Source organism: Podarcis melisellensis (assembly GCF_964234715.1).
Source record: "Podarcis melisellensis genome assembly, chromosome: 8".
NCBI lineage: Eukaryota > Metazoa > Chordata > Lepidosauria > Squamata > Lacertidae > Podarcis > Podarcis melisellensis.
Genome location: NC_138540.1, coordinates 50,759,086 through 50,817,474, shown reverse-complemented (window position 1 = coordinate 50,817,474; position 58,389 = coordinate 50,759,086). Strand labels below are relative to the sequence as shown.

Genomic DNA, 58,389 nt, shown 5'->3' with positions numbered 1-58,389 from the left:
TATGAGAAGCATTATTCAGAATAGCAATTTGCACCACCCACTAAGGAATATAATTACACAATGAAATTCAAAACAGTAACATGTGCACATATTCAAAATCCAATTAAAACTATGTAGTTTAATTGATTCAATTAAACTGATGAACTTGATCCAGGGATACCAGCTTTTCAAAGTTTGATAGTCATTGGCACCTCCAGCACCCCATGCCGTTACCTCTTAGCGCCTGCCTTGGTAATCCCACAGCACCACCAACTTTGGGAACTGCTGCCTTAGTGTATCAAAAGCCTTGGGGAGAAGTGTATGCATTTTCCTAGCACTGGAGCAATGCCAACGATGGTGGCAGCTGGAGGAGAGCATTCCACAGATAGAATAAAATCTAAGGGTCTGAGTATTATGTTCATATCAAGAGAGGCATATGAAATATCCATTTTAAAAATAGCAATAAAAACAGGTTTTTAAAAAAGCAGATTAAAATAATCAAAACATACTGTATATACGTGAGTATAAGCCGACTTTTTCAGCACATTTTTAATGCTTATATTCGAGTGAGGGTCATTTTGGGCTGCTCCTTCCTCCTCCTCCTCCTCCTCCTCCTTTGCTCCTCCTTTAGGGCTGCTTGTTCTTCCTCCGCCGCTGCTGCCACCAGCCTCTGGTGTGCTGAACTGGCTTATACTCGAGGCAATAAGTTTTCCCAGTTTTTTGTGGTAAAATTAGGTGCCTCAGCTTATACTCGGGTCGGCTTATACTCGAGTATATACGGTAGATAAAAATAACAGTTTTAAATAAAAACAAAAATGTACAGAATTAAAGTACAGTGGTACCTCTGGTTACGTACTTAATTTGTTCCGGAGGTCCGTTCTTAACCTGAAACTGTTCTTAACCTGAAGCACCACTTTAGCTAATGGGGCCTCCTGCTGCTGCCATGCTGCCGCTCAATTTCTGTTCTCATCCTGAAGCAAAGTTCTTAACCCGAGGTAATATTTCTGGGTTAGCGGAGTCTGTAACCTGAAGTGTATGTAACCCGAGGTACCACTGTACGCATCTGGGGAGGCAAGTTTTTAGCAGCCATTTAAAAAGTAGTGTACAATGAAGTTACCTGTCTAATATTATTATTAGGAACTGCCGCACTAAAATATCAGTTGCTTGCACAGCAAGCATTATTTTACACTTATAAAATGCCTGTTCTGCAGATCAAAGTGGTCAAGTGGGAAACCTGTGGATGCCCAGATGTTCCTGAACAACAACTCTAATAATTGGCCATGCTGGCCGGGGCTGATTGGACTTGGAGCCCCACAACATCTGGAGGACCCAGCCCTGCCTGGAGATGCCAGGGACTTGGTACCTTCAGCACGCAAAGCAGATGCTCTACCACAACCCTACAGGTTTGGTATCAAGGACCTGGACATGGCCTTCAGCTGGCAGTACTGCAGCCACACATTTGACTGGCTCGTCCTCCCTAGTCTCTTGTGCTTTGGCTATTGCTCAAGTCTGGGGTCATGAGACCAGATCTGTTCTACAAGGAAGGGACCAGCCTAAGTGGGTGAAAACAGACAGTTATGGCAGGGAACAGGGAGCAGAGGGAGACGTAAGGGAAACTGAGGCAAATATGTGTACATTAACAACTTTTCAAAAATTGCACGCTTCCCCCCACATATCCATCCAACAGCGATTTACCAGTAATTTGTATCAGAAAATAGAAGATAGTCACAACAAAGGCTTTCAGATGATTTATAATAATAATAATAATATAATTTAATTTTGAATGCTAGTAAAAATAGCTCTTGTTGACTCTTACTCTCCCTTCTGAAAATTGAACATCGCTAACTGTGAGGTTACATGCTCCACATGAAGACTCTGAACGACCCATTGCATGTCACAAAATCTCATGTGAATTAGACTTAGAAAATCAGAAGCTTATTAACCGCTGTCCCAAAATGTGTTTAAATCTCTCTTAATAACCAATTAAGCAATTAACATATGCATCTGCTAGAACTAAATGGCAGTTTTTACTGAATAAGGCTCTTTCTGCATAAGTTTGAAACTAGGTCCAGGGATATTTTAGATCTGCAAAAAAATTTCCTAGGTTGTTGAAGGGCAGCACCACATATTATGTGAAAACCAAGGAGCCCTAATGCTGATCTTTTCCTTTGGCTGTAAAACCAAGGCTAGAAAGATATGTTACTGTGGAAAATGAGTAAGTGGGAGCATCTCTGCCTTTTACAGAGAATCCAGGCAAATTTACTGTTAGTCTGTTGCATTTCTGCACTTTCTGTGTTGTCCTCCTGCTTTTAATCAACCCCCCCCCACATAATCTGTGGCAATTAATCAATATGTAAGATACACTCACAGCATCAGCCTCTCCAATATAAATAAAACACTATTTAGGCTTTCACAAGTTATAGAATTCTCTCCATGGGAAGCTGACAGACTTTCTCTTTCTTCCTAATTTTATATGGTGTTCGAATATATTTTTATTCCAGGGGCAGGGACAGGGGTTGCTGGAATTTAGCACAGCTGTACGTCTTTTTTTGTTATTTCTATGCAGTATTTTATTGTTATATTTTGGTTTTTGATGGAAGCTGCTTTTGGAAATTGATTTGAAAAGCAGAGTGCAGTAGACATAATCAAAGCAAACAAGCAATGAACCTGGGACATTTTGCATGCCATGTTTGTGCTCCAGCATTAAGCTATCCATTGCATATTTCAAAGTGGAGCTATCAGGACCAGTCAGTGTCTATAACAGCCTAATCCCAAAAGCATATCCAGAGCATGGCAAAGAAAAGGAAAGCTGGGAAAACCTTGGGTGCCAAAGGTGCACAGCCTTCTCCAGTGCAAAACACTGGTGGTCGGATGATGGAATGGAAAATGGAGTATCCTGTTTGGAAATCTGAGCAGGAGTACTCCACACTGCAACATTTTACTGCAGGTCTTACTTGTTCATTTCTTCTTCTGCTTATCATAGTCAACAGCAGTTGAATGACAACAGGTAACAGCCAGCTACCTTTGAACCTGCCATTTATCTCTGTTGCTGTATGGACCAGAGGAGACTTAACTGTTTTAAACGTGGCTCTCTTATCAAGTGCACTTAAAACTGCATAATTCCGTAGTAAAAGCAGGGTCTGTAAACAAAAGTATTAGCAAGCTTGATGCATATATGAATCTGCCTGGGCAGTGTGTTATGAGCCAACAGATGCAACAGCAAAATTGGTAAGTTCAGAACATAGCAATATATTTACTGAATTGATTGGGAGTTGTTATCTCCTTGTGCCAGGAGATGCAAGGTTTAACCATTATCATTGTTAGAGATTGTCTTGCGGACGTGATATCTGTTGGCAATAAAGTAAAAGTGTATTTACCGGCAATAGCTGAGGACTGATCCAAGGTTCCTGATTTTGCTGAGAGGTTTCTGTGTGTACGCTTAAGAACATCAGAAGACCCCTGCAGAACCAGGCCAAAGACTCATCTAGTCCAGCATCTTTTTCTCACAGGGGCTAAGCAGATGCCTATGGGGAGCCCGCCAGCAGGACCTGAATGCAACTCTCCCCATGTGTGATGCTGAACAAATGGCATTCAGGGCCATCCTGCCTTCCAGAGTGGAATGCTTGTACACACATAGGCTTTCTTCAAACCTTCAAACAAACCCATTTGAAACCCTAGCTGCAGCCGCTTTGCTCTCCAAGCATGTACTCATTCCACCCACAAGTGTCACCGGAACAGCTCTTTAGTAAACAAATCATATATTTATGAGGCTCTTGAATCTTTCAATAGACAGCAAAGCAACATTTATTTATTTATTTATTTATTTATTTATTTATTTATTTATTTGCATTTATTTGCCACACTTTGAGGGTGTGTGTCTAGGACAGTGGTGTCCAAACTTTTTTCAAAAGAGGGCCAGATTTGATGAAGGGTCGTGAGGGCTGACCAAAGGGCCAATCAAAGTTGTTGACCTTTTTTTTTTGGATTGAAGTTGAAGTTGTTGAGGTTTTTTTTAGGATTTTACCCCAGGAAATAATCTGCCACAGGGGACGGATTAAACTGACTGGTGGGCCAGATTAGGCCCCCGAAACAGACTTTGGACATGCCTGGTCTAGGAGCTGGGACACCACTCAGCTATGAAGTTCACTAGGTGGGCTCAGGTCAGCCACAGTCTCCCAGCCTAACCCACCATTGCTAACTTTGGGTGCATGTACTGAGAATGTGTTGGTTTTTGTACCCAGTCAAGATAGCTTATCAAGGGAAGGTTTATTACATCTTACCAATTAAGATAAACACCTCAATAACCTTGTGACAGCACTAGCTGGAGCAGCTGACTCAGCTTATACAATACAGAAGAATGTATATTGTGAAATGAGCTTTGAGGAATCAAGGAAATCTCTTTGCCAGAAAAAGGGGACATGTTTCAGCACGGTGCCTTGGAAAGTGGAGGGCAGGGGGGACATTTGGGTGAATGGGAACGTGTAAAAATGAAAACTGCTACTATCAGTCCCCTTGGCTGTCTGTACCTTTTCTGATCCTCTCCTTAGGCGGATGGATTAACCTAGTTTCCTTTTGGTTAGCTAACATGGAAAGCTGCCTTATAGTGAGTCAGTCCATTGGATCATTTAGCTCACTATTGTCTACAATGAATAACAGTGGTTCTTCAGGGTTTCAGACAGGATATTTCCAGCCCTGTCTGGAGATGCTGGAGTGTGAACCTGGGACCTTTTCTTTGTAAAGCAGGTGCTCTCTCACTGAGTCACAGTCCTTCCCCTCCAGTAGGAATAACCAAAGTGGTGCATTCCTTCTATTGTTCAACTTCAACTCCCATCAGCCCAAGTCAACATGCCCAATGGTAAAGGATGATGGGAGTTGTAACTAAACATCATCTGGAGGGACGGGGGACCACAAATATTGCCCACTCCTGCATAGAGGGCTATAGGAAGCTGCTTTATATCAAGCTAGTTTTTCTAGCTCTGAACTGTCAACACTAGCACTGTAGAGGATTTTTACCTGTAAGGCTCAGCCACTGAGCTCAGCCACTGAGCTATGACTGTTCTATAAGAAAGACAAGAGCAACAGCTCTCATCAGCCTCTGCCAACATGCCCAATGTTCAGGGATGGTGTGGCTAATGGGTAGTAGAATAACAGAATCATAAAATCGTAGAGTTGGAAGTGACCCTGAAGGTCATCTAGCCCAAACTCCTGAAATGCAGTAATCTCAACTAAAGTATTCATGACAGATGGCCATACCTCTGCTTAAAAACCTCCAAGGAAGGAGTGTCCACCACCTTCCAAGGGAGTTCATTCCACTGTCAAACAGCTCTTACCACCAGAAAGTACTTTCTGATGTTTCATTGGCATCTCCTTCCTTGTGACTTGTAACCATTGGTTCAGGTCCTATCCTCCAGAACTGGAGAAAACAAGCTTGCTCAATCCGCTGTGTGACAGCCCTTTAGATATCTGAAAGCTTTAGATATCATATTTCGTCTCAGTCTCTTCTTTACCAAGCTAAACATACCCAACTCCCCCATGAGGGTTTGTTTTCAGACTGTTGATCATCTTGGTCACCCTCTTCTGCACATGTTCCAGCTTGTTAATATCCTTCTTAAATTGTGCCCAGAACTAGACATAGTACTACATGTGGGTTCTGACCAAGGCAGAATAGAGCAGAACTATTACTTCCCTTTGTCCTAGATACTATACATTTGTTGATGCAGCCTAGAATAGAATTAGCTGTTGTTAAGCTTGTGGTTGAGAGCTGGACCATAAAGAAGGCTGATCGCCGAAGAATTGATGCTTTTGAATTATGGTGCTGAAGGAGACTCTTGAGAATCCCATGGACAGCAAGAAGATTAAACGTATCCATTCTTAAGGAAATCAGCCCTGAGTGCTCACTGGAAGGACAGATTGTGAAGCTGAGGCTCCAATACTTTGGCCACCTCACGAGAAGAGAAGACTCCCTGGAAAAGACCCTGATGTTGGGAAAGGTTGAGGGCACAAGAAGAAGGGGACGACAGAGGACGAGATGGTTGGACAGTGTTCTCGAAGCTACAAATATGAGTCTGACCAAACTGCGGGAGGCAGTGGAAGACAGGAGTGCCTGGCGTGCTCTGGTCCATGGGGTCACGAAGAGTCAGACACGACTAAACGACTAAACAACAACAAGCTTGTGGTCTACGAAGACCACAGATCCTTTTCACATGTCCTAGTGGCAAGCCAGGTGTCTGCCATCTTATATGTATGCAGCTGGTTATTCCTGCCTAAATGTAAAACCTTACATTTGTCCCTACTGAAATTCATTTTGTTAGTTTTGGCCCAGTTCTTCAATTTGTTAAGATCATCTTGAATCCTGATTCTGTCTTCTGCAGCATTAGTTACCTCTCCCAGCTTGGTGTCAGATTGATTAACATCCCCTCAATTCCTTCACTCAAGTCGTTTATAAAGATGTTGAATAACAACAAGCCCAGGACAGAACCCTGTGGCACCCCACTTGTCACTTTTTTCCAGGATTATGAGCATCCATTAATGAACATTCTTGGGGTTCGGCCAGTCAAACAGCTACAAATCCACCTAACAGTTACCTTGTCCAGCCCACATTTTACCAGCTTCTCAGCAATACTATCATGAGGGATTTTGTCAAAAGCCATACTGAAATCAAGATACACTATGCCTACAGCATTCCCCTGATCCATCAAGTTAGTAACTCTATCAAAGAAATGAGATTCGTCTGCCACGAATGAGAAACCCATTCTGGGTCTTAGTAATCACAGCATCCTTTTCTAAGTGCTCACTAACTAATCGTTTAATTATCTGTTCTAGGACCTTTTCTGGTATCAGCGTCAAGCTGGCCAGTTGGTAGTTACCTGGGTCTTCTTTCCCCCCTTTTTGAAGATGGAGACAACATTTGCCTGCCTCCAGGAACATATGGAACATATGGAGCTGCCTTAAACGGAGTCTGCCCAGGACTTCTTCCTTGACATCTCAGACCAGGAGTGTTTCTCCTTTGTGTTTTTTGCAACCTACATGATACACCAGGAGCTGACACAAAACATTTATGTATGCAAAGTGTGTGTTCTGCCACTGAGCTATGGCCCCTTCTGGCTAAGGGAACATAATGAAAAACATACCAGGAGTCCACCAGCTAAACAATGCATGCCTGTGTACTGTGATGTGACTTACAATATAATGCTTTACCTTAAAGTCCCTTTGTCCTCTTATGCCCTTTTGAGCTGGCTGGAACGGGGTGGCGTGAGACAGTCCTTCCATTGAGGGCAGTCTATACCATGAGCCAAGAGGCTGTAAAGTATAATAAGAACTTGTGGAGAATGAGGCACCGTCCTGGGACAATTTCTTTGGGACTATTTGGAGGAAATTATTTCAGAACAGCAGGTGTTATGTCCTGAAAAAAATGCTCATTCTGTGTAAGAGTCAACTCACGCAGTTGCATATCAAAGGGGGTGATTTCTTGAAAGGATAGGGACATATGCAATATGAAAAAAAGTTATGAATTCTTTGGGTATGGAAAGCTTCTTTTAGTTGTTGACTCCCAGAATCCATCATTTTATTTTTCCAGAATATCTTGGACATTTTGTCATTCCAGGATATTCTCAGAGGAAAATAGGATTTGCCACAAAAAAAATAATAATAGAAAAAATGGCAGCACTGATTAATGGCCACCATTCTGCCTCTTCCCTAATTTTTGGTGCTCCAGTGATCGTATATTCTAAATTTCGGAAAGCTAGAGAAGAGAAGGGAAGCATGACTAACAGTGGACGTACCCATGCAAGCTCAATTAGGTTAGATTTAGGCTTCTGCAGAATTAGACTCTGGGGTGCCTATGCAGCAGGCCTTGATTCCATCCCTCAGCAGACATTGCATTATGATAATAACAGAAGGCTGATCAAGCATTTAGCAGTCCCACCTAAGTTGCCAGCTGCGAAACTGATTAGGAGCAGCACAGCTATAAAGACATTATGAGAGCTTAGCATCACAGAAGCATGTTCTGTTAGGATGACAGGTCTGGTAAAAAGCATAACAACCACCAGGTTAGTTATCAAGGCAAGGTCAGAGTATTTATTGTAAATACCGCTACTTGCCAGTACCAGTATGTCAGAGGCTAAAAGCCATATAGCATGATACATTTCCTGTCTCAGTGTGAGTCCATCTTTTGAAAATAATCTTCTTTTTTACCAGTTATTGGTAATCAAAGCATCCTTTTCTAAGTGGTAAAGTACTTGCAACCAAGTAGAAACTGACAAATCTGCCAGTTTCAGTTCCTCTCAGTTTCTCATTTTCTAGTCTGAGGTGCAGTTGATCAAATTTCTGCATCGGTTAGTGTTGTTCCCCCTGCCCCGATTTCACAAAACTATTCAAAAGCAAATATATATATATATATATATATATATATATATATATACACACAAAAAAAAAAATCCCACACAAACAAAAGCTGAATGTTGGGTTGACAACTGAATTTTATCCCTCTCCTTATGTGTTTGATGGACTGTCTAGTTCCTCACTGGTGCTGGTAATTTCATGGGCACTGGCAATTACACATTTATAACTGGTATCAGGGGAGGAAATTGTCTGTCCCCCAGTCCATCAAGCAAAGCCTGCAGAATAAATTTATTGCAGCCGTCTCTCAAAATCCACACTTCTCTGAATTTTTCCTTGCAGGTCTTCACCCAGGTAATATGTACAAAAATGCATATACTGTGTAAAGAAAAGGAGGGTACTTTTTACCATATGTGGTGGGAATGTAAGAAAGTGAAGGACTTCTGGGAGGTCTTAGGCTGTGATAGCCAAAGATTTTGAAAATATGTGTAAAAACCAATAAAAAATTATAATAAAATAAAACAAAGGGTGCATTTACTGGGGTGAAGTGTGCATAAGCATTGATAGTGAAAATATCACGGAAAATATTAGGCAAAATTGCATATAAAAATGTGTATTTCATGAAAAATTCGCACTGAAATGCTGATGAATTTTCACGACGTCTTCAAAATAAATAAAATTGTAAATCAATGTGGAAATGTGGAAAACTGAAATTAATTGAGGGGAAAAAACAAGAAACCAACATGGATGGATGCACCCTTCTCTAGTGCATGCCCTGGTTCACACACTGAATGGAAAAACACAACTCCAATGTTTCATTGCAGATACAGAATTTCTGATTATTATGGTGCACCAGCTTTCTGAGTTTCTAAATGGTTATTTTGAGGTTGAATGCCCAGCTGCTAAGGTACAATAGCTTCTTTTACAGGGTCCTTTATCTCTGGTTGCCATATGTCCAGTGGGTGTATATATCAAAGTAATCTTCTCTACTCACATGAAAGGCTATAAATTAAAGCCCACTGTGTATACCGTCTTTATTTGAACAATTGTACAATGGCCTGTCTCATATCCATCGGCACATCTTGGCATAAAGAAAAAATGTTTTCCCCTGTGCAATAACCTTTGTTTATTGGGAGCAAGCTATTCCACAGAGCCATTGCTAGTATTGTCCAGGGAAGGGAAGGTTGAGGCGAGAAAAGCATATGCCAGAGTAGAATGACACCTCAGATATCTGCAGAAAAGGTCAAAAAGAGTGGTGGGCTGCATCAGTTCCAAAACAGGACTTGGTAAGCAGCTGAATCAAACATGAAGCTCCTCATCATAAGCCTCATCATCCCTCTTGTCGTCAGTTCTACTGCAGAGGATTTCTCCCTTGTGGAGGGTATACCATGTTCAAAATACCAAGTGGCTTTCAATAGCTCATGCTATGAGTTTGTGAGGCTCCAGCGCACTTTCACAAGTGCCCAGAGCTGGTGTGAGAGAGGAGGGGGCCACCTGGTCTTTATTGAAAATGAAGAAACCCAGATGTTTCTGCAGGAGCACATCTCTGAGGACAACGAATGGTGGATCGGCATAACCTACAGTTCTTCCTCCAATGAAACTACTGAAGGTAGGGAAAAATAGTATCCCTGTTTTGTGAAATGTTGAAGAGGCGGACATGTTGGCAAGGTGCGGTGCAGGGGTGGGGAACCTGCGGTCCTAAACATGTTGCTGGACTATAACTTCCATAATCCCTAACTATTGGCCATGCTGGCTGGGACTGATGGGATTTGGAGTCTGACAGCATATTCAGGGTCCTAGGTGTCCCACTCCCGCTTTAGAGGTTAGAGCAGGGGTAGCCAATCTGGGATCCTCCAGATGTTGCTGACTACACTCCCATGACCCTTGGCCATTGGCCAGGCTGGAGGGGGTTGGACTAGATGACCCTTGGGGTCCCTTCCAAGTCTATGATTTTATGATTTGGAGAGCACCATGGTTGGCTACACCTTGGTTGGTTAGTGTACCAGATCAAGACTGTGGAGACTCTGGTTCCTATCTCTGTTCAGCCATGAAGCTCGTTGGGTTGCCTTGGGGCAACCAGTCACACTCTTTCAGCCTAGTCTTCCTCACAGGTTTGTTTTAAGGATAAAACAAGGGCTGAGAAGAACTTTATGTTGCTATCTTGAGTTCCTTGGAAGAAAGGTAGAGTAAAAATGTAATAAACAAGCACACTGGATGTCAGTGGATTAAATTATGCTAAGATTTTTTTCACTGTGCTACTGATGAAATATTAGCCAGCTGAGTCCCAGCAACATAGTCCTATATGAGCTGAACCCATAAGATATGCAAAAATGTGACCACCTCCCACAACCAATATCTAACTAATGGAAAATGCAGAATACTGGATATTTCCACTTTCATCTTATTTTCTTAAGGCAAGTATCTTGTTTTAATGGTTGAATTTTAAAACTGAAAAGAAAAGAAAACCCCTCAGAAAATGCATATAACAGTGAAGATAACATACAAAAATGCATTATATTGAGGAAAATTGCTTGCTAGGAAAAGTACACTAAAATGCTGACCAATTTTTGTGATTTTTAAAAAATTGCAACCTCGTGCAGAAATGTGCTAAACTGAATTCAGGACTGGAACAAGGAGAAACTGAGAGAAACATAAATTGACAGAGTCACTCATCCGAGTTGTTCAAGTAGGAGCGGCAAATTCACTCATGATGCAGCTTCCTTCCATGCAGGGTCCATGGTTTGGCTCGATACCTCGAATATCACCTACAGTAAGTGGCACCAAGACCTGCCTTCCGTTCTCTCGTCATCATGTGGCTATATCCTGAAAAACGCCGGCTATGACTGGGGTGTAACAGAGAACTGCAGCCAGGAGTTTGACTTTATTTGCGAGTTTGGTAAGAGGTCCTGAACTCAACTTAAGGGTAACTACTTGCACCACACATCACCCCAAAAGAGTTAAAAAATAAGATTTGCACAGAACACAGATCTGCAGCAAAACGCATATACTTATTTATAATCATAGGTGCAACACAGAACACTTAAAATAGAAGGCTGTCCTGTGTAAAACAACCTAACCCATGCATTTGAGAATGTATATTTGTAGCTTGCTTGATTAGTGCTATTCCCTTAAATATGTTTATTAGCAGTTTCAGTGTGTGCACAATACCATGCTCTCATTTCCTCCAGTAATTAACTCAAGTGGGGAGTGTCAGCAGTAATGGGCCAAATCAGCCCCATTTCAGCATGTTCAGGTGACCCTGGGGTCTTGGAGAAGCACAAAAGAAGGATGGAGTCCCATTTAGTGAGCTTGGTGAGTGGCCACATAACCTTGAATGATTTCTGAAGAACCCCTCACCCAAATCAGGGGCTGCGGGGGATGTGGGATCCTGCAAAACGTTGTACCCTAACAGAAGCATTTTACATTGCAATATCTTGTTGCAGGTCTCACTCGTGGTTGCTAGAATTTTCTCTCCTGATTCTTTTCTGAATCTTATTCATGCCACCTAGAGGATCATTCTGAAAGTGCTCTCAACTCTATGAAAAAGTAAAGGCATGGGATTAGTCGTCTGGGGCAGGGAAGGGTTAAGAGGGAAAATAATGCTAGTGTGCTTTTCTCCAGGATTGTACACATTTTTTTAAATGGTCAGCTTGGAGCAACCTGTTTAAATTTCCACAATACCACAGAGCACTATTTTAAAACTCTCTGTTTTTAATGATGATGGTTCTATGTATGTTTGTTTTAATGGTATGTATACTTGCTTTTAAGTGGACTGTGTCTTTAGCCAACAATGCCACACACTCATGGCGTTTTCTTGTGTGCGCGCACAGAATCAGGCCACAGCATTGCCTGCGACAACTTCAATGCCACAGTGCAGTGTGGCTCAGGAGAAGTAATTCAGATTGGAGAAAGCTTTTATGGACGGAAAACACCTCACTTCTGTGTGCTAGAGACTCCCCTGCAGTTTGATGTTGAAGAGGAATGTAGCTGGATAAGTGTAAAGGATGAAGTTGCAGGTAAGGCTTAGGGGACTTCAGTGTTTTGAACACAGATGGGGGAGAAAATTGATTCAGTGTGCATTTAAAGCCAAATCTATGTGGCAAAGCAAGGTGCTAAGTGAAACACAGCCAACTTTCAAAAGCCACACTTCTCCAAGTTTTGCAATCCTGTTCTGTAGCCAAGTAATGCATATAAAAGACATACATTGTAGTAAAGTGTATATTGAAAATCATTATATTAGCGAAAATGACATGCTGTTGCATCAAACCTTGCAGGGCAGTGCCATGGACTCCAAGCATGCCAGGTAGCAGCTGATGGGACCTTCTTTGGAGATCCTTGTCCAAGTTTGGGAAGCTACCTGTCCGTTCAATACCACTGCATGGAAGGTAAGCAGCAGCACTTTCTCCACCCACAGGTACCACCAGCAAGTTGGGAAGCATCTTCCAGTGACCAGCTTGCACCTAGATGGACCAGTGCAGCCTCATCCGGTACAAGGCAATTTCACCTGTATGACCTCTCCAAGCATGCAGAGAGGTGCTGTTATTCTGTGCACTATTTTACAGGCTTGCGACTGGCTGTGACGGAGGAAAGCTTTATCTTTGAAAACATCACCATATCAGTGAAGTGGCTCCTCTCTCCTTATTCTGGCAATCTCTCCTGCATCATTAGCACCGGAGATGGAAACACTATTGATCCATACTACCCTCCAACGTAAGTTTTTGCAGCCAGGCGATGAGGAAGTGAAGGTTTTGTTGCTTTCTTATTTGATGATGGTGATGATTCAAGACACCTTTCAAGTTTGTCAGTGATGCCCCAAATCAGGAGAGCAGAACCTCATGCTTGGGGACTGAATCCCTTAAGGACTACCCAACTGGTTCTTGAGACTCTCCCCATCACCCCAGACCTTACCTCTGACTGGGATGTGTCTTTGAGCTGTCAGACTGCATCTTCTTAGCCCGGATGCAAATGGAATGGTGTATGTTTGTTGAGACATCTTGCTTTTGCATGGCTGTAATGTAGCCCCCTGTACAAAGTAAGAGTCCATTCCATTGCTCTGCCCACATTTGCTTCTAGCCACGCCCACCACCAGCATGCAGCCCCTGGAATATCAGAAGGGTATAAAGGGAAGGGGCTGGAAAGAAGGATGTCTGGGGTGTGAGTGTGAAGTGGAGGGGAGAAGGTGCAGTAGCAGCTCCAAACAGCTCTCCTTTTCCTCTGCCTTGGTCTGCGTGTCCCATTTATCTCCCTCCTTCCCACTCTTCCCTTTTCTTATCTCACACTTCTTTGGCTTCTCTGCCCAACTGTCATACATTTCCTCTCTTTCATTTCTTTCCTTCCCCTCTAGCTTTGCATGCTAGAGCCAGTGTGGTGTAGTGGTTAAGAACAGTAGACTCATAATCTGGTGAACCGGGTTTGCATCTCTGCTCCTCCTCATGCAGCTGCTGGGTGACCTTGGGCCAGTCACACTTCTCTGAAGTCTCTCAGCCTCACTCACCTCACAGAGTGTTTGTTGGGGGGGAGGAAGGGAAAGGAGATTGTTAGCCGCTTTGAGACTCCTTAGGGTAGTGATAGAGCGGGATATCAAATCCAAACTCTTCTATATCTCATGTCTCCAAGGGGCTCCCACATATGCCTGCATTCTGCATGTGCCAGGTGGGGTGCTGGCATCAGTTCAGCCCGAAGGCCACACCACAAACAGGACAGAGTGGGCAGGCTGCAGTGCTGAGGCCCACCTGAAAGTGGACTGAGTGTCAGTGGTTGCCCCCTGGCTCACAGATTGAAACACACTGTTCTAGGTATAAGAGAGAGCAAGGCTTCCCAATGGCACAGCAAAGGAATGAAATGAATGCTTTAAACGCTGCAAAAATGATGAAATTTTAACTTGAAAAATGCACATATGAGCATTGTTGGAGAATGGAATGGATTATCCTGAAAAAGGATGTGGTTGCTTGCTGACTAAAATCCTAAACAGGAGCACTCGCGCTGCAACATTTTGTTGCAGGTTTGGCTTGTTCTGCTTCTAACATGTTCCATTATGTACCTCAAGCCTGTCTAGCAATGTGACCCATCGCTTCACATCTCCTGGCGAATTCACCATCTTTGTGGAGTGCACAACCAGCGAGTGGCACGTCACAGCTCAGAAACTGATCACCGTGCAAGACAAAATGGACGAGCTTTTGGTGACCGGGTGCTTCAGCAAATATGAAGTAGGGAACACTTCACATTGCAGGACTCTTTATGAAGAGGTGTTATGGATTCAAGTGGAACTTAATGGAGGTCAGAGCCATCACTTCCTTTTTGTTTATATATTCTTTTGCAGATCAATAGTAGTTTGAACAATGCACTTTCAGAGCACATAGAAGAGACTTTTAACTGCGCTTTTTTAAAAAACAAAACACATTTCATGCTTAGGGAGAAATTCAATTCAGTTTGCATTTGAAGGCAAATCCATGTAATTCAGACTTTCTTAAACCATACACGTCCCAAAGCACAGTCTTCCTTTGAAATTAACACTTTTCCAAATTTTGAAATGTGGTTCTCCAACCAGGTAAGGTCCATTGACTTCCCATTTTAGACAGGTGTTGAAAACAGTTTTATTCCCAAAGGCATGTTGTAACTGATTTCTGTCATTTAAAACTGTAAATTTGATGGATTGTTTTTTTTGCTTGTTTCAGTGCTGCTGTGTTTGACATCTGCCTCTGCTTTCTTTTTAATCGGTTTTATTATTTTTATACAGTATTTGATTCTTTTGTAATGCCATGCACATGGATGGTGCCAAATTAAACCACATTGCTATAGTATTACAGTAAATAAACTGATACAGTATTTAGTACCTAAAATAAATGTTTTAAATGTTTTGCAAAAGGATGCGAAACGAGATATAATTTACACCACATTTTGGAAACAATTTTTCCTTTTCAGGTAGTGGAGTGACCTATACGGTGCTGGCTGATAACAAAACTCTGATGGAGTCCAGGGTGAAGGAAGGAATCGCTCCTCACAATCTCACCCTGGATGGCGCATCCCAACGGCTGCTTGGTCCTGGCATACATAATCTTGAAATAGTTGCGTCCAGCAACACCACAGAAGCAGACGTTTCGGAAATCCTGACGGTTCATTTAGTCGAAGCAATCTCTGGTCTTCAGGCCATATTAAGCTCCCACTCTGTGGTTTTGGGAGAAGATCTGGAGATAAAAGTCTCTGTACGTCATGGGTCTCCTGAGAAACTGAGGTTTGAGGTGACCGGGCTGAATGAGACCTTTTCCCACTTGAAGGACTTCACCGAAGGAGAAGCCGAGACCTACAGAATCCCAGTGAAGTCTGAAGGTACTTCCACACAAAAGCACAAACGTGTAACTGAGCCAGATGAGTCTTCTTTTAAAAGTATGAAAAATGAGAGAGAAAGAGAAGGGAAGGGGGAATCTGCAGTGTACCATACATACACCACATGGGGGTGAGAAGGAGGAGCTCCCATCCCCTTTCCCTCTGTGTGGCTGAAGGAAAGCAAGTGAGCAACAGCAAGGAGGAGGAATGGGCCCACCAGGGGCATCTGGCACAAGGGGAGCCCCAAAACTGAGGCTGGCCCTGAGACTGGTCAGATGACCAGTATTTGAGATGGAAGATAAGAAGAACCCAGCTGGATGAAACCAAAGCCCAGTCTTATGAATGGAGAACCTGTGGCCCTCCAGATGTTGCATAGGGAGCTGCCTTATAATGAGTCAGACCACTGTCCTTCTAGCACAGTATAGTCTCCCCAGCCCTGCCCAGAGATGCCAGGGATTGAAATTGGAGCCCTCAGCTTGCAAAGCAGATGCTGTACCGCTGATGTATAGCACCCCCCCTTGCTTCACTGTTCCAAGAAATGGGATATTTGATTTGTGTTTTAATTCATTTTTTTTTTTACTAAATTGTTGTGCATTGCCAAGAGGACTACGGTTATACATTAATAAATAACAGATATAGATATCACATAAATTAAAGCACCTTGCTATAAAATCATGGGTGAAAGGTCTTGTACTAATATTTTTTGCTCCATTTTTTGTCCATCAAGCCACATGAAGCCATGTTCCCACCCTCTTTTTACAAGGTGGTACACTTCCCTGATTGGCACCAATAGACTTTGCACCTGCCCTAAGAAGTTTCACCCCTTAATCTGCCTGGCCCCGTGGATCTTTGGTTCCCAGCTTATTCTTATTCACCCTTATTTACCTTTCCCCATGTCTTCTTTCCAGGTACCTTCCAGGTCAAGGTGTTTGCTGTTAATGCCTTCTCGAACATGAGCACTGATGCAGGAACTGTAATCGTCTCATCTAACAGTTCTCACAAAGAAGGTAATAGCAGGCTCTTGATTATGCCAAATGATGACTTCATAAAAAGGAAGAGCAATCATACTTTTTAAATTATACTTCTGTCTTCTTTTCCATTGCATTTTATTCATACTGTTGTGTGCTTCCCACTTCCAAGTGGTAAGAAGTCACAAAAACAGCATTACAGGATTTGGTATCCTTTTGATGAGAGGGCACCACAGACTTCTTAAACCAAAACCATTCCTAAACCGAGGCGTGCTTTTCCTAATAAGGTCTCCCGCCACCGTTGCCCTTCCACCGTTCGGATTCCATTCTTAGACTGAGATAAAGTTCTCAAACCAAGACACTATTTCCGGTTTTGCGGAGTTTGTAAACCAAATTGTTCTTAAACTGGACTGTTCTTAAAACAAGGTACCACTGTAATACCGTATTTTTCCGTGTATAAGACGCCCCCTACTTTTGGGGACCCCAAATTTAGAAAATGGGCATGTGCACTATCCATGTATAAGATGCCCCCAGATTTTTAACCTTAATTTAAAGTAAAAAAAACCTAGTCTTAAACACGGAAAAGTACGGTAATCAGAGGACAAACCAACAAGAACTCCTGCAGTTGGTAACATATCCCTGGGGAACCATCCCTGGTTTCACTTCTGGTTTTATTTGACACTCCCAATGTTCCCATTCTCTCTCTCTCTCTCTCTCTCTCTCTCTCTCTCTCTCTCTCTCTCTCTCTCTCTCTCCCCGCCCCCCGCTTAGCCACCAGCCTGGAAAAGGTTTCCACCCCAAGCCTTATGGTAGGGCCCACCCTCAACACACTGGTTGAAAAGGGTTGCTCCTCCCCCTTTGCATTTGGCTGCACATAGATTCCATATAATGAAGTCATGGGACCAGATGGAACAGCTGGGTGCTTAGTATGAGGCAGCATGAGGTCCCGATAAATGAAGTCTGTCTCCCTCCTTCCCATGAACAAACTGAATCCTTATACACTGTGATGCTTTGGGGAGCAATTTCTACCAATTGTTGTGTAACTTTTACACAGACCTGGAAAAATAACCTTGATTTATACAGAAAAGGTAAGCGTGGCATTTGCAGGTGCTATTGAAGCCTTCTGATTTATTCTTTGTGTTCAACAGATCCTCTTGAGGACAAAGAACAGTCCAATGTAAATGGTGAAAAAAGAGTTGTGAGTATCTATTAAAAGAAAGAATGAAAATAACAAAAAAATCTTTTTGAAAATATTTCACAGGGATTAATGAATGGCGTTTCTTTCTTCTTAATGTGATGACATGGTTAAGACACTGGATTATTTCAAGCTGATGCCCTCTTGCCTGAGGGTAATCCCCATTATACGCAGTGGGACTTACTTCTAAGAAAGCATGCATTTGATTGCGCTGTTGTTGGGTTGTATCCAAGTAAGCTGTATTCAGAGTAGATCCAGTGACATGAATAAACCTAACTTAGTCATGTCCATTAATTTCAGTGGGTCTACTTGGAGTATGACCAATGTTGGGTATAAGCCACTGTATTTATTGAGGCTACAATCTTAACTATGCTTACTCTGAGTTAAGTCCTTCTGAACTCAATGGGACTTACTCCCAAGTAAGTGGAGTTAGTACTGAAGCCTACGTTTTATGTTTGGCTGTGCTTCAGCAAAACTATTAGGATGGCATCAAAGACAAAACCAACCAACCAACAAAACCAGTTAATAAATAAAATATATACCCCCAAAATTCCTGCATGTCTATGAAGTCACTAAGGAGCCTTTGGAATGTCCAAGAATGTTCATTCCCTGTCTGCAATGTGGGACGGATAATGGCTTATATCATGACAAGATTTTTAAAAGGGAGGGTTCTCACCAGACATCAAGGAAGCGAGAGGTACTTAAACCAAGGAAAACCTGTCCCAAAAGGCAACACACCTAAGAATAAAACCATTCTGGATCAGACCATCTAGCTCAGCATCCTGTTCCCACAGTGGGCAACCAGCTGCCTCTGGAAAGCTCACAAGAGCAACTGGAATTCAGAGGCAGGCTACCTCCAACAGTGAAGGTAACATACAGCCAGCTAGTATTCACTGATAGAATTATCCTTCAGGAACTTGTCCAACCCCCTTTTTAAAGGCGCCCACATTGGTGGCCATCACTTCTTGTGGGAGCAAATTCCATGCTTCAACTATGTGCTGAGTGAAGGAGGACTTCCTTTTGTCTGTCCTGAATCCCCTGTCAATCAGTTTAACTGGATAGCCCCAGATTAAGGTATCCTCCATCTTATTCACACCAAGCATAATTTTGCACATGTTTATCATGCCACTTCTTACTCCCCCCCCCAACTAAAAAGTCCCAGACGTTGTGGGGGCTTTCCTCAAACGGGAGTTGCTCCAACCTCTTGTTCATTCTGGTTATGTCTTTTCTGTGTCTGCTTGCACATGGAAGATGCAACTGCTCTGACAATTACTTTTCTTCATCATTTCTGGTTTAGGATGACAAAGGGAAAAACAAGATCTACATTAAGCCCAGCCGCCATGCCAACCTCTTCACAACAATCATTCTTGGCTGGCCTGATGACAGCACTAATTCTACCTACACCTGGTCTTGCGGTATGTATGTTGTGTTTCACTGCCCTTCTCCCCTTTACAATTGTGACCAGAACTCTCCATTCAAAAGAATATGAAAGCGTCCTCATGTTCTAAGTGAGCTGATATGTTTGGTTTGTTTATCCAAGTTTAGGGCTGGGAGATCCGTTTGATTCAGTTCACATTTAAAGGTGAACCTACCTAATTCACACATTCACACATTCTGATTTTGCAGCGCAGTTCTCCAGCCACACAATGTGTACAAAAATGCATATACAGGGCTAAAGTGTCCAATATAAAAACACTGGGTGCTGGGTTCTCTCAAATGATTCAGCTGAAAATTGCCTTTGAAGGTTACTGCTGGCCTGAATGGGACCAATGTGTGCAAGAGCATTCCATCCTCACAGACCAAAGAGAGATCCGGATCCCGCCGGCTTGCTTACCTCCTCCCAGCTCTGCAGTGACAGTGACAGTTACAGTCAAAAGCCCAGAGAAAGAAGAAAAACAGGATGAGCAATGCCTCTACATTACAGCAAAGCAGGATGTGAGCCTGCAGATCAGGTGTGCTGCACTTTATTTATTTCCTTGCACTCTGAGGTTCTGACAGTGTCAGGTGAAAGCCTCATACAGAAGCTGTCAGAGGCAGTTTGCTCCTGAATTCCACTTGCTGTAAATCTTAAATGACTAGAATGCCATTGTGCTCAGGTCCTACTTACAGGCTTCCCATTAGGGCCTCTGACTGGCCACCAGGAGAACAGGATGCTGGACTAGATGGGCCACTGGCCTGATCCAGCAACCAGACTCTTTTCTTTGATGCATGGGGAGGGTGAAGGATGGCAAGATGCTACCCTGACAGGTCAGGTTTGCTTGGGGAAGCCAGCTAGGCAACAGTAGATCTGTTCGACAGGAAGACGTTCAAGAATCCCGGTTCTGAGTATCACAGATGCACAGCACTGATTATATCATTCCACCCAAAAGCACAGAGCTCATTTGGTAGGCAAGCACAGTTCACTCCCCTTAGCTTGCTCCTTGAGCTTGCTAACTGCAGGTCCTGCCTTCCCCCTAGCTGCAAAATGAACTGCAAACCAGTGAATGTTACTGAAGACGTGACGCTCCTAGCATCCATGGGGACAGACGCAAAGGCTATGCTGTACAAGTGGTACTTGGATTATACGTTCCACAGAAAGGTGAGCCTGTTGCCCATGTCAGAAATTCTGTACACATACAAAAGTTGAATCAATGAAATTTGCACTTTCTGAAACAATGTGAAAAACAAAACACAGCCATTTTTCAAAATTTGTACTTATTTGAATGTTATGATGCAGTTCCCTAACAAAACAATGTTGACAAGAACTCGATATATTGGAAAAAACTACTTGCAAAACTTCATTAAAAATGTGTTTATTTGAAGAAATTTGTATTGAAATGCTAATGAATTTTCATGAGAGTTATTTACAAAGAAATCTACAAATGGCTGCAGAAATGTGGGGAACAGATTTTAACTGAGAGAACAGAAATGGACAGATCCATCCTATGTGTGAGATGACATTTGCTTTGACATAACATCATGTAACCTTCCGACAAACAAATCAGAAGGATGTTCACTAAATAGCCAGCAGCAGACAACCTGCTTATTGAGCTTTTATCTTGATTTGTTTGCAGGGAGATTAGATGAGATTGGGTATTTAATGACCATTTTATCTTTCAGCAGGCCTATCTAGACACATGATATAGTTACATCTGTTTTTAAATTTGTTTTATGTTCTTATTGTGATTTTTGTTTTTACATGTTTTCAGTTGTTTTAAAATGTTTTACATAAATATTTTTTAAAAAATACTGCATCATTGATGGGTTTGCTGCCCCAGGCAAGATATCTATTTGATAAAATTTTAAAAAATCAAATTTTGATTTCTCTGTGAGGAGGCTAGATGACCTGAAATCAGCTGCAGTCTGGATGTGCCCTTAGAGAAAGAAGGCAAGACTATCAAAAGCTGGTTATCCTTTTAAAAGGGACAAGGGAGAGATTAATACAACTGTCTGAGAGCTAGGTGAGAACTTGTTGTTTGAGAACTGGACATGTTTTAATCCGTGTTTCTTCTGCTTTCTCTCTCTCTTTCCCTTGTGGTTCATTCCCCTCACCAGCCCAATCCTCTTCCACCAAGCTGTACCTTGAATGCTTTCCCACAAAGCTCCCTCACTTTGCTTCAGAGTGGCACACCAATGTTGGTGCTAAACAGCTCCTTCTTGCAAACCCAGGGAGAAGCGTTTCGAATTAAAGTAACAGGTGGGAAAGCCAGAATTTGGATAATCTACATTTACTATGGCTTTAGTAATAATTGTTTGCTTCCAACTGTTAGTTTTAATACTGCATGCTATCAAGCGTTGTTTGTTTTCTACCTGTAAGCTGCTCTAAGCACTACTGAGTATTATTTTTATGGCTATTAATTACCTGCCCTTCACTCAAAGGCTCCAGGGCAGTTTGAAACAATTGAAAGACAATGTTAAAAACAGTTTAAAACACAGAAATCACAGAAATAAGGTGGGTACATCTCAGGTGTCAAAAACAAGAGAAAAGATGTGTGCTTCAGCATTCCACAATTTAGGGGCTGCCACAAAGAATGCCCTACCCACTGAACTTCTGAGGGTGGTGGAACAACCAAGAGGGTCTCCTCTGCCGACCTATAGGGAAGGAGGTGGTCTTTCAGGATTTGAGGGCCTGAATCATTTAAGGTTTTAACCTTAAACCTGTTAATACATTGAATTGAGCCTGGAAATGAACCGGCAACCAAAGCAGCTGTTTTAAAGCAGGGATTATGCAAGAACTAAACAGAACCCCAGCCAGTAATACGACTGCTCCATTTTTAACCAATTTAAGTTTCCAAGACATCTTCAGGTAGAAGATTAGCATATTCTTAACAGCATTATAACAGCAAAACAAATGTGCAGTTCAGAGTTCTCCCTGGTGCAAAGAACGACAAATATTTCAAAGCCCTGCAGGATGAAACCTACAATGGGCATTGAAACAAACTCTTCCAGGGCTCCAACCTTTTTTGGACCTGTGGGAGCGTTTGGAGTGGCTGCTGGGAGATGTCTAGGCATTGCCAGGTAATAATAATAATAATAATAATAATAATAATAATAATAATAATATTTATACCCCCCCCCATCTTGCTGGGCTTCCCCAGCCACTCTGGGCGGCTTCCAAAAACATATTAAAACATTGCAATACATCAAACATTAAAAGCTTCCCTAAACAGGACTGCCTTCAGATGTCTTCTAAAAGTCTGGTAGTTGTTGTTCTCTTTGACATCTGGTGGGAGGGCGTTCCACAGGGCGGGCGCCACTACCAAGAAGGCTCTCTGTCTGGTTCCCTGTAACTTGGCTTCTCGCAGCGAGGGAACCGCCAGAAGGCCCTCGGTGCTGGACCTCAGCGTCCGGGTAGAATGATGGGGGTGGAGACGCTCCTTCAGACATATTGGACCGAGGCATTTTGGGGGTTCTAAAATGGCTGTTAGCTGACACGGATGGGAGCCTATATACAAATGCTGCCACTAAGGTGTGATTGGGTTTTTTTGGGGGGGGAGAGGCAGGGTGAAGCATGGCCAGTGCATGACCACACAGGTGTTGCTGTGGTGCAGCAAAATGTATAAGTAATATTAATCCAAAAAGCCAAGTGCTCCTTTTATGTCGCAATAGTGCACAAACCATAGCAAACTCACTTTTGACTTGTTTTCTTTCTAAATTTGCCAGCTATGAGTGAGGACAAATATGGTGAAGACACCTATACTGTGAGCACCGTGCCTCCACCTGTAGCCCCAGTATGTACTGTATCTCCTGCTCAAGGATCAGTGCTCACCAGCTTCTCCATCTCCTGCCACTCTCCCTGTCTGGTGGATCAGTGCCTTCCAGCTGACAGCTCCTCACTCACATACTGCTTCTACCTGGAGACAAGTAAGAGTCAGAGGTGGCTGCTTGCATTCACTGTTTGTCTAAGGTTGGTTCTGGTCCACATGTTCTAACTGAAGGCACCTCTGTAGCTGTATTCTCTCATAGGGATGGCATGCCAGTGTTTAGTGTGGTTAGAGGCAGAAGTGGTGTAACGAAAAGGGTGCTTCTTACTTTTATACAGTAGGTTACATTCCAGTAAAAGGCACATTCTGGGGCATCCATCCAGGTAAGCAAGAGGCATTAAAATAGATATAAATAACTGAAATAAATAAATAATATACAATAAAATAAACATTCACAATTCAATGACACATCCCAGCCTGGCAAAAGTATCCTAGAGGGTGCAGAGCAGGGCCAGGGTAAAGTGTGTCCTAGGAAAGGGGTGTGGCCTAGAGGGAGTCTCGAAGGCCAAATAGAGATGCTTGGAGGGCCACATTTGGATGCTGGGTCTGTGGTTCCCCACCCTTATGCTAAGTGGTCAGGTTCTACACTCCACAAGTAGCTTGTAGTAGCTAAACTACTACTAAAGTGTGTAGTGGTGAAAATAACACCCAGGAATGGGTCGTATCAGGGGCAATTGTTTTGCAAAATTGCATAAGAAATGTGTGTATTTGGAGAAATTCACACTAAAATGAACTTTCATGGTGAATTTAAAAAAATAAATCACAAGCTGATGTGGAAATGTGGGGAACTGAACTTAAGACTGGAAAAATGAGAAACCGAAACTGAGAAATTTGCCCCTCCCTACTCAGTTGTAGGCCATTGTAGTCTAGCAACAACAGTAAGGCCACAGGCTTCCCACCCCACCCTGTGTTAGAACCACTGGCTATAAATAGAAAATGACAAATGACAAATAAATGTGCATCTGGCCATTGCAATCCAAGTCTAACACGGATCATGAAATGCCCTGCTGCTGCTGTCAAACTGGGTCATGGAAAAATTGGTTTCCTACTCTGTCACCTGAACCAGTCTCCCTCCCTCCTCCAGATTCTCTTCTACACTGTGGACAAGAGCCTGTCCTACCTTCAGTTTACCTTCCACTTGGAGAAGCAGACGATAACTTTCTTTTATGGATTAAAATTGGTGTGAGCAACATCTATGGTGACACCGTTTATACCAATGCCACTGCCAGGGTAGGTGTGACTTCACTGGCTTCTGCTGTCTGTGCCTTTGCTATCTATATTATCATCATCATATTCTATACAGCTGTCTTAAGGTGATGTTCAATGAACACAGTTAAACACACACACACACGAGTAAATACATTTATAACAAAACTGAGGCCGTACAAAATAGACAATCAAGGCAAAGATGTCCACTCACCCTTGCGGTGTTGCTGGATGGCAGAGTCTCCCTCAAGGAATCCCAGGATTGGCCTCCTGCCCTGATGGGAGGAGAGGGTGGCTAAGGTGGTCGCTGTATTCTGGGGCTGGGTAGAAATTTGTTCACCAGGCAAATGGTCACCAGCCTATTGGTTTTGCCTACCTCATAGCAATCATCACAACTTGGTTGGGCATTGGGGCAATATCAATCTGGGATGGAGAGGAGGTTGTAGTCTCTGCCTGCCCCTCCAAATGCTGGACATCCCCTTAAATGGATCTGGGGGGAGTGGCCATGTCTGCATGCCCAGCTGGGGCCTAGGACCCTTGGCTCTCCCCCAGACAGCAGTCCCTATTTGATGTAAGTCTTAGGAACCCCTGCGTGGATTGACCATTGTGTCACTTCTGGCAAGCAGGCTGGACATATTTACTTGCTCCATGCCCAAGCCAAACCTCTCTCATCTGTATTCAATAAAGTTGTGGCCTGTTTCAATCCATAACTAGTCTCAGTTGTCTTTCGTTTCTCTGGGGGTAGAGGACTGGGGAGAACGGCGACTAGGCCTGCAACCATTTATCCAGCTGCAATATCTTGTCAAAACAAAACTGTCTTCAATTGTTTCCAGAAAGTGCAGCCTAATGAGTCTTTTCTCCACAGGAAGGCTCTGCCACAGAACAGATAGGGTGACGAACCCACACAGTTCAGGGGCTTGATCTGGTCCCCAGAACATTCCCCTCCCCAATATTCCCAATATCCCTCCTAATATCCCACCAACTTTGATGGTGGGATCAAAAGAAAAGTAAAGAAAGTAGAGGTGACACAGCAGATGGGTTTTTCTCAGAAAGAAAATTCCACCTGCTGTGTCTCCTCTATTATAGAATCATGTTGTCAACAACCCATTTACAATATTAAGCCCCTATCTGAAAACTTTCTTCTCATTGCAAACTGTAGGTGTCAGAGAACTGATTTGGATCAGGACTATAATGAGATGAAAAGCTTAAAGCCTTCTGCTGTATATCATGGTCCTGACCTCAGCCTTGAGCATCTGCATCTGCTGTTTGTTTTCTAGCCACACAAGGGCTAAGAGGAGGGGACTAAGCCTAAGAATAACAACACATCCACTCTGGCATTCAGCAGCAAGAATGTCCTTGGTGGTTATGGAATGAACAACTGTGTGCTTTTCCCCCTTGCTTTATCAGGTTCAACATCAGGACATAAGCAGCGGAAACCAGACCTTGCAAGCCATTATTTCGGAAAAATCGAACACCATCCTCAAAGGCGAGAACAACAGCATGACCCTGTTCCAGCTGTACAAGTCAGTCTCTTCTGTCCTTAATCTAGAAACAAAAGAAGAGAGTGTTAATTCATCTCTGCGGACAGATACACGGAAAGAGGTTAGCTGCACATATTACATCCTGGAACCATTTTTACTATTCCTTTGGTGTCTAAGCAGCATTTGTATAGTTTAGCTACTACAAGCTACTCATGGAATGTAGAATCAATATCTTCTGGTGCCATTGCTTGATCTGGGCAGACCACAGGTGCTTCCCCTACCTCTCAGCTGTGGGGGCATAAGGCTTCCCACACCCTCTGTGACATCAGCGCATTTTGCCCAATGGTAGTGCCCCTATGTAAACCCCCACTCAACTAACAGCATTAACAGTTGGGTAGGAAAGAAATAATTGTTATAGCTGTTTACAACCTTTTCACCAGCCAGTTATTTTAATGATACCTTTGTTGTTTTTAATGGTGTACATATTGTTGTGCACTGGCCTGATATTTTATGAGAGGGTGGTACATAATTACTTTTATAAATACATATAAATTAAAAAAAAACAACCAGTGGGTCATTAATTAAAAGCTAACTGGAATAAAAAGAGCTTTACCACCCATTAAAAGATGGGAACATGGAGTCCAGCAAATCTCCACCAGCCCCACAATCCCAGCCCCAGCACTGAGAAGGCTCCTTCTCTCTTGCCTGCACACAGGATCTCGTATACAGGCACTACAGAGAGCAAGGTCTCCAAGGCCAATCTCCAAGGCCTGGTAGGCTCATGAAAGAGCAGGCAGTTTCTCTGACAAAATAAAAACTATTTAAACGTTCTTTTTTAAAAAAAAAAAAGGAGGAGCAGGCAGTTTCTGAAAGGCAACCTGGCCCTAAGCTGTTCAGTTTTAAAGCCAATACTCACACTTTATGTTAATCCTGGAAACAAATAGATAACTACAGCAGGTGGAATAAGTCTGGATTTATATGCTCTGATCTTCAAATGCCAGCAGCATTTTGCACAAAATGAAGCTTGGGGTCTAATTCCAAAGTTGTCCCCGCATAGACACCTTTGCAGTAATCTTGTGTGAAATAATGAAATTACAGCTCATCCTGTTAATGTGTCCTTTGCTAATAAGCAGGATATCCCTCAGATATGGCCTTGTTCCCCAGTTCCTGAAGCATTGTTTGGGTTTGGAAGCCAATTGTCACAAATAGGGTTTGTATTATTTTAGTGCTTTGGGGATCCAAATCCTGTCTGGCACTGCCAAAATGCCTCTAGATGTGCAAATAAAAGAAGCCAGAGAAGTGTAAAGAATTGTTTAATTGGCATTAATAATGATCATTTTGAAAGTCACGGGGTAGCTGGTACTTATGCTCAAAAAGGCTACATGTTCATCTCACTAGGAACTCTTGTTATTGTAAATGGATTTATTCCACATTCATAAATTCCCTTCATTCTCATGCAGTTAATATATTCCTCTATTTATATGGTCAACTGGAAGATAAACTGGGAATTTGCAATTAGAGTGAATTTCAACTCAGATAAGACATAAAAACCACTTTCCACCCTATAATTTACAGTAGGGGTGGGCAGACTTTAAGCTTGGTGAGGGTCTACTTTTTCCCATTGGGACTCTGAGGTCCCCAATTGAAGCCAAGTGCAAAATATTGGCTCAAGAAGGTGCACATAGAATTGCAAGGCAAGATGCCTCTGAGCGCATGCAGAGCTTAGGAATTTGTTTTCAGTAGCAGAAAATGGCTCGCATCCTAATTATTTTACCCACAAATCTATTCCTGCTTTCTCAAGCATTCTTGATTTTGGCAGCCCAAATGAGGAGGTGAAGGGCATGGGAGAGAAAGACTTTTGGTTGTTGCTATTGTTAAACCATTGGGAGCCGGAAATTCTATATGTATATTTTTATTTAAAAGCATTTCTGAACCACTTAAAAATCTCAAAGCTGTGTACACTATGTACAATATAAAAACAATATCCATTAAAACAAAAATATAGGCTAAAATCAACAGAAAGATATAAAAATATAAAAGCATTTATTTATAAGCAGATTTAGGGGATTCATACAGAAAAATCAGGAGTCAATCTTATGGCAAACAGGGAAAGGCTGCGCAAAAAGATAAGTCTTTATAAGACATCTGAAGGAGGAGATGCTTTATGTATGGCTGAGGGACAGACATTCCACAGAACAAGGGCAGCAGCTGAAAATGCCCATTTTGGAGTCACCACCCTATGATATTCAGTAGCATGTAGCAAATCACAGGTCACCAATGCACAACCTCTAGATGCAGGTCTTCGTCTGGTGCTTGTGAAACCCTGAGCCCCCAGTTTCACTGTCCACCTGATCCTGGAGTGGCAAAGGTGATTAGCATTTTCTTGCTTGAAAAGTACATAGAGGAGGAAGCTGGAAGGGACACCCTTTGCCACTTCCTGATTTCCCTACTATGTGCTTTTCAAGCTTCAGGTTAATTCTGCTGGATCTGATGTTTTAGTCAGATCACATGGAAATGTGAAATGTGTCTCTGCACTTTCTCTTTCTGTGTGTTGGGGTAGGAGGATGATCCAGGGGGAGATAGAAGGAAGTGATCAGAGTGGATGGTACCCATGGCAACTCACTCAAAAATCCAGATGTGCCCATGGACCTAGAAAGGTTGGCCACTTCTGTACTAGCTGATCCTGTTCTGCCAGGGATAGGTCTATTAGAAACATGACCATCAATAACCAGTATTTATATTGTCTCTAATGATCTGTCTTTGCATCCCCAGTTGCGAGAGCTTATGCTGACAACCCTCTCTGCTGTAAATGTAACATCAATGCAGACGGCTCTTAAGATGTCAGAGGTGCTCAAGGAAATCACTTACAGGAGTGAAGAGCTCTCTTCCTCTGCACAGGTGAGTGGCAGAAATGTGCATTTCTTCATAACTGCGTGTGGTTCATGCAAAGAGGCAACAGATGTATTGACAATGTGAGAATCTGAGATTAGTGGTGCTTTTAACAGACTGGTAAGGGGGGGTTGAAAGTGGGGGGGAATTGAAGGAACTACAGTGGTACCTCGGGTTACATACGCTTCAGGTTACATACGCTTCAGGTTACAGACTCCGCTAACCCAGAAATAGTGCTTCAGGTTAAGAACTTTGCTTCAGGATGAGAACAGAAATCGTGTTCCGGTGGCGCGGCAGCAGCAGGAGGCCCCATTAGCTAAAGTGGTGCTTCAGGTTAAGAACAGTTTCAGGTTAAAAACGGACCTCCGGAACGAATTAAGTACTTAACCCAAGGTACCACTGGATTCTATGATTAATTCTTAGAGGAAGGCGGTACTTATAAAACTGTTGGTCACCTCTTTGGTGCCCTTAGATAACTGGAGTTGGGACAGAAATTTCAAAGAGGAAAAGGAACCCACCTAAGACTGATGGAACCCTCCACCTTGTACCAAACATAAGAAGAGCCTTTCTGGGTCAGCCAAAGGTCTTCCTAGTCCAAGACCCTGTTCTCATATTGGCTAACCAGGAGCCAACGGCCCTCTCCCCACCTGTGATTCTCAGCAACTAGTATTATCAGTAACATACTGAAGAATCCAACAGTGGAGGTAGAACATAGCCACCATGCCTAGTAGCCCTTGATAGCCTTATCCTCTATGAATTTGTCTATTTTTTAGTAAAGTAAAGGGACCCCTGACCATTAGGTCCAGTCACAGATGACTCTGGGGTTGTGGCGCTCATCTCGCTTTATTGGCTGAGGAAGCCGGCGTACAGCTTCCGGGTCATGTGGCCAGCATGACTAAGCCGCCTCTGGCGAAACCAGAGCAGCACACGGAAATGCCGCTTACCTTCCCACTGGAGCGGTACCTCTTTATCTACTTGCACTTTGACGTGCTTTCGAACTGCTAGGTTGGCAGGAGCAGGGACCGAGCAACGGGAGCTCACCCCGTTTTAAAACCATTCAAATAGGTGTCCATCATTGCAGCCTTTTTTGGGAACAGATTCCATAGCTGTGTGAAATGCTTTCTTTTCTTGGTCCCGACTCTCCCAATGTTCAGTTTCATTGGAGGGAAGCAGAACGTGTGTGTGTGTCAAGTACCTCCTGGCAGAGGGCCCTTGCCAATCTACAGTGGTTTGTGAGAGGTGCTGCCCTGTCATTTGCTTATCACCTGAATTTGGGAAGAAGGGAGCTATGAAACACCTGCTAGTTTGTTCTCTTTAGCCTGGAGGGCTATGTCCACTTAGAGGCCTCTTTTCTCATTCAGGTGGAAGCCGGTAATACTTTGAAGGATGTCAGTGAATCCTTGCTGATTGTGAATGCTGAAGATGGCGAAGATGACCTGAAGCGCAAGGAGGCTGCCAGCTATCTGTTCAATGCAGTGAGCAACGTCCTTGAAGCTGCTGTGCAGAATGGGACAGAGGATACTGCTGGACCAGAGACTGCACAGGTGGGCGCAAAACTATGAAATGTCAAAGAGCTATAGCATGCAAAAGTATATATAGCATATTGTGGCTATGGAAGAGTGTAATGGACTGGCTGGACACACAGAGGAATGGTGGGAAGCACCGGCTGGGAAACCATCAAAGGAAGAAGGTTCAGAGTGTGGTTTCTTTCTTCTGTCCTAGAGTTTGGTGTCGCTGCAGCTTCTAAACACCATTGAAAACCTCCAGAGTGCTCTCTTGATTGGGAAGTTGCCTGACAATGAACCCATGGTGCTCACAGCCCCCTCTGCAGCTATGTACATCAACCGGTAAACAGATTTTGCTTTACTGCTTTTTCATCACCCTCCAGGGAAAATGTAGCATAACTGCAGCAACAAGCATCCCATTAACTATGTGGCAAGGCAACAACCCTAATAACAAAAAATGACTTTGGATTTTCCAGTAGGGAATGTTTCATTTGTAAGTCAGTTGAAAGATCGGAGTCAAACAAGGTTACCCAGAAGGAAATGTAGCCCTCAGGCCCAGAAAGGTTGCCCACCCGTGATGGAGACACTATAGAGTTAGATGGAGCAATAGTATGACTTGGTTTAAGGCAGCCTCCTATGCCTTCTGCATTGTATGCAGGAGGTCCCAGATCCAATCCCCAGCATCTCTAGGTAGGGCTGAGAGAAACCTGTCAGTCAGTGCCACTGCCAGTCAGTGTAGACAATACTGAGCTAGATGAACCAATGGTCTGACTTGGTATAAAGCAACTTCCTATGTTTTGGTTCCTACTTCTGTGATTTTTTCTTCTTTGCTTCCATCTTTTCTGACTTTTTTCTGATCTTTCTCTGGAAAGGTTGCAGACAGACAACGCAGACAGCACATCCATTCATGTCTCTGACTCCAGCTCTGCCAGCTTCACTCTGCCCTCTGCCTCTTCTCTCAGCATCTCAGGAGACAGAGACGAGACAGTGGACATCAGGGCAAGTGTCCCGTTTTTACTGTGCTTTAGCTTGCTCTGGGAATTCATTTTCTTCCTTTCTTATTAAGGCTTTTATTGGCTTTAATAACAATATAAACAATGGGACTATAGAAACTGACCCACCTGTTCCCCACCTGCCCAATAAAGGGTGGAAAAGGGGGAGGAGGAAAGATGTAGGGAACTAGAACAAACAGAAATAGGAAGTACATTTTACAAGGCTACGTACAGAAAAAGAATACTAAAGAAAAAGTTCAGGTGCTTTGAGAGGCAGAAAAGAAGTAGATCAGCAGAAGAATTTTTATGCATTTGTATTTTGTAGGAATTTCATCTGGTTTTGTATGAATGTGTTGATATTGTATTTTACTTATAAAAATGCTGGAAGTTGTAGACATCTGTGTAACAAGCAACTAGCAAGTTAGAAGCAGAAGTTGTTGCAGTGGTAGTACATTGAAGGTTTTTAAACATAGATTGGGTGGTCATCTGCATTGTGGGGGGTTGTGAGGTCCCTTCCAACTCTACAGTTCTGTGATCAAATCTTTTTGGTGCTTAAAAATCTCTTCCTGTAGATGGTGAGCTTGTCTGTGAACCCCTTTTCCACAAGTGACAGCTTTGATATCCATGGTGCTGTGGGAGGCCTCTCCCTCACCAGCCTAGATGGACTGGTTATTCCAGTTAAGAATCTTACAGAAGACATTGAGGTAATTTTCCTTGTGTGCATTTCTGAAGGACAGGACCATGTGCTTTTCTAAAAACAGGCCACTTCGTTCATTCATCATTGCTAACTGTTTTGTGATGAGGGGAGAAGCCCAGCCCACCAAGCACATCCAGGCTTAGATCCAACAATAGTCTTACTTATAGTAAAGCCATGGAAATTGGTGGACATTATTAACTAAGATCTATTAAATTAAATGGGTCTACACAAAGCAGGAGTTAGTAGGCTACAAACTACAGTTTGCCACCCCTGGCCTATGGTCAGGGTGATGGGAGTTGTAGTCTAGCACCATCTGGATGGCCACAGGTTAACCATAGCATCCAAGACATGGTCTTAAGCAGAGCTTTCAAACTTTTCATGTTGGTGGCACACTTCTTAGACATTCAGTACTTCTTCGTAATTCAGTTTTACTAAGAAATCGGAGGTTAAATTGACCTGTTTTCAGCCCTGGGAGGAGAGTGGGGAACATTGGCATGGCACACCTGCACACTGCAGCCAAGATACTAATGTGTCGCAACACACGGTTTGGAAAGCTCTGTCTTAAGGTATTGATGCAGGAACCTTGCTGAAACCAAACAAGTCTGAATTTGGGCAGTGCTTGGCTTGAGACTGCCTGGGAAGGGGAAACCCCATTAAAGACATATGGCGTTCCATAGAAAGAAGGTGGGGTAGAAATGTAATATACAAACACACACACACTTGCATTTATACTTCAGCTGGGTCTCCCTGCCTGATGACAGCATAGGTTTTTAAAAATTTATCAGGGTTTGGGGGCATTTCCAGAATTGAACTGTTGACATTAAACGCAGATAATGCTGCCAAGGAATTCAGCAACTGACAATGACCTGAATGTGTTGAATCTGGGAAACTTCAATGCTCTCCAAGTCAATGTGACTTCAGTAAATGCATCTCTAGTGATCCATCTACAGCTGGACCAAGACATTCCACTTATCCTATATTTGGGATATGGCTATCACCCCAACGAGACTGACTATGAATTGATGACACGCCTTCCTCTCAACAGAAATTCAAGAGGTAAAAATAAACACTCTGATAGAGGTCTGGTTGCTTGCTCATCAACCAAAGGGTGATGTAAGCCTGTGTAAAAACTACAAATCTTTCATGCAGGTTAGTTTGAGAATTAAGGGGTTTGTTTATAAAACCTTACTTGGGAAACCAATTGGAAGGTGGTAAAACCATTGAGAAAGACACAAACTGTAGGCAATGTTTGCAAGTGCTTTGTGGCTTGGGCTTTAAGGGGCTTGGGTAGCCTGAGGGTACCAGATGAAAGAAAGGCAGATCAAAGTGAGTGTCCCAATGACAAGGAAGACAGCACTCCAAAAAAGGAGGAGCTGCAACTCTAATGCGAGAATCTTTAGAGAGAATGTTATGTTGAGAGACTGTTTAGTCTGAGGGAAAGCTGGGTGCATTTAACCTCTTTATTTCACTGTACTCTTGTTGGTCCATTTGGGGTTTGCAATGTGTATATGTAACCTTTCTTACATTACAACCTTTCCCACTAAGAATAACCTTTTAATCTTTTTAGTAGACTTTTAATCATGACTTATAAAACCTTTGTGGTCTCTTGTTAATGTTTCAAAGCCATGTTATAACCACGTAAAAATGTTATAAATAAAGCAATAAGCATTGCTTAATCTGATCATACTTCCCTAGACTTCAGCTCAACCACATCTGTTCCAGATGTTGCATATTCCTGGATCCTTCACCCGGAAGACCTTATTTTTGGAGAAGGGACCTACTATTTCATTGTGAGACCAGAAACAGAACTGGAGTCCATGGCTACCAATGACATAAATGTTTCTGTCACTTGCTTTGTCTCCCAATGTGTATTCTGGGATGAGCACCAAGGGAACTGGAACAGCTATGGATGCCATGTGAGTAGACAGAATATAATGCAGTGGAGGGGCATCCTGAGTAATGAAATTTGGGGGAGGACCACAGCTTAGTGGTAGAGCACCAGCCTAGCATGCAGAAGGTCCCAGGTTCAGTCCCTGGCATCTCCAGGTAGGGCAGAGGGAGGCTTCTGCCTGAAACATTGAAGAACCACTGCCAGTCAGAGTAGGCTGTACTGAGCTAGACAGAACAATAGTCTGGCTCAGGATAAGGCAGCTTCCTCCGTTCCTGTAAGGGAAAAAAATCTACTCACAAGGTTTGCACAAAGTCACAAGCTTGTGAGTGGGTATTTTTGGATTCTTATAGGAATGTATGGATAGATAGGTATCATAAAGACAACTATTCCTTGGCTTGCAGGTTGGCCCCAAAACAAACCCCAATGGCACTCAGTGTCTCTGTAACCACCTGACATTCTTTGGGAGCTCCTTCTTTGTGATGCCAAACTCCATCGACGTCAGCAGAACGGTGGAGTTGTTTGCCACCTTTGTGGACAACCCTGTGGTGGTGACAACTGTGGGCAGCATCTTCCTCGTGTACCTGCTGGTTCTGATCTGGGCCAGAAGAAAAGACATCCAAGATGATGCCAAAGTAAGTCTTGTTCTCAGCTAGAACTTTTATCTGGAAGCTGTTGGTTGCTTAGAGCATTCTTCAACTGAGCATTCTTCAATACAGGGGTACCTTGGTTCTCGGAGTCCATTCCAGAAGTCCATTTGACTTCCAAAAATGTTCAGAAACCAAGGCATGGCTTCCAATTGGCAGCAGGAGCTTCCTGCACTCAATTGGAAGCCACGTCAGCCGTGTTGGACAATCGGCTTCCAAAAAACATTCACAAACCAAAACACTCACTTCCGGGTTTGTGGTCAAAACAAAAAAAATTCCTTCCAGTAGCACTTTAAAGACCAACTAAGTTAGTTCTTGGTATGAGCTTTCGTGTGCATGCACACTTCTTCAGATACGGGTTTGTGGTGTTCGGGAGACAAAACATTCGAGTCACAAGGCGTTCCAGAACCAAGGTACAACTGTACAATAATAAATATTTTTCCACTGTGCGGCTCTTTGTCATCCTTGCTGAAATGTACACTTTGCAATTGTAATAGGCTTTTGTCTACTTGATCGTAAACTTCCTCTCATTAATACGTTGATGTTACAGTCTTGTGCCTTTAGGCACATTTTTGTAGTTGTTACATAGAGCTGTGCCTTTGTATATGACTTGTTTTCATACTTCTTTAAACTGCCCTGAAATCTCTCGAAGAAGGGTAGTTAAGAAATATTTTTAAAAAATGTATTTTTGAGATGGTGCAAAGAGGAAGAGGTAATCAGCATTCCATTTAAAGACCCTATGTGTTTCCTTCGAGGTGTAAATAAATTATGGGGTGGGGAATCCCTCAGCAAAAAACAACAACACCTGGTCCTATTTCCAGGTACGTCTTAGATTCAGATCTAGTAATCATTCTCCTCTTCCCTACATTACATATTTTCATTCATCGTTTGCATGTCTTTGCTGATGCTGCCATAAAATATCCAGGTGAAGATAACGGTGTTGGAGGACAACGACCCCTTTGCTCAGTATCGCTACCTGGTGACTGTTTTTACCGGACACCGTCGAGGCTCAGCTACAACCTCCAAGGTACCAATGGGGTCCTGGGCATTGTTGCACATGAGTAAGGAGCTGTAGCTCATGCCTGAAACCCTGTAGGCTATAAGTGCAAATCATAAATCAGTAAATAGTGACACAGCCCCTGGTTGTGTTCACAGACACCTGCATTTGCTCCATTCAGACACCTATTCACAGCTCAGGATTTGGTGGCACGCAAGTACAGTACAAGCATGAACAATTGCTATTCCAGGTGACTCTGACCTTGTACGGCCAGGAAGGGGAGAGTGAGCCACACCACCTGGTGGACCCCGACATGCCAGTCTTTGAGCGAGGAGGAGTGGATGTCTTCCTGCTGTGTACACTGTTTCCTCTCGGGGAACTGCAGAGCATCCGGCTGTGGCATGACAATTCTGGAGGCAGCCCGTCCTGGTATGCTAGGGGCAAAGAGATGGAACAGGGAAAGGGGCACCCTTTAAACTAGGGCTGGGAAAGAGGAGCCAGCTGATAGGCTGCATGGTGAGCTCCCCCATGGGCAGTAGCAGCCACTGAGGCAGAGCCAGGTGAGGAGACGCTGCTCACCTGTTTTCCCAATGTGGAGGTTGCTGCTGGTAACTGAGAGGGAGAGGGGTGAAGTTGGCTTGGTAAATCATGGTCAAGAGTGGATTTGCAATGGGGGCTCTGGTGCACTTGTGTTGTGCGAACCTATCCCAAATCAGTGCCGCTAGCTTCTTTCTGTTGTTTTTGTTCACAGGTATGTGAACCGTGTGCTGGTTCATGATGTGGCCACGGATCAGAAATGGTATTTCCTCTGCAACTCTTGGCTAGCCATTGATGTCGGAGATTGTGTCCTCGATAAAGTGTTCCCCATAGCTACTGAGGAAGATATGAAGCAGTTCAGGTATGTTAGGCTGGACCAGAAGGAGCAGTTTCCTCTGGCTGCTTTGTCCCCACCAGAAATGCTTCCACTGGTTATGAAGTAGAGATTCCCTTGCACATGGGTTTTGTAGGTAATGCAGAAGTGTGTGTGTGCGTGTGTAAAATGAATAGGGTAGTGGGGCTGGTATGAATGCCATCTTTGTGTCCCCTGCAAGCCTGTAGCTTTATATCTGTAAGTTGTAGTTCTAGAGTGGAAGGAACTGCTGAAGTGGTTAAGTTAATGGCCACCAAGACTGTTAAACATCTTTTTACATGACTGAAGAATTGGCCAAGTATAGGTTTGTTGCCATAGAAATGACTAGCTAGTAAAACTTACAGAAGGAGGTGGAAGGTCTTCTCCCCACTCCCTGGCCCCTGGTTGGAGGTCATGTCTTCCTAGGTGTAAGATAACAACAAGCCAGGGGCCAGTCTGGGAAGACAGATGCTCCCCACCCAGCTAGAGTTCATTAACAGGGTGAAGACTACAAGTCACACCAGAATGATTTATGTGACTCTGGTGGTTTCATTTGTCTGTGTTGTCATGAAGCCATGTATCCACAAAACAGTCTTACGTTTTAGCTTACAATAAATGTTACTCGTGATCCAGCCTGACACCTTCTTTGCTCCTCTGCAGCAATCTGTTTTTCATGAAGACCTCAAAGGGTTTCCGTGATGGGCATATTTGGTACTCCATTTTCAACCGCTCACCGCGTAGCTCCTTCACGCGAGCCCAGAGGGTATCCTGCTGCTTCTCACTGCTTCTGTGCACCATGCTGACCAGCATCATGTTCTGGGGTGTGCCTAAGGATCCAGCTGACCAGAAAATGGATTTAGGTAACTGCATGCCAGCCTCACCGCTTGAATTGGAACTGTGGTGAGAGCTAAGACAGATTGCTGAACAAGGAAGGGGTTCTATAGATCTGAAGGGTTCTTGAGAGCCAGTGTGGTGTAGTGGTTAAGAGCGGTAGTCTTGTAATCTGGGAAACCGGGTTCGAGTCTCCACTCCTCCACATGCAGCTGCTGGGTGACCTTGGGCCAGTCATACTTCTTTGAAGTCTCTCAGCCCCACTCACCTCACAGAGTGTTTGTTGTGGGGGAGGAAGGGAAAGGAGAATGTTAGCCGCTTTGAGACTCCTGAAGGGGAGTGAAAGGCGGGATATCAAATCCAAACTCTTCTTCTTCTTCTTCTAGGTGACTTTAAGCAGGTTGCTACTTTGCTCATTTCTTCAGTTATTTGGGAATAACCATACTGGCCTACTCTGAAGGGCTGTTTGCAAGATTTCCGAGATTATCCATGTGAAGCACTCTGAGTGTGTGAAACCTGCTATATAAATGCTTACTAGAAAAGCTTTCCAGCATGCATGGCTCAGCTTCTTAAGCAAAGAACATGGATTCATCAGATCAGAGTGTTGACATCCCAAATAAAATGTCTCTGTAATGAACCAGGTTTGGGATTTGTATTAGGAAAGGAGGATAGTTTGCTTGGAGTATGGAATGTTAGGTAGGGAGGAATGTTGCATATATGTTTGGAATGTTGGAGTGTTAAGGTATGGAATGCTGGGACTTTAACAGGAATTTAGCTGGTTGCTGTTGCAAGAGAGTGGAGAGTAGAGGGAATAAGCAGAATGAGAATAGGTTTAGGAAAATAGTAGTTCTAATGGCTTTCATCCCAGTCTTCAGTTTTCTGTGAGTTTGCTTTTATTCCTGAAAGAAAGACTCTGTTGTTCTAGAAGTATGTGTTAGGTAGTTTCTCATTAAAATGCAAAGAAAATGAAAATTCTAACTGATCCCTAACAGCAAAGCCTCTCTTCTACCTGATGTTGCCAGGTAAAATAGAGTTCACGTGGCAGGAGGTGATGATTGGCTTTGAGAGCTCCCTCCTCATGTTCCCCATCAACTTGCTCATCGTCCAGATCTTCAGGAACATCCGGTCTCAGCCTAAGAAAGAGAAGAAGCCAGGGAAAAGTGGGCGAGTGTCCCCCGACCTACCTGTGCCTCTGCACCAAGCCACCCAGAATGTGTCACTCACTCCGGAGGCTGTGATCAAGGCAAGCCACGTGACGATACAAAGCTGTCTTATGCTGAGTCAAACATGCTTTGCCCACAGAAGGTGCCATCTCCACTTAGAAGGACAAAAGCAGAAGGTCGCAGTTTCAATCCCCGGCACCTGCAGGTAGGGCTGAAAACAAGCTCCTGCCTAAAACTCTGGAAGCCACTGCTAGTCAGTCTTGAAAACATCAGGAAGCTTCCTATGTTCTCTGTTTGAGACCCTGCCAGTCAGAACAGACAGTACTGACCTACATGAACGAAATAGCCTGACCTGGTAACAAGCCAAGCTTTCATGTTCCTGTTGCTCCACCTGACACTGGTGACTCTGATGAAATGGTTTATAAACTCTCCTAAATTTAGATAAACAAACAAACAAGACTCTGGGCATGACGATTTTATTCGCCCACACACCCCATTCTTTAAAGTGCAATGTGTATTTCTCGATTTGAGAATCTGGTAAACTGCCCTTCTGGTTTTGCAGACTGCCTTCCCTCTATCTGCTGCATGGGGCCTGGGATTTCTGCCCCAAAATCCTCCTCTGATGGCTCCACTGCGCCTGTGCAATCAAGGACACAATCCCTGAGCAGTATAGGCTCAATTTCATGAACATGATAATACGTAGTCGCTTCTCTCCTCCAGCATTTTATTTCTTTGGAAAAGGAATTCAAGTTCTGGTAGATCGTGGGGTGTTTCTGGTAGATACTGGTTGATCTCTGGATCTCCTTTCCCCAAAATAAAAAATGACTTAGAAAGCTCAACAACTACTGCTTCCTCAAAAAAGCTCAACCACTCTGGCTTCCTAAGAAAAGCTGAACAACTTTGCCTCTCCTAAAAAAGCTGAATAACTTTGGTTTTCCAAGAAAGCCCAACAACTTTGATTCATCTAATGACAATGGGTAGAGCACGGTCAGTTTTTTTATACTGTGAGTACATCACAATCTGTTGGGAGTTCGACGTCCCTGGTACTGTATATAGGAACAAAGGAAACTGCCTTATACTGAGCCAGACACAACAGTCCATACAGCACAGTATTGTCTACACTGACTGGCAGCTGCTCTACAGTGTTTTCAGGCAGGGTTTTCTCCCAGTCCTAACTGGAGATGCTGGGTATTGAAACTGGAGCCTTCTGGATGCAGAACAGGTGCCCTACCACTGAGCTGTAGCATGTCCCCTAATTGCAAGATTCTGTTCATCTTCTTTTTGGGTAAGAGGGGGGTGGGTTTTTTTTAGGGTTTGGGCCTGGATCAAGAGGGGGGAAACCTTGCATGTTTTCTGCATGAAACCAACACAGATGGCATTTTCATAATCTTGGCAAATTTGGATTTTCTTTCCCATTGACACCATATCTTTTGATTCCATACAGGATATCAGGCGAATTGCCAACTCCCTGTTCAAAACCCTCAAGGCCCCACTGCCTTCCCCAGACCCTGATTTTGGCAAATCGACTGACATCAACAAGCTCTTGGCCTTGGTTGAGGACATTATCTGCCAGCAGAACAGGATCGGACAGGAATTTTATGACGAGAGCAAGAAGAAAGATGATCCAATTATCATCACCCTCGGCTTGGTGGATTTACAAGGTAAGTTACAAGCTGGCAATTTCCGATGCGGCAAAATTCCGGTAAGTGAAGGTGATAACAGCTCCCAAGGACACAGAACCATCTGGCAGGCAACGCGGTCCTAGCGGCTGACATGCTCACTCTCTGAGGCAGTTCACCAGGGCCAGCCTGAGACCTTTTGCTGCCTGTTGCGGCAAAAAAAAATCTTAATTTCACACATATGTTTATTGGGTTGGAACTGCTGGTGGCTGACCAGGAACGAGACCTTGGGATTCTAGTGTGAGGCAACTGTGAAAAAGGGGCAATTTTCATGTTAGGAATGATTAGAAATATAACTGAATATAAAACTGCCAATATCATAATGCCTTTATACAAATCTATGGTGTGACTGCATTTGTACCGTTCTGGCCACATTAACTCAGAAAGCGCAGTGTAAAGTTGGGAAGGGTTCAGGAAAAGAGCAACCAAAATGATTGAGGGGTGGAGCAACTCCCTATGGGGAAAGTTTGCTGCATTTGAGGCATTCTAGTTTACAGAAATGAGGGACGCGGGTGGCGCTGTGGGTTAAACCACAGAGCCTAGGACTTGCTGATCAGAAGGTCGATGGTTCAAATCCCTGCAACGGGGTGAGCTCCCGTTCCTCAGTCCCAGCTCCTGCCAACCAAGCAGTTCGAAAGCATATAAAAATGCAAGTAGATAAATAGGTACTGCTCTCGCGGGAAGGTAATGGTGTTTCCGTGTGCTGCTCTGGTTAGCCAGAAGCAGCTTAGTCATGCTGGCCACATGACCCGGAAGCTGTCTGCGGACAAACGCCGGCTGCCTCGGCCAGTAAAGTGAGATGAGCGCTGCAACCCCAGAGTCGGTCACGACTGGACCTAATGGTCAGGGGTCCCTTTACCTTTACTAGTTTACAGAAAAGGTGAGTTCGAGATGGCATGCAGGAATCACAGGTAAGGAATCCCTGACAAGTAGCCATCCAACCTCTGTTCAAAAGCCTCCCGTGAAGGAGAGTCTGTTCCACCATCAAACAGCTGTTACAAATGACTGTGTTCTTTTAATTTCCAAGTAAACAACTTTTAGTTTTCCTCTCCCTCTAGAAAAGACAAGGACTCCAACCCCAGAAAAAGGAGTGGGTGAAAAGCTGAAGCATCGAGACTACAACCGCTGCCTCTACATGCAGCTGCAGCATGTGGAGATGGAGATGGAGCTGTTGGGGCCTCACAGATTCCAGAGCCCACAAAGCTACTCCCAGGCTGTGAGGCAGGTTCGGCACATGAAGGACTTCCTGGAAAGCCAGCTGTGCTCTGCAGCATCCATCAGCGAGAGGTAAAATGATGGGTTTGGGGAAGGTCCATGGGCCTCATGCCATTGCCCATGCATTTATCTTACATAAGAACATTTACAAGCTTTATCTTATTGGCTTTTTCCTCATAGGACTCCTATGAAATAGGTCTGTTATTCCCAGTTTACAGTTTGAGGAAGGGAAAACTGAGGCCAAAAATCCACCATAGGGCCACAGGTTGTACTCAGCTAAGCTTTGCTCAGATTAGACCTACTGAGATGAATAGACCTAAGTTGTGTCATTTGATTTCAGTGGGTCTACACTGAGTATGACCAGAAATAGATGCGGTCTAACCAAAATGTCACAAAGTAGTGTGCAGGCTTTTGAGTTCACTAGAACACTTCATCAACCTAGACAGTAAACAGAGTGGGGAAGGAAAATGGGTGGGGAGAATGGAATTAAGATGTTTTAAGAGGTTTTAAGATGGAATGAGGGACAAGGAAACAGACATTCAAACCCCTGTTTTGAGAATATAAAATTCAATAGTTAATCTGTCAAGAGATTTTTTTTATCTAAGACCACACAGTGAGTGAATGACTGAGGGATGACAAGGACCATATCCCTACCATACTTTTAAAGCACTCTTACACACTTGTTATCTTTTTCATTCAACATTCTGCCCCCTCCCGGTTAAGATGCTTATTTAGCATTTTTTACCACTGCTTTGAGCTCTTGTATATGTCATGTAACCCAGCTTTCTTGCTTCACCAGAGGCTCACCAACTCCCAGCGTTCTCGGAGATGGCAAGAAGGAACCAACACCCAAAGGCCTGCCCTGGTGGTGTGTCTTCATTGGCTGGTCCCTGGTGGCCATCACCAGCGGCGTATCGGGATTCTTCACAATGTTGTACGGGCTGCATTATGGGAAGGACAACTCCATCAAGTGGCTGATCTCCATGGCCATCTCCTTCTTTGAAAGCCTTTTCATCACACAACCCTTAAAGGTAGGCTCCCCTAGGAACATTAGAAAGCTGCCTTATATCGAGTCAGACCACTGCTCCATCCAGCTCAGTATTGTCTGCACTGACTGGCAGCTGCTCTCCAGGGTTTCAGGCAGGGGTCTTCCACAACCCTTCTTGGAGATTCTGCATGCAAAGCAGATACTCTACCACTGAAGACTGCCCTTCCTTTTCATCACAGGCTTTAGTTACATAAGGTTCAATAGCAGAAGCTCCATTTACATGTGTGCACACAAGTGGGAATGTCGGTGAATGGTCACAGCAGGATATTCAGGGCTTGGAAATGAAGAGGGAATATGCATTGCTCACCAAGGGTTTTGTTACTGTGGACCATTTGCAGAAGGGATGCTATGGGCGCCTCTGGATATGCACTTTCATTTATTTGCTTTTATCTGCTTGTTCCTAGCCTAAGGCCAAATCAGGGTACCAAGAGGCCATCTAAATACATGTGGGGAGAATTGCAGGGCTTTGTTTCGTCTTTTAATATAATGTGTATACTACAAATGTAAACTGGTTTCAAATCTCTTTAAGCATGAGTCTGAACAAAGAGAAGCCTGGAAATTGTAGTTATTGGTTTAACTACAGAATTGCTAGCACCTTCAAAAACCATAGTTCTAACGGTGCATTATCTTAATTTGATATGTGCAAGGCAGCCTTCATTAATCAATGGCATAATATTTGTGCCGTCTTCAGAAAGAGTGAAACAGATTCCTGGTGGCCAAATATTCCAATATTCCACGGGCTTCATCTGCATTTAGAAAACACAATATCTTTTCTGCCAATGCAAGGTGTCAGAAATAGATATTTTACACTAAGCTTATCTATGCCAAAATATGTTTTTAGATCCACAACAACTGTTTTCCAGGTACTGGGGTTTGCTGCTTTCTTTGCTCTGGTTCTTAAAAAGGTGGAACAGGAAGATGAGGAAAACACATCTATCAATGGCCCATTGTCTGCCCCAGGTAACTTATTAAGCTATTTTAATAACATGGCCTAGAATAACATTAGCCTTCCCTCATCTGGTGTCCTCCAAATGTAGCTGAACTATAACTGTCACCAGCCCTATTGGTCATGCTGACTGTGTCTGATGGGATTTGGTGTTCAAAACATCTGGAGGGCTGCTGATTGGGGAAAACTGACCTATAATTTATTTCCCCTGGCTTTGCAAAATATCACGACCAGGCTTTCATGGTAGGACAGAGAAAGCTAGAAGTAGTTGTAGTTCCAATTTAAAGTCCTCCTTCTGTTTGCCACCCATCAAGCTCCCAAAAGAAGGGGACTGCAGAGATGGCCTTCTGAGGACTTTCTTAACAGCTAGGCTGGTTCATACGGTAGACTTGCCCCTCAACTTCTAAAGGACTGAGGAAGAGCAAAGTGCTGAATAGGGGCAAGTCTACCAATAACTGCACAATTTGTGTCGCACTCATGTTACTCACATGTAATGTTCAATTGTTGTACTGTCTGTGTACCTATGCACATAGTCGCTGAGCTGTACAGATCAACAAGTGTGCCCTCTTTCATGCAAACACTGGAACACGGGTAGAAACAGTTTGAACTTGTGTTCAGTACATCATGCGAATAAGCCTGATATCAAGGGACATCCTCTTCTGCAATTTGCGGACCATAAGGGGCAACCAGGACTCAGGAGCATCAGGTTTCCCTTGTGAAATTGCCTCTCGTTGTCACATCAGTTTCACTGGCAAAATTAGCACGCTGTACTGGACACCTGCCCGGTTTCCTTGTCATCTTTGAAAAGTGGAAGTTTCACTGCCTGTACAGCAGAGCTCCTCGCTCCACTTAGGCCCTTTTCTCGCTTGTGCAGAGATCTATTTTTATCTCACCTTAAGCCAAACATATTCTCTCCTGCCCATTTCAATAGCCATGATGGGTGTTAGATCACATGCACTGTTTGATATCGATGACCTTTTCTTTGCTCCAGTCAGTCTACGCTTTTTTGTCCATAATCCAAGGTACTAGGTAAGTTTGTGCTATTTTCCATTTCTAAATAATTCAGCTTCTCCACTGAAGTTCCTAAAGGGATTTTTAAATGTGTATCCTTTATTTTCCTAGTAAGAACCCAGTGCAGGTTACATAAACAATTGTATCAAATAAGCATTTTAGCCTAAAACAGAACTGCAGTCAGCATTAAAAACCAGCTTACGGTTGGTGATGGAAGACTGAGTATTTATAGAGAGTTGTTTTTTTGAAATCAATCTATCGTGCTGCTGTTTTATAATTAACAATATACTGATAGATGTTGTGGAGGCAAAGTGCAATATAATCTGTGTTTATCTGGAGGTAAGTCCCATAGTGCTCAGTAGTGTTTCTCCCTAGTAAGTGTGTTTAGGATTGCTATACATGCTTAACCGAACAGTGAGTCACACTGAAGTCATTGGTTTCTCCTTCTGAGTCGACAAACATATATAAGATCGCACTATTGATCAGCTAGTGTGCGGGGGGGACGGGGGACGGACGGACCTGTTACTGGACTCCAACTCCCATCATCCCTGACCAGGCTACTGGGGCTGGAGGGAACTGCAGTCCAACAACAACTGGAGGACCACAGGTTTCCCACATGCTGAGGAAGTGACTGCAAGGAGATATACAAAGTAGCCTGCAATCCTTCCTTTCTGTCTGTCTATAATTGTGCCTGGAAATGGTCAAGAAACCAAAGAAGCTTTCATTGACTGTGTATTTGAAGGCTCTGGCCTTGACCTACAGAGCTCTAAATGAGCTGGGTACCTAAAGGAGTATGAATGTCCTTGGTAGCTTGGGGCACATCGTACTGTTGCTATTAAAAAAATGTATTTTCTGTAGCATGAAGAATAAGTAAGAACATTATGCAAAACCAACCACAAACCCTGCCCCCAGACTATTGTTATTTTGGGGTGGGATTTGATAACTATAATGTGCTTTTGAGCTCCTGATGATGCTTCTTGCTTGCCTGGATAGACAGAGATGTGTGAGCATTGTTGCTCCACCCACTTTTGCTTCTGACCCCGCCCACCACTGAAATGTGACCATTGGAAGGATACCTAGAAGAGAATGATTCCTCAGGCTGAAAAAGATTCCCCAGCCCTGATGTAGGCTATCAAAACTAGCTCTAGGGCTAGTCTAAATTAGGCTTTCCCAATGGAAACTGCACTTTTCATACAGCCAAGAATGTGCTACCTGAGATTGGTGACATATGCCTATTGCCATTGATTCACAGTCTCCAAATATTGTCCCTCTCCTATTGTTTTCAGCTGATAAATTCCAGGCTAGTAATAGGCCGCTGCCTCCTCTTCCTGTACAGGTGATTCAAACCCTATCTTTGGAGCCCGCAGGGACAGCGGAAGCAACATCTACCAGCCTCCCCCTTCTACCGACATTGAGAAAATGAAGAATAACCGCATCAAGGAGCAGAAAGCATTTGCCCTGATTAGAGAAATATTGGGTACGTTTATGATTGCATTCTAAACATACTGTGAGGGGAGAGAGAATGGGCTTTAAAAGAAGGCATGATTTGGATAGTTACTTATTTCCTCGTCAAGAAAAAGAGGACAATAGGCGATACTGATTCACATAAAATGTGCTTATCTAATGTGTATAGATTCACATTCAGAAATGATTACTATAAACATAAATAGAAATACAATAATCTCACCATGGGGAAGACTGATCAAGTGAGCTGTGTGCTGGGTGGTGCTGTGGTCTAAACCACCGAGCCTCTTGGGCTTGCCAATAGGAAGGTTGGCAGTTTGAATCTGCATGACGGTGTGAGCTCCTGTTGCTCTGTCCCAGCTTCTGCCAACCTAGCAGTTCAAAAGCATACCAGTACAAGTAAATAAATAGGTAAGGTACCGGTAAACGTAAAGGGAGTGGGTGGTGCTGTAGCTGGAAGATAAACAGCATTTCCATGCACTCTGGCACTCGTCACAGTCCTCCATGTGCCAGTAGCAGTTTAGTCATGCTGACCAGATGACCCGGAAAGCTGTCTGTGGGCAAACACCGGCTCCCTTGGCCTTGAAAAGCTAGATGAGCTCCGCACCCCATAATTGCCTTTGACTGGACTTAACTGTCCAGAGGTCCTTTACCTTTACCTTTTTTTACTGCTCGCTGTTGATGGACAACTTTCAATGCCCCTTCTGCCTTGAAACAAGGCCCTCTCTTCTTTATAGGGTTCTTTATCTTTAAACTGGATTTGGGCTGGGCAATAGGGAACTCTTCAAATAGAAGATTGTCCTCTGGGCCATTAAAAACAAACCAACAAGGACAAGCCCAGTTTAGAGAAGCTATTCTCTTAAGCGGTCCACAAAGTAAACATGGGACATTACCTTAGGGACCGTAAGCACAGTACAATTTTGTGTGTGTCCAAGACCTTAGTATTTAAAAATTAGAACCAAATGGAAATGAATATTGCCCCTCATAAAAACATATGCCACAATCATTACGCCGTAATCCTAACCAGTGGAACCTTAACCATATCTACTCAGAATTCAATAGGACTTACTCCCAGGTAACTCACTTAGGATTAGGGTGGCAATGTTTGCTGTTGTGTTCTTGCACACTTCTTGAATTGTTTTTTAAGGTGTGTTTGCAAAGGTACAGAAAAACCTGTGTTTGTACTACAGTTGCACAGATTAGAATGAGCCATTTGCAATGTATTAGCCCCTGTCTGGAAGCACCTTTGGAAACCTATTGGGTTTCTTCTTTACTTTCATATTGCTTTGCTCTCCTCTCCCCAGCCTACTTGGGTTTCTTGTGGATGCTGCTTTTGGTTGCCTATGGGCAGCGAGATCCTAACTCCTATTACCTGAACAAACACATTGAGAACAGCTTCACAGACGGATTCCAAGACGTCTTCAGTTATCAGGACTTCTTCAAATGGGCCAGAACCACCTTAGTCAGCAACTTGTACAGCTCACACCAAGGTACAGAGATTCATTTCATTTTGTTTCATTTCAGTTATTTATTAAATTTCTATACCACCCTTCATCCAAAGATCAGAGGCAGTTTACAATATAAAAACACAAAAACACATAACAGAGTAACAAACCAAAAGCCCATATATTGTTTAATGAGCCAAAGGCCTAGGAAGAGTTCCAAAGCCCAGATACAGAGGCATGGAAGGCTGCATTTGGCCCTCTGGGCCTTAGGTTTCCCATCTCTGCTTTAAAGCATCTCCTCTTCCAATATACTGCTGTCTGTACCCCAAAGTCATCAGTGGTAGCCATTCTGCAGGTACTCCCTGAAAAAGTGGCTGTAAGAGAGAGGGACCGTCTCTCTTGTGGCTCCTCTATTATGGAGTGCTATATCTTGGGATATTCACCCGGTGCTTACATTAATTAATTTTTTTTGGCACCAGACACTTTTCAGTTCACTGAGTTGTGTTTTTTAAGGGCTTTCTTGTTTTAGCATGGACATATTTTTAATTTATTACTGGAATAATTTTAGGCTCAGCTGGCTGTGTTTTTTACCCTTATGGTAGTGATGAGGAGACTGAAACCTAGGGGCCAAATGTGCCTCACCAGGGATCTCTGTCTGGCATTCAGACTCTGGCCCAGTAGGAGACGCGGCCCTTCGACTGAAAAAGATCTGCCTTTTTAAGGATTTTAGCCTTATGAAGTTTTTATACAAGCAAATACAGTTAGCATGGCATTGTGCTGCCTCAGTTGCTGCTTCTTCGTCTCTGTTTCTTTGCATCTTGTGCTTTTGTTCCGAGGATTTGCTTGTCACTCAGACGACATTGCCATAAATAAAATAAATAAAATTAGTAAATATAAAACTGTTGGTGGAGTACAAATTAACTTTGAAAGCATTGCAAATGACTGTGGAAGGATTTGCCTTTTCAAACACTTTCTCTCCCCCTCCCTCCTTAAATTTCAACAAGGCTTTATCACGGATGGCAACTCCAAGCTGGTGGGCAGTGCCCGGATTCGCCAGGTGCGAGTGAAGGGCAACACCTGCCCAATAGATCCCAAACTGCAGCTGACGGTTGGCAAGTGCCATGCTTCTTATTCTTTCGACACGGAGGACATGGCAGACTATGGAGCGCACTGGAACATCTCTTCCCTTGATAACTCATCAGAACTCAGTTCTGCATGGCAGTATCAGAGCCAGTCCAAACTGAGAGGGCACCCAATCTGGGGCAAACTGGCTGTCTACAGAGGTGGTGGATATGTGGTTCACTTGGGGACAGATGCCCACAATGCCTCCAGGTAGCTTATCTCTGCTTATTTGTGCTTCCACTGTAATAGTGGTAGCAGCAGCAGTAGTTTAATCAGTTAGATTAATTCAGGGGTTGGGAATCCTTGGCTCCACCTGGTTCTAGGGTCCCATCCCACCCATTAGCAGTTCAATGGGAAGCAACTAAGTGAGAGAAGATGGGGTGTTGATGTTTTGCAAAGCATGCAGTTGCAGCTCCAGATTTGGTACAGATTGGGAAAAGTCTTAGCAGAGAGATAAACTTACGTTTCCTTGCAAATATGCAGCGTTTCTGCATTTTCTAATTGCATACATGCCATTTCCAGGGTGTGACTGCATTTTGAAGTTTGGGACTTTGAATAGCTGTTAGGCAAGGCTTGCATTTCAATGGTGTATTGATATTATTTGTATTCTTCTCTTGGAGCTATAGAGTTCTTTTTTCCTTTTGCACAGTCAAGCCAGATAAAGTGGGGTTGAGGGTATCTATGCTGGCTGTGGCTAATGGGAGTTGTCTTTCAAACCATCTGGAAGGTGCTAGGTTGGGAAAGGCTAGTTTAGACCAATGGCTGATCTAAGGGCATTTTGAATGTTCTGGATTGAATGCTTTGTTAGTGCAGGAAATGGGGTTCCACCCTCTTTTCTGCTGGATCTTCAGATTGGATTTGGCGACCTCTTGACTCCTTAGCATCTTAACATTTTTAGGACCATAGCATGTGATTGCACATTCCTCACTTTGTATTTTGGCAGAATTCTCCAGTACCTCTTCAATAACGTTTGGCTGGATACATTTACGAGAGCTGTGTTTGTTGAGTTCACTGTCTACAATGCAAATGTGAACCTCTTCTGCATTGTAAGCCTCATGTTTGAAACCAATGCCTTAGGTAAGAGCCTGACATCTGCGCCAGTGTTTTCTTGTAAGAAAAAAGCAGTGCCTACATTATTCTGGGACATTTTGTCTCCACATTACTGTAGTAATGCAATACCAACCAAGCATATTACATGGATACAGTGAGCCAGACAGAAAAAGGAACATGGTTTCCATACCTTTAACAGCTACAATACATAGAAGAGGGCATTTCAGATTTATGCAGTTTGTCTTAACCCTCCACAATAAGCTGTACCTGCTGTCCAACAGAACAGAATACTGACTTCTGCTTTGATTTCGCAGGGGCCTTCTTTACGCGGTCTGAGCTGCAGAGTGTCCGGCTTTATCCATACACAGATGGTCTGCATATCTTTGTGATAGCAGCAGAAGTCATTTATTTCCTCTTTGTCATATACTATATGGTGGGACAGGTAAGGATACCAGACAAGCCCTGCTGGATCAAGCCAATGGTCCATTGGCTCCAGCATCCAATAGTAGCCAGCCACATGCCTCTGTGCGCAGTAGCACTCTTTTGCTCTTGGTTCTCAGCGACTGGTAGTTAGAGGCATGGTACCTCTGAACAGTGGAAGGCATGCTCTTCCACCCTGAGCCAGGAAAGCGAACCTTGTTGGTGATATGAACCTGGAATTTCTTGTGCCACAGTTGAGAACAATGCTGCTAAACCAGCCTTCCACAAATTAATCCTTCCAGATGTTTTTAAGTGAAACTCTCACCATCCCTGGCCATTGCCCATATTCGCTGAGGCTGATGCAGGTTGGAAGTCATCAACATCTGAAGAATACACAGGTCCCCCATGCATTCTGGAGACCAGACACCCATATTGTTTGGTCACATATGTTCCAGGGCTTGCGAATCCTATCAGCAGCCCTGGCTGCCACCAGCCCTGACACTTTATTATAGTGCTTGTAGTTCCTGCTGCCAGTCAACTGCCACACCCTGCAGGCAGGGACTAAGTAACCCCGACAGTGTAATTGTATAGATGTCTTCTCAGAAATAAGTCCCACACTTAGTTCTATGGGACTTTGTCCAGGTAGGTGCGCAGAGGCCTGCAGCCAAAGACTTGTAATGAGACAGCTGTCCTTCTTTTTGTTACCACCCTGAAGTTTTGGGATGCTGTCCTACAAACTGATTGGCTTTCTCTTTCGCATGGAATTTCCAGAACATCATTGGAGATAAAAGAGTACCTAAGGCTGCCTTCAGACAGTACTTTGCTCCATTTTCCTGTCATTTCTGTAACTGTTGATTTCCACGTTTTACGTGAACTTTCACATGAAGTAAAAGCCACTGTTGGAAAACAAGCGGAATCTAGAACAAATTTAGTGTTTTTCCTTCTTATTTGGTTCCAGCAAGATTTTATTTGCAGCCATGTTAACCCAGGAAATTGCATACAGTTCCTACTTGCCATTTAAAATTTAGGCCACCCCAAGTCTCTGCACATGCATTGTGAATATGGTTGGGAATAGATAACAAACAGTTTTCAGAGCAGAATGCTCCTTGCAGAATAGGCTCGTCATCAGAAGTGTTTTCCTTATCATCTTTTCCATGTTGAATCTCTGCAGGTCAGGCAGCTGTTAGAAAGGAGAGGCAGCTGCCAGCCAGAAAAAGCTGGAAACCCTTTCTGCATTCCAGCAGCTCTCTCATTTAACTGACTGTGTGATCCTTGGATATGAGGTCATGCTTGGCTAGGCATCGAAATGAGGTTGCATTGTAGCAACACAATCTGCCTTTCTCCCTAACGATCACTTAATGCATTCTTTGGAACTGAACACCTTGTTCCTGCAGGGAAAGCTCATGCGCGCTCTGAAATGGAATTACTTCCGAAGCAAGTGGAACCTGTTGGAACTGGCCATCATTTCCATCAGCTGGAGCGCCCTGTTGGTGTTTGTAAGACGGACAATCTTGGGCTTGCGGGACATCAGCTACTATCAGGAGCACAAGGATGAGTAAGGGCTCCACATCTTGCCACTTTGCAAACTCTCCATCCCATCAGGGGTAGAAAAGGGAAGAATTTTTAAGCAGCATTTGTGATCTGTGGATGCTCCCTGTGCAATTTGATCTCTGTGAATTCCAATGCAAACTGACCTGATTTGCATTCCCCAAATATAATTACCGGTATCCTTTGATTTTGGCGCTTGTACAAATGCTGCAGTACAGTCCTTGGCATTAAAGAGTACCAAAATGTATTAAAATAAAAATGTATTGTTTCAGAAAAAGGTCTTTAGAAAAATGTGGCTTTAGATATTTTTATTTTGAAAAAAGTTTTTAAATACAAGTTTTTTATATAATTTTGTGGAGATTTTTTTTTAAACTGCAGGCTCAAAATGGATGGGATGGGTCGCATGAAATTCACATAGATCTTTTTTTTTTGCAAGGCATTTTTTCAACTTTGTAATAGCTACTGCTTGCATCCATAAAGTTTATATAAAATACAATTAATATGCGCCTCCCAGGTTTTTGCTCTGAGAGAAGCTGCCCAATTTTTAAGGACTTGTGTTTCAACTGGAAAAGAACGGATTGGTTGACTTGCCCAACTCCACCTTTCCTCCAAGAAGCAGCTCAAGGAGACAAACATGATTCTCACCTGCCTTGTGAAGCAGATCAGACAGAAAGAAAAAAATTCAGTGAACCTTGTGGCTGAGCCAGTATCTGAACCTAGGTCTCTTCAGTCCCAGTCTGACACTCTAACCACTACACAACACTGCCTCATTACCGGTGCTGGCTGGGACTGGTAGAACAGAGAGCAGGGAGGTCAATGACAGGCAGTGCCAACTAATTCTAGTTTAGGGAAGTTTTTAATGTTTAATGTTTTATTGTGCTTTTAATATTCTGTTGGAGCCGCCCAGAGTGGCTGGGGAAACCCAGCCAGATGGGACGGGTATAAAAAAAAAAATATTATTATTATTATTATTATTATTATTATTATTATTATTATTCTCTTCCCTGGTGAGTTTTAAAAAGCAACACTGAGACAAAAGAGGAGGAGGGAGCTGACATCTAGAGACAGCCCCAGGACTGGTTATAAGGAAGGAGAGGGGCAGGCAGGCAAGCAGGTGGAGGGTAGCTAAGGTTGGTGGAGCCATGCTCCATGTGCCCTAACAGAGTAGCCTCCACAATGTCATAACGATTCCCATATTCCTTCAGGTTTGCAAGCTTCAATCAGACAGCAACTGTTGATGCAGTTCTGGGCTACCTGATTGCCTTTCTGGTTCTTCTTGCCACTGTGAAACTCTGGCATCTCCTGCGGCTGAACCCAAAGCTGAACATGATCACCTCAACCTTGAGGAGGGCCTGGGGGGACATATCAGGATTTGCAACTGTGATTATAATCATGTTCCTTGCCTACTCCATAGCGGTGAGTACCCATGTCTTCGATCTATTCCCAATCGGTTTTCTGGCTCTCTCTCTCTCCCCTCGCCCCCTCCCCACCCTCTGTAATTTGGATTAGTTTGCTCATATATTTTTTAGAGTCCTGTCTGTTATACAGATGTAGTCAAAATGGTACCTTCCAGGTGCTGTTGGACTACAATTCCCATCAGCCCCAGATATCAAGGATGATGACAATGAGTTCAACTTACTACACACTCGTCACCCTAAGGTCCCAGAGCAGGTTACAGCCATTTAAAATACAACATTAAAAACAGCTTGAAACAAATTTTAACCCAAAGGTGGTTTCTTTCGGGGGGGGGGAAGTCATAACTCTTAAAGTGGTATGAGCGCTTTAACATATGCAGAAGCTGAGGCCTAAAGCGCAGGGGGCTTGTGAAAGCAACTGGCAGCAACAGTAATTATGTTTTCAAGCAGGGCTCATTTCTCAGTTGCAACCTCAGCATTAACCTAAACCTTCATCTCTGCAGTAAAGAGACACCAATCGCTCCAATACAACCTGTGTCTAAGCAGAAAAATAACCATGTGTATTATGGAGAACCTAGTTTGCCCAGTAATCTGTGTCACTTGCTAACTGGCCTTGTGATTTGGGTGAGAAACTGTTTTCCTCCCATTTTTATAATTTGCAGACAAACTTGATTTACGGCTGGAAGTTGAACTCTTACAAGACCCTGTTTGATTCTGCAGAGACAATGGTCAGTCTTCAGCTTGGAATCTTCAACTATGAAGAGGTATGGTTTACCCTTCAGAGGTTTTTTTCCTTGTAACTAAGGTTGAATTAAATGAAATGAACCACATATCTGTTGTCTTATTTATTTAGCACCATCCACACACATAGTTTTTCCAGCCCCATCTTAAACTATCTATATTTTGCAATGCCATTCTCCAGCCAATAAATTTGTACACAAAGCAAATGCTAGGGTAAAGTGTGGATGGCCATGCATCTATCAGCAAAAGTAACATTCAAAAATGTATCATATTAGGGAACATTGCCTTGCAAACATGTGTATATTGGGGAGAAAATGCATATAAAATGCATATTATGGGGGGAAATGCAGTAAAATACTGGTGAATTTTCAGGACTTTTTTTTTAATGCAAACTACAGTGGTACCTCGGGTTAAGAACTTAATTCATTCTGGAGGTCTGTTCTTAACCTGAAACTGTTCTTTACATGAGGTACCACTTTAGCTAATGAGGCTTCCCCCTGCCGCTGCGCCGTCGTAGCACGATTTCTATTCTCATCCTGTAGCAAAGTTCTTAACCCGAGGTACTATTTCTGGGTTAGCGGAGTCTGTAACCTGAAGTGTCTGTAACCCGCGGTAGCACTGTAATGCGAAATGTGGAGAACTGAACTTAGGAAGAGAAAAATGAGAAACGGGGAGAAAATTAAATGTACAGATTCACCCATCCCTAGTTATCATAAGACAACCTTCCTCAACCTTGTTTGATTCCCATCTCCTATCATCCCCAGCCAGCATGGCTGATGGTCAGCAATTATGGGAGTCCGAAACATCAGGAGGGCAACAAGTTGGGAAAGGCTGTGGATGGGTATTAGGACTACTGTAAGGCTTCATGAAAAGGGGGGTTTTGAGCAAAGCAATAAAGGTGAAATCACCTTTTGGGGTTTTGAAAAGCAGTTCTGGGTATAAAGGGAAAGAAAGGACGAAAGTTGACTAAGCAGGAAGAGACCTTTGGACAGATGAGGGTGGTGGAAAAGGAGGAGCAAAAGTCACAGGCAATGATGCATTGGAATGGGAGAGGCAAGAGGGAACACATTTTTTTTACTTTTCATAATGCTACCCCCTGCTCCCACTGAAGTACGGTCGTATAACTTGTACATAAAAAAAACAGCAACACATATCTTAAGCATTACTTTTCCTCAAAATATACAAGGAAGCACTCTCTTCAGTATTAAGGCAGAGTGCATTTGGGGAAACATGATGCTTACACAAGACACCAGCAAACTGAAGTGTTTAAATAATTCACAAGTACTGTCCCTGAAAATAATGTTCTCTTCCCTGAAGACGATAACAATATCCCTTATTGCAACATATATGTCTCTTTCAGGTCTTGGACTACAATCCTATCTTGGGGTCCTTCTTAATTGGCTCCTGCATCATTTTTATGACATTTGTGGTGTTGAATCTCTTCATTTCTGTGATCCTTGTCGCTTTCAGTGAGGAACAGAAACATTATCAGGTTTGTCCACAGAAGTAATATGTGAATTTCCACATTTAAGGATGCCATCTGCCCTGGTCTGTACATATATATGTATACTGGAAGATCTGACTAATCAAGGATCTGCACAGGCCGAGTTCATATGTAACACTACTAAACCATGGTTTAGTACTACATACAGTGGTACCTCTGGTTAAGAACTTAATTCGTTCCGGGGGTCCATTCTTAACCTGAAACTGTTCTTAACCTGAGGTACCACTTTAGCTAATGGGGCCTCCTGCTCCTGCTGTGCCGCCGCCGCACAATTTCTGTTCTTATCTTGAAGTAAAGTTCTTAACCTGAGGTACTACTTCTGGGTTAGCAGAGTCTGTAACCTAACGTGTTTGTAACCACTGTACATGGACATCAGGCTTGTCTGCTTCCCCTTGCTCCCCTTCTACTCCTCCAATTACTTTCATTTTCAAAGAATGTTGTCCTGTTTTATGAACCAGGAAACCTGTCATACAACTAACTGTGGTAAATTTCAAAACAAGCCAGTTTCAAACTGTGGATTGTGATGCTGGTTTGTTTAAGTTTGTTTAAGTAACTGGTTTGTTTAAAGCCAGGATTCCTGGTTCATACAACAAAACAAACAGATAATTCTTACAGAACAAACATCTGTAGATCTCTGCCTACTGGCTGTGCAGGAGGAGGAAAGGGGAGAATCCAAGCCTAATTCTTTACTTGGACTCGCCACAACTCATGGTGTTAGCATTACGTGTGGGGCCCTGGCCTGGTTCATATGACACAGTAATCCATTTTGCTTCTCCCCAGTCTTTTTACTCCTTCCTGCACTAAGCTAAGCCACAGTATGGCTCAGTGTGCTGTCCAAACCTCATCTTGTGATTGAGCTTGCTAACTATGAACTAGAACTAAGAATAACCAGCCAATACATTTTCCTGTTTGTCTTCCTTTCTTTTGGCAGTAATTTTCAGCATCTGTCTGCCGCCTAATCACATGCACATTAATCAGCAGGTTTAGTTTGGCTGACAATCTACTCATACTGAAATTCACATATTCTCCTGGCCACACTACAGTTTACTGCAGTGTGCTACTACAATGTTTAACATGACTGTTTTGTGTTCTACTTTTTCCTGCCTGTAGTTATCATCATCACCACAAATTCTACACAAGCCCAGGATGCAATTCACTGTTATATCTATACTCATACAAACTGTATTGTGTGTGTCTCTGTGTGTTTTTTAGGCTTCTGAAGAGGAAGAGATTGTTGACCTAATGCTGAAGAAAATTTGCAGCTTCCTTGGAATAAAATGTAAAACTGACCATAAACCAGCCTGTGACAAGAAACTAGAAGAACCTGTGATGAGCAACTAATAACTGGTCTTCTTACCCACTTCAACTTACATCTGTTGCAGCTGCCTTTAGATATTGTGGCTTCCATGTTTGTGAAATGTTGTGGCAGACAGCAGAATTACTTCCATTGACTGAGGTCTTGATGTGCTCTCCAATAATTGTACTTAAGCTACTGGCCTTAACTCTGTACTAATAGATGTGAAAATGAGTGCTTGACAGAACTATAGAACTGATGCTTGCTTGATTATGCATACTGCTTTATTCTGTACTTATTCCACAGTCTAGTATAATAAAAGCTAAGAATCCAAAGCATTGTTCAGCTTCATTGTTTATAACAAATTATAAAATCATTACCAGTTCAATTCATAATTTATTCTTAGAAAATGCTTTATTTGGAAATGTATAAAATTATTCATGGTGTGGAGAAAATGGATGAGGAGGAAACCTCTCTGAGTACTAGAACTTGGGACCATACAAGAGAGCTGAATGTTGGAATATTCAGGACAAAAGATAATACTTCTTTACACAGCACATCATTAAATGGTTGAATTTGCTCCCCACAAGATGTAGAGATGGGCGTCAACTTAGATAACTTTAAGAAAATTGCACAAATCCAAAGAGAATAAAGATATCAGTGACTATTAGCCACAATGATTACTTTCACTTTTCAGTCTCTGAGGCAGTACTGCTCTGAATACCAGTTGATGGGGTGAGCACTGTTGCATTTATGTCCTGCTTGTCAGCTTCGCAGGGGCATCTGGTTCACAACTGGGAGAATTGTTGCTGGACTAGATGGGCCTTTGGCCTGGGGAGGGCCATTAGAGAGGTCTAGAGAGCCACGTTTGGCCCTTGGGCCCAAGGTTCCCCACCTCTGTCCTAAAACATTAACTGAGGAAGTGATGTCCACAGAGCATAGTAAGACACAAACAATAATGATAGGACATGTATCGATTGCACACACAGTTTGCATTTCAACTGGCTGGAGATTTAAAGTGTGTGTGTTTAATGGCTGAACCTATGGAATCAGAAGTAAGCAATGTAGCTAACTCCCAGAGAAGTGCATTATTAGATTGCACTTTAGCTGCTCCTAATAAATTAGCCATTCTGCTATATGCTTTTAGTTATTTATTCATGTATTACATTTATACTTCACCTTAAGTGCATGATTCTCCCCCTCCCCATTTTATCCTCCACTGCAAACCTGTGATGTAGGTAAGCTGAGAGACACGGAGTAGCCCAAGGTCATCCAGTGAGCTTCAAGGCTGAGGAAGGGATCTGAACCCTGGTCCTCCAGTTCTGAGTCCCAACACTCTAACTACTACACCACACTGCTCTTCCGCACACAGCTATCTGCATTTTGGGACTCTCATTAGGGGGAACAGGGCTCTATGGAGCCTGTCACGATGGGCTCCTAAAGTGCAAAAAGTACCACTCCTCCACTTATTATGGGATGCACTCCTCTAACTTGTTTCCGGCGAGTGTAAATACAAAACTCCTAAGGTCTTTTCAGAATCGTGCTTATACGGTTTGAAGCAAGCTTTTAGACGGATGACGAGCTGCTAATGTTGGCTCTTCCTTCTGGGGTGATTTGTGCTAAATGCTACTGCTCTTAATTTTTTTACTGTTACTTTTTTTAAAAAACACGCCACTTTTTCTTTTTTGCAAGCCGCCCAGAGGACACGATCGATGGGCGGTTAATAAATGCCTAAAGTAAAATGAAGCGAGCAGCAGCTGCCGCGGCAACCCCCTTCCCGCACGTCCCCTCCGCACTCTCCTCCTCCTCCTCGCCGGCCAGGCCAAGCCAGGCCCCCTTCCGAAAGGCCCGCCTCCCCCTTGTCCTCCGCCACCGCCTCCCTCGCCGGCTTGTCCCCTCTGGCCCCGGCCGCGTCTCTGTGCAGCGGCCCCGCCATGGCAGCGGCACTGGCGGCCTTGCGAGCGCTGCGGCGGGTTGGGCCTGGCACGGCTTCTGCCGCCGCCGCCGCCGCTCCTTGTGCAGCCGGCTTGGCCAGGCCCCGTCGCGCCTTAGTCGGCTGCTCCCAGGCCGCCTGGGCCAATAGCAGCAGCAGCCAGGCCGCCCCGGCTCGGAGGCTCAGCACCAGCCCCGCGTTGCTGCTCGCCGGTGAGTCGCGGCGGGGAGGAGAGGAAGCGAGAGGGATGAATGGGCGCCGTGGGCCACGGGGCGGAGAAGTGGGCGGCGGAGGGTGCAGTGCAAGGGGCCCGATCCGGAGGCA

The 58,389-nt window shown here is 43.5% G+C and overlaps 2 protein-coding genes across 2 annotated transcripts in view; both read left to right on the top strand.

Annotated features, from left to right (window-relative positions):
- Positions 1–9,621: 9,621 nt before the first annotated feature.
- LOC309375853 (polycystin-1-like protein 2) lies at positions 9,622–56,467 on the top strand (the record flags this gene model as incomplete). The annotated part of the gene is made up of 43 exons (XM_081921771.1): positions 9,622–9,925; positions 11,048–11,212; positions 12,147–12,332; positions 12,591–12,701; positions 12,879–13,026; positions 14,363–14,592; positions 15,238–15,642; positions 16,548–16,646; positions 17,756–17,805; positions 19,100–19,217; positions 19,547–19,754; positions 20,260–20,380; positions 21,337–21,478; positions 22,945–23,145; positions 24,130–24,275; positions 25,659–25,853; positions 28,505–28,630; positions 29,983–30,165; positions 30,344–30,468; positions 30,999–31,125; positions 31,691–31,822; positions 32,646–32,871; positions 33,511–33,731; positions 34,108–34,338; positions 35,276–35,377; positions 35,598–35,776; positions 36,099–36,245; positions 36,897–37,096; positions 38,090–38,310; positions 39,675–39,891; positions 40,968–41,196; positions 41,924–42,155; positions 43,036–43,132; positions 45,466–45,606; positions 46,898–47,083; positions 48,043–48,370; positions 49,104–49,237; positions 49,525–49,652; positions 51,025–51,185; positions 52,384–52,594; positions 53,256–53,357; positions 54,695–54,826; positions 56,051–56,467. The coding sequence occupies 43 exons, from the start codon at positions 9,622–9,624 to the stop codon at positions 56,177–56,179; spliced, it is 7,476 nt and encodes a 2,491-aa protein (XP_081777897.1). The 3' UTR covers positions 56,180–56,467.
- Positions 56,468–58,051: 1,584 nt separating this feature from the next.
- GCSH (glycine cleavage system protein H) overlaps positions 58,052–58,389 on the top strand; it is an 8,814-nt gene continuing 8,476 nt past the window's right edge. Inside the window, exon 1 of the mRNA XM_081922660.1 lies at positions 58,052–58,277. Within this exon, the coding sequence (XP_081778786.1) occupies positions 58,067–58,277 (211 nt within the window). The 5' untranslated portion in view covers positions 58,052–58,066. The remainder of the gene's footprint in view (positions 58,278–58,389) is intronic.